We start from the raw sequence: 72,089 nt of genomic DNA on the forward strand, positions 1-72,089 counted from the left end.
TAGCTCCTCTCGCTCACGGACCCAAGCACGCGAACAATCTTCATCTCTCAACTCCTCTACTCCTTGGTTAGGGAGGGTTGAAGGCCAAACCACAACCATAGGTGTAGGTCTCGAATATTCACAGGGCATGCGGTACTCAGAAGCTCTCTTCCTCACCCACGAGGTGTAGGGTTCCAAAGCAATACAATTCTTCGGACCAAGCTCTTTCCTTCCTTTCCTATGAATCTCGTGCCAAACACAGACCATCTTGTCCTTTAAGTTTTAGGGATCTTTACCCTCTCGAAAGAATACACCTTTTAACAGAATGTTATTAGGTTTATCCTTTAAGGGGAACACAAGCTGATGACGTTTCAAAATAGGGTTGTAGTTAATTCCACCACATGTACCAAGAAGAGGCACATTGGAGAATTCACCACAAGAGTCAATAATCTGGACACCATCATATGCACGGTTATACCAAAAGATATCATCATAAGTGAGAGACATAAGTCTCGTAGACCACCGTAGACATCCTTTGTTCTCCTTGAAGGCGAGCGTCAGTGGCAAGTGTGAAATAAACCACTTGTACAACAGAGGCAAACAGCACACAATGGTACCACCACCTTTTGCATTCCTCATATGCAAAGAGAAATACGTGTCACCCAACAGAGTCAGAACGAGATTAAGAGTAGAGAAAATCCTAATGGCGTTCACATCTACAAAGTTATCGATGTTGGGGAATAACACTAGCCCATAGATGAGAAGCACAAATATGGCCTCAAAGGCGTCCTCACTTATGGCCTTCCCAAACAAAGTAGCTTGAGCAATGAGGAAATCAGATGGGAGACCTTGAATTCCACCTTTGGTAGTCATATGAGCACCAATATCAGATACATCTATGTGCAACAGATCAACAATCTCTTGGGAAGAAGGAACTCTCTCCAACCACTGAACGGCAACTGATCCAATATAGGTATACCCACGAGATGGGCATACTCCTCAAGCGTAGGCAAAAGCTGGAAATCCGGAAAAGTGAAGCAACGGTACAAGGGATCATAGAACTGCACCAACACACTCATCAGACCTTCATCCACTTGAGTAGCAAGAATAGACAGAAGCTTCCCATGACGAGTCTTGAACTCTAAGGGATCTAATACATAGGATGTCAAACTCCTTAACTCTTTCAAGTCAGGTTTTCTGAAACTGTACTTCTTCGTATTCCTTCTTTGCTTATCCATGTCTGAAAATTTGCAAATAGACCTCTTAAGTTCCATGAAAATTCTCTCATTGATGATATGGATGCAAATGAATGCATGAATGCATGCACGCAACAATCACACTCAAGGTTCAAGAAAGTCACACCACACAAAGGTCACGGGATGGATCAAGTCATCCTTAATATCAATCATCCATTTTGGTGGATTATGGTTTACACCTTATCAACACCAAAGTTCCATTGATATTAAGGATATACGAGAACGGATCAACCGCGAATCAAGGGTTTGCTGTAAGTCACGAGCATGGAGTCTCGGTTAAGAACCACCCAAGGGAGTGTACTATGGTTAAACCTGACAATCATGTTCTAACAAGGTTCCCATAGTCATCATCTCATCTTTCGGATATTATCGGATAAACGACTACCCGTATTCCAAAAATATTCTCAAGAGAGACTCTTATGAGTGTAGTATCGCGTAACAATCGTATCAAATCTTACACTTGAACGACCTTCGCACTATGTCCTAAAATAGGCCAAGATGGGCTAGGTAATCTTGGTCCTTGGGTTCTAAGGTATATATTGGAAAGAGTAATGCCTAACCACAACGACTCGTGTGACATTATTGATCCCAACATAACCTCCACCAAGTGAATGGGCTTCCAAGTCAGCTTGCTAAAGAATAACTCCACACAAGCCAACAAGACTATGCCACAAGAGACCACCAAGCACACAAGCAAATGATATATCAAGCAATTCATACATTACAAACAATACAATCATCCCAAATTTTCACAAAAATATGTCACAAGTAAATACAAACATACAATGCAACAAAGGCGAAAAGTAGGCTAAACCCACTAGGAAGCAATATTTTCCTCCTCAGCAGAGTCGCCACTTTTCTGTAGCGGGGTATTCGTTACCTTTGGATTTATTGACTAAATCAAAAGTAAATCATACAATTCGAGTCGCCACCGCACTTCTATTTATCCAAAGGAAAGGTTAGAAAGCGAACAAAAACCGAGAAGTTTTATCAAATCAAAAACTAATAAAAATGTCAGAGATCTGGGTAAGGGGGTTGGTTATGCAATGGGAAGGTTTTAAGCACCCAAAACATCCTTAGTACTCTAAGGGAGCCCTTTTTGCCAAGTTGTATGGTAGGTTGGTATTTGTGAAAGTATTTGTGCAAACATGATTGGGGAGATGAGAAAAGAATATACAAATTATTTATAATTTTGTTGTTTGAATGGATAAACCCATTGCCTACGTACCATCACAAAGGTAGGATCAAAACCTCGTAGTTCGGGGTAAAAATCTCAAAATAAGTTGGTGAATTGATTTGACAAAAGCCTTAAGGTATTTTTTTATCAAAGGGAGAAAACTCAACCTAAACCACAATCCACCATGTGAGAAGAGCTTCAACATACTAGTGAGGGATCCACCCTATAATAAGTATGGAAGACTTATAGTCCAATCACTAAGAATAAGTTAAGGTTTACATCAACCACTATGATACCTCAAACCTAATAGCTAATGTTTATGAAAAGCTTTGGCGAAGGTGGCCATTGGAACCACAAAAACAAACTTGAGTGAGTTGGATTTACCAATTAGAAGTATTCACAAAATGAAGTCAAAGTTGACTTAAGATTCAATTCAAAATAAGTATTGATGAAAAGAGTTTGAAAAATTAAAGGCATATGGCCTAGGTTTCTAGTTTTGAAAACAATGTCAATGTTTGCACAAAATGAGTTTGACTTGGGTTAGAGTAGAGAGAAGAAGAGAAGGGCTAGTCGTAAATATGCAAAGATGAGGGAAGAGAAATAAAACCCTTGGAGTTCCTCTCTTGAGATCATAAAGATGATCCAAGTTGCTCTTTTCCTTTGGACTTAGCAAGCAATAAGCAATCAAAACTCAAGCAATCAAGCAAATATTCAATCAAGCTCCTAGGATCTCCATTTGGCTTGTCTCTCTCTTAACTTGGATGCTTATGACAATGGTCCTTCTAATTAGCTCAAGTTTGGAATCCCTATCACAAGAACAAACAATCAAAAAGTTTCACCATGCAATAATAGAAATGGACAAAGAGAGTGTTTAGATTAGGGGTCCTTTCAAGTCATCTTCAAGATTAAGCATTCTAAAAGCATAAGGCCTAGTTGCTCTTCAACATATTTAGCATTCTAAAGGCATGAGGCCTAGTTTATCTTGAAACTCCATTAAGCATAGGTAAGGTCCTAATTCTAAGTCCTTTCTCCTTTTGCATTGGGTTCAAACAAACAAAAACAAAACAAGCACAAGGCAATAGTAAATTTACACAATAATGTGCTCAAGTGAGCAAAAGGCAAATGACATAAACATAAACATGAGCTCAAATGAGCAAAGGGAAAAAGACAATATGAATAAATGAGCAAGAAATTAAATTGCATTAAAGTAAATTGCAAGAATTAAATGCTTGAATTAAAAGTTAGTAATTAGTAGTTAGTGTTAGTGTGCCATAAGGCAATTTAGCGCTATGTTAAGCAATCGTAAGTGGACTAATGTAGTAGTCACACCTATCTGAGGCCGGTCAATAAAACTATAGGAAAATAAACACAAGTTAGAGATCATGACTAGTAAGCCAAGCTCCTACAACTTGCCATGCCAAAAGAAAAGAAGAATGACCTTGTATGGATTTTTAGGGTTTTTGCTTGACCAAGAAGCAACCTATCTTGGACACAAAGCAATTCACTTGATCTTTGATCAAGATGAATTTTATTTGGATCAAAGAAGGTTAAGCCTCTCATATGTCAAGGCTAACCACGAATCATTAACTCATTGGTCAAAAGAAAAGAAGAAGATGAAGATGGAAATGGAATGTACAAAATTGAAATTCAAATGACATAACCAAAACACATTAATCAAACATGAATGGAATCAACATCAATCAATGGTAAAGAGAAGTGAAATGAAGATTAGAAGTCATGAAATGGTCAAACATATTTTTTGGTATTTTTCGGAATTAAAATAATGCATAAAATTAAATGAACAAATAAAGGTCAAACTTCAAATCCAATTCAAATCAACTTGGATAAGTCCAATTGGATAATCATTAGTCTAATATGGTCAAACAAGGTTTGACAAATTTTCTCAACATTTTTTGAAAACAGAAACTATTTTTAAACAATTAAAAATGAAGAAAAATAACATAATTAGACTAAAATCTCAAATAAATCTCAAATCAATTAAGAAATTGATGAGCATATTTTTCATAGATTCATCATCATCCAAAGATGTTAAAAAAATATTTTTGGCATTTTTGAATATCAAAAAGGTATTTTAAATGAATTAAAAACAATCAGAAATGAAATAATTCACAAAAAATATTAAATGGAGTCACACAAATAATTAAAAATCATTTTATGAAACTAGAATTTGAGAGAAAATTTTTGCAATTGATCCCATATTTTTGTGATTCCAAATAAAGAAGTTATGAATTTTTGGAAAAAAATGAATGTAAACAAATTAAAACAGAAAATAAGAAATTAGAAAAAACCACAAGCCTCTGATCAGAGCTCATTAATTGACGTGGCTGATCAGAAGGCTATGAAGCGCGCGCTCATTGTGTTCCTTGGTCAACATCACCACCCATTGAATTAAAAAAGTCAAGTAAAGCAACAACCAAGACTAGATCATAACTCTTGGATTCAATGGCCAAAACGCTTCCACGTAAGGGACGATGGTGGAAACCACCGTCTTCTCCGGCGAGCTCACTAATCCAGCCACCAGTTGCAGGTTTTACAACCTCAACCAAAACTCACGATCCATATACCAAATTAAAGTTGGGGTGATGTACATCACCCCTATGACCTTAGTTTTTGCTCAAGATTCTTATGGAAGAAGAAATTTGAGGTTGAAAAACTAGGTGTTCAATATGAAGTTCAACAATTCACAAAATTAAAGCCACCACTTGCTTGCCTCTCACATGAGGACTTCAGAAATGCAAACCAACACAAGCAATGCACAATGTTCAGTGAGATTCGAAGCAAAACAATTATGGTGAAAACCTTTGAAGTGAAGCTTTTGTGAGCTTGATCCAATCCAATCCTTGATTGCAGCTTGATCTTGAAGTGACAATGAAGCAAGGCTAAGGAATTAGAAGCTAAAGATCAACCAGGGAAGTTGAAATTCAAGCTTGAAAAGAGAAGTGAAATTTCAGAATTCCTTTGGTGAGAGAGTGGGAAATGATTTCTGCAGAGGTTCAGGCGCCTTCAGGTTGAGATTCAAGTGAGGTAATGCATTCTATTTATAGATGGAGCTGATGCAAGGAGGTGGAAAACTCGTGTGTGCATGAAGCTGGGTCCTCCATTCATGGGCCTGTACAGGCACATGTGAGGCCCAAAATCAGTTGGTTTTGCATGCTGAACATAAATGAATCAAGTTTGGACGTGCAGTTGGCAAGGCAATGGATTGTGCGTGAAGATTTAACATGAAATGCATAATTGATCATAATTGTTCTCCTCTTCGAAAATACCATTTGGAAAATCCAAACATAAGCATATGGAACAAAATCCATATTGAACAAAAATTCATTTGGAGTGTGGAAAATATTGTGTTGATTCTAAGTGTTGGCAGCAATTTTGGTAAAACAAAGAGTGTTCACAAGATGTCATGTGTGATGTCTTAACATAAGATATCCTATGTACCTGCTGGAGTTAAAGAACATATGCAAGCAGGATTGCTTCAGAATGCCACATAAAATGACAAGGCTTCTGATATTGGATGTACCTGCTGGAGCTTAGATGAAAGACATGTTCATGCAGGATTGTCTCAGATGACATGCACAATGTCATGACATTTGATATGGCTGTACCTGCTATAAAAGGAAATTGGATTATGCAGGATTTTTTCCAGGATGTCAGACCCGATGCCATAACATCCTGTATACAGAACATTCAGTATGAATGTCTGGTGTTTTGTGATTGCACAATTAATGGCAATCTTTGGATGATTGAAGATATGGCTAGCTGGCGCATTCAATCATGGATTACAACCAGATTTACTTATTTTCCAAGGAGATCTATACAGCTGTTATAAAAAGATTTGATTGGAAAATAGATTTAGGGTTTTCAAGATGTCCAAGCCCAGCTGAATGCTTCTATAAAAAGGGACTTAGAAAACCTGTTTGAATACACAACCAAGACTGAGCGAAATAGAGAGAGAGAGCTAGGGTTTGTGTTTGTTTAGTCGTAAGACTTGTAGGTCATTCAAGTCATCCATTGATGATTGAATTGGACTGATTTGTGGTTGTAATTTGTCACTCTAAAGCTGTTAAGCAAGAGTGTGTGTCCACTTGATCAAAGCTGTGAAGCAAGATCAAGTGTGTGTCTTCTTGATCAAAGATGTGAAGCAAGATCAAGAGTGTGTCTTCTTGATTGAAATTGTGAAGTAAAATCAAGAGTTTGTAATTGAAAAGTATTTTCTTTTCACAAGGGATTGTTGTTTAAGATCACTGGTGTGTGATTGTAAGGGAAGTGAGTGGGTTCTCATATCTAAGAGTGCTTAGGTAGAAGTTGCACGGGTAGAGATTAGGCGAGAAAGACTGTAACTTTTTGAAGTGTACGGATAGTCTTTGAACTAATTCTATTTTAGTGAATTTCCTTCCTGGCTTGGTAGCCCCCAGACGTAGGTGAGTTGCACCGAACTGGGTTAACAATTGCTTGTGTTATTCGCTTTACCATTCTGTTTATTTTATCCATTATGTGTTAGCAGATATCAGTGTAATAACATTACCTTCGACATCTTATATCTGATACCAGAATTTCAATTGGTATCAGAGCAGGCATCCTGCTCTGGTTATGGGTGAGATCTAGGGGCAATACTTTCTGGTACAATGGAGAGAGATGGGGGATCTGTTCATAGGCCACCAATTTTGGATGGTTCTAACTATGACTATTGGAAACCTAGAATGGTAGCGTTTCTGAAATCCCTTGATAACAATGCTTGGAAAGCTGTGCTAACAGGTTGGGTGCATCCTGTCATTACTAAAGAAGGAGAAGCCACCACTGAGAAGAAGCCTGAAGAACAATGGTCCAAGGAGGAGGAGGATCTTGCTCTTGGAAACTCTAAAGCCTTGAATGAAATATTCAATGGGGTAGACAAGAATATTTTCAGGCTGGTAAATAACTGTGAAGTGGCCAGAGATGCTTGGGACATTCTCAAGGTCACTCATGAAGGCACCTCTAGGGTAAAGATGTCTAGACTTCAGCTGCTCACCTCTAAGTTTGAAAACTTAAGGATGAAAGAAGATGAAAACGTTCATGAATTTCACATGAGTATCCTTGAGATTGCTAATGCTTCAGGAGCCCTGGGAGAGAAAATGACAGATGAAAAGTTGGTAAGAAAAATACTCAGGTCACTCCCTAAGAGATTTGCAATGAAGGTGACTGCCATAGAAGAGTCTCAAGACATCTCCAACATGAGGGTAGATGACCTAATTGGCTCCCTTCAAACCTTTGAGATGGGATTGATTGAGGGACCTGAAAAGAAAACCAAGAGAATTGCCTTTGTATCCAACACAGAAGAGGAAAACAGTCAAGATGTGGATAAAGAGTGGGCCAATGAAGTTGCAATGCTGGGGAGACAGTTTAACAGATTGTTAAAGAAAATGGATGTCAGATCCAAGGCAAATGTCAAAAACATCTCATCTGACATCAGCAATGGAAGAAGAGTAAGGTCAGAAGAAAAGCCCAAAGAAGGAAAAGAAGTAAAGTGCTATGAATGTGATGGGTATGGACACATTAGAACAAAATGTTGTACCGACCTCAAGAAGCAGAAGATGAGTCTTGCTGCCACCTGGTCAAATGAGAGTGATACAGAGGAGGCTACAAATCTTGTGACTGCTTTGACAGGAAGATGGGGATCTGATGAAGACTCAAGTGATGGTGAAGTAACCTTTGAGGAATTGGCCTCTACCTACGGAGAGCTGTGTCAGAAAAGTGTAGAGCTAAACAAGCAGTCTTTAAACCAGGAGAAAGACATAACTCAACTTGAGAATGAGAAGGTAGAATACTTGGAAACCATCTCCAAATTGAAAACAGAAGTTGTGGCTCTAAAGGTCAAGCTAGATGAAGATCAACAAGTTGAGAGCCAAAAGATAGTTCAACTGGAGAAAGAAAAAGCAGAACATGTGGAAACCATCTTCAAGCTAAAAACTGAAGTTGTGCTCTTAAACTCAAAACTAGAAGAGACAACCAAGTATGTAAGGATGCTGAACAATGGATCTGACTCCTTAGACAAGATTCTTCAAACTGGACAAATCACAGCAGTCAAATCTGGAATAGGGTACCATAAAACAAAGGATGAAAGTAGTTACACTGGCTGCAAACCTCAAGCTAAACCTAGATGCAATAATAGTAAGAGCAGTTCCAAGATGTCACATCATATGTCACACCATCAGAAGAAAGAACAGCAAAAAGACAAACACCAAAGATGGAGATGTCATTACTGTGGGAAATTTGGACACTCAAGGCCCTTTTGCTATAAGCTGTATGGTTACCCTACCTCCTTTCATCAACATCATCAGAAGAGAAAACAACAGGATGGCAAACACCAAAGATGGAGATGTCAATACTGTGGGAAATCTGGACACTCTAGGTCTTCCTGTTATAAGCTGTATGGTTATCCTAGCCATGTTCATCAACAGACTCACTATCAACCTAGATCCAAACATCACAGACCTATCAACAAGAAGCAATGGGTTCCTAAGACTAATATTACAAGTCTAATGGCTCACAAAGAAGAGTGGTATTTTGATAGTGGATGCTCTAGACACATGACTGGGAACTCAGACTTGATAACTGATCTTCACCCTCACGACTTAAGCTATGTAACCTTTGGTGATGGAGCTAAAGGTGAAATAAAGGGGATAAGCAAGCTTGAGTGTCCTGGAGCTCCTAAACTTGACAATATTCTACTGGTCAAGGGCTTGACTTCAAATCTAATAAGCATCAGTCAGCTAGGGGATCAAGGTCTGAATATCATCTTCACTAAAACTGAATGTCTGATTGTGAACAAAGACAGTGAAGTAATTATGAAAGGAATCAGGACCAACAAAAACTGTTACATGTGGAGCTCTCAAATGGATAACCCCTCTAACATGAGTACAGTTGCAAGAAGAATCATTAAGGGAAAGGAAAAGTGTCAGATAAGGATGCTAAGACCTAACCTCAAGGAAGAAAAGGTCATGATGGCCCAAACACCTGAACATATGACTGGTGGTATGAAGTCTGAAGGTAGTAAGAGCTTTGCTGAGACACAAGGGACTATGAGTGCAAAGGAAATTGAGAAAATATCAGATGAAAGCAACAATGCTCAACCAAGTTGGATGAAACTACTGATAATTATATACAATGTCACACTCGATGTTATGACATTATATTATGACAACCTGGATGGTACACCTTTGTCCAAAGAACATATTCAGCACAGCTGGACCAAGTATATCACTTACTTTCATCACTCATGTAGAAAATATGTTGAAAACAAACTCATAGTTCTACAGCATGAAATGCAACTAACCAACAGGACTGCAAGGGATTGGTATGTTGTTCAACTGAAATATGAAAAGGGAAAATTAGGGGATTGGTTTCTTGAGAAAATATGGCAATTAATGAGAAGTGGAAAAGGTAACAAAAATATTGTCTGCCCAATGAAAAGAAAAAGCCACATTAATAATGAACCATCTCCTAGTATTGGAAATAACATCTATTTCATTTGCACACTCTGCCTGAACACAATTCTTTCCATCTTCATCAAACTTCTCAAAGAACCTCTTCTAGGGCAAAGAAAGTTTTCTCAAAAGTTCAACAACATGTCTCAACATCCGTCAACATCTAGCTCAAAATCCTTTCATACTAGAACTTCCTCAATGGAATTTTTAGATGAAGATTTGATGGACGTGACTCCTCTGCGTATGATACCAGGTAACGTTCCAAGCTCCCCTTCCATGGCTAGAGCTAAGCAAGGTAACACTCCTGAAAAATCGCCTGATAAAGAGGACATGCACTCTACTGATTGCATCATAAGAAACCTAGTTACTAGGATACTGAATGAAGAGCATGGAGTTAAGGACATTTTTACCCCTCTGTCCAGAAGGGACCCCTCACCTGAGGTGGAAACCCAAGCTGAGAAAGATGATGACTCATCTAAAACTGAAAAGGAAGTAGCTGCTGAGGGACTATGTTCTCTTGGAAAAAACTTACCTAGTATGTCCCCTGATACTGCTTAGGACATTGAGGAAGAATGGTCTGAGGAAGAAGATGACATGTTGGTCAATCTTGTGAAAACAAGTGTAGCTAATAGACTAAGAAAAAGGAAGAGTATGGCTGAGATAAGGACAGGTAGGAAGGAGAAAAGGGTTGCTGGTATAGGTCCCTCCAAGACTTGGAGTAAAGTAGAGGTCAGGAAGATGAAGGAAAGTGAGAGTTCTGAATCTGATGAGGATGTCGAATATGATGTCTCAGACATTTCCCCTGTTAAAAGAAAGCCTGTAAAGAAGTCTCCAAACAAAGTGGTTATTGTTCATCTTGACAATATCTCGTTTCACGTGGAAGGTGGTGCTGCCAAATGGAAGTTTGTGACTCAAAGAAGGGTAGCAGTTGAAAGAGAATTGGGAAAATAAGCAAGTGAAGTAAAGGAAGTCATGGAGTTAATTAAGACAGTTGGTCTTATGAAAACTGTGACTGCTCTGCCTCAGTGCTATGAGGGGTTAGTCAAAGAATTCATTGTGAACATCCATGAGGAGATATATGAAAGAAGTAGCAGGGAGGGCTGCAAAGTTTTTGTAAGGGGTAAGTGTGTGAGACTTTCACCTACTATCATCAACAAGTTCCTAGGGAGAGGAACTGATGGAGGAGTAGATCTAGAGACCACAGACAATAAGGTCTATAGAATTATTACAACTGGCCAAGTTAAGGAATGGCCTAGTAGGAAACACCTATCAGCTAGTAAGCTCACTGTGAAATATGCCATTCTGCATAAGATTGGTTCAGCAAATTGGGTACCTACTAATCATGTCTCTACCATCTCCATTGCCCTGGGAAGGATCATTCATGCAATTAGAACCAAGATAAACTATGACTTTGGGAAATTCATATTTGATCAAACCATCAGACATGCTTCTACAAATGCTGTGAAGTTACCTATTGCATTCCCTTCCCTTATGTGTGGCATTATCCTTAGCCAACAACCAGGCATACTCAATACTAATGACATGCCAAGCAGGAGAAAAACCCCTCTATCCATTCATTATAAGCTGTTTGAGGGAAGTCATATAAATGATGTTGTTATGACATCAGTCAGAAGAGAGCCTACATCTCAAGGAAGCCTAATTGATCAATTGAAAGATACCTGCAAGGAATTGGAGAAGGGTATGAAGGTGGCAAAGGCAAGAAAATAAGCTTTGGAAGTTCTTATTTGTAACCTGGAAAAAGAAGAGTTAGAAAAGGACGGTAAGGACTCAGAAGGAAAAGCACAATCCAGTGGCTGCTCTGGAAGCTTTGAGTGTTCAGAAGATGAAGATGAAGGTAAAGGTGATACTTCCTCTTTTTATTAATGGTTCCTGCCTGAATTGAAGACTAGGAGGTGTGGTGGAAGTTGGGCTGCTGTTTGGAAGGTTGTTGTCTTGATTGGTTTTTGTTTTCGTATTTTGTGGCAGTCCTCTTGGTGCTTGTTATGTAATATTTAGGGCTCTTAATGAGTTCCTTGGATTTGTTCATTATTCCAGCTATCACAGCGGTGTTTAATGATGGTGTGTACTTCCTGACTTTTTGTTTTAACATGCTTAATGTTATAACATCTGTTCTAACATTCTCTGCTAGGCTAATAGACATTTATTTTGTCTAATTGGTCACCTTTGGTCAATTTTGACTAAAAAGGGGGAGAAATGCTAATATGGACGTTGTATGTGGCTGGACTGGAAGACAACTATTATTGAAAGAAGTGCACATGTGCTACAACAGTATGTTGTTCTGATGTCAAACAGGATGTCTGATATGGTGCACAGGTGTTGATGTTGAAGCAGATGTCAGGATGACATTCTGGCTGGTACAGGTGCTGGAGTTACAGTAGCTGTTATGTTTGTTGTATGCACAGTTTTAGGGGGAGAAAAAGTACCCTGGTGCATTATGCATTTGTGTGTCTTACTAGTTGCATCCATAACTAGTAATTCTGATTGTTGCACAAATTTAGGGGGAGGAGAAGTACCCTTGTGCAAGTGTGTATTACTAGTAGCCATAGCTAGTAATTGTTTTGCTTCTGCTGCTGATTAAACTACTGTTAAGTTGTTTAAACTGCTGATAGTTTGCCTTGTGAACAAAAAGGGCAGATATATGTTTTAGCCAAAATTTGCCAAAGGGGGAGTTTGTTGATTCTAAGTGTTGGCAGCAATTTTGGTAAAACAAAGAGTGTTCACAAGATGTCATGTGTGATGTCTTAACATAAGATATCCTATGTACCTGCTGGAGTTAAAGAACATATGCAAGCAGGATTGTTTCAGAATGCCACATAAAATGACAAGGCTTCTGATATTGGATGTACCTGCTGGAGCTTAGATGAAAGACATGTTCATGAAGGATTGTTTCAGATGACATGCACAATGTCATGACATCTGATATGGCTGTACCTGCTATAAAAGGAAATTGGATTATGCAGGATTTTTTCCAGGATGTCAGACCCGATGTCATGACATCCTATACACAGAACATTCAGTATGAATGTCTGGTGTTTTGTGATTGCACAATTAATGGCAATCTTTGGATGATTGAAGATATGGCTAGCTGGCGCATTCAATCATGGATTACAACCAGATTTACTTATTTTCCAAGGAGATCTATACAGCTGTTATAAAAGGATTTGATTGGAAAATAGATTTAGGGTTTTCAAGATGTCCAAGCCCAGCTGAATGCTTCTATAAAAAGGGACTTAGAAAACCTGTTTGAATACACAACCAAGACTGAGCGAAATAGAGAGAGAGAGCTAGGGTTTGTGTCTGTTTAGTCGTAAGACTTGTAGGTCATTCAAGTCATCCATTGATGACTGAATTGGACTGATTTGTGGTTGTAATTTGTCACTCTAAAGCTGTTAAGCAAGAGTGTGTGTCCACTTGATCAAAGCTATGAAGCAAGATCAAGTGTGTGTCTTTTTGATCAAAGCTGTGAAGCAAGATCAAGAGTGTGTCTTCTTGATTGAAACTGTGAAGTAAAATCAAGAGTTTGTAATTGAAAAGTATTTTCTTTTCACAAGGGATTGTTGTTTAAGATCACTGGTGTGTGATTGTAAGGGAAGTGAGTGGGTTCTCATATCTAAGAGTGATTAGGTAGAAGTTGCACGGGTAGAGATTAGGTGAGAAAGACTGTAACTTGTTGAAGTGTACGGATAGTCTTTGAACTAATTCTATTTTAGTGAATTTCCTTCCTGGCTTGGTAGCCCCCAAACGTAGGTGAGTTGCACCGAACTGGGTTAACAATTGCTTGTGTTATTCGCTTTACCATTTTGTTTATTTTATCCATTGTGTGTTAGCAGATATCAGTGTCGTAACATTACCTTCGACATCTTATAACTGATACCAGAATTTCATATTGAAAACTAGCCATGAAGTTCAAGGTACAAAACATGCATTTGAAAGATTTGCCAAAATGGACCAACTTCAAGCCCTTTTGTTTCAATGATGCAAGCCTCAAATGGAAAGACCTTCGACATCAAAGTTGTATATAGTTTCAAGACAATAACTTTGGACTTAAGTTTTGCATCATTTGGATTTTTAACGAGAAAGTTATGGGCACTTGAAGTTGGACTTTTTTAAGATTCAATGACTTTGGTCCAAAGTGACCTATAATGTTTTGTATTATCACATGTGTTTCGTTTAGGATTATGAAATTTTGTCCAACATAACATCTGAAGTAGACATCTTAAAATTTCCAGTTAACTTGGTCTCACCTCAAAATCATACAAAATGAAGGAGTTAAGTCCTTAGGAAGTTGACCCAAAATTAGGGTTTCAGTCAAAATGACCTATAATGTTTTGAAATGAATGATGATCTTCCAAGTTTCAAATGGATTTTTGATGAACATGAACGTTGTTTGTATGGTTCTTAAGAATATGTTTTCTCTTGGGGTCATCTTCATTGACAAACACATCAAAAGTTAGGTCTCAGTGGATTTCAAAATAGTCAGATGATTTGACTAGTCAACTTCTCAAGTCCAAACTTCAAATCCTTATGAATGAATGATTGAGGGAACTCGCATAGGCTCATATATGCATAAAATGATGAACGAAAGAACTTCCCTTGATTGAATTTGATCATAGGTTGAGGTTGCTTCATGAGCAAGGCAAAGTCAATGCACAGATGAATTAAGGTTTCCTTGGGAAACAATCCTCAAGCCCTTTGGTTTATCTTGATCAAATTGACAAATTGAGATACTTGGGAGGCATATATGATGATTGAGAGATTTGGGAACCATTGTCATGCTTGCTTTCATCTTCATCTAGCCATTTCTTTGAGTATAGGGGCGTCCTAGGAGCCTTAGATCTCATGATTGCTTAAGTTTCAAAACAAACAAAGTTAGTGACATATTTTTGTGCTTTTGGTTAGTAAACAAAATAAGAAAAGCAATAATATAAAATTCATGCATGCTTGGTGGTCTCAAACCAACTCACACAAGTCCCAACCCTAGGGTTAAGGAGCCAAGATGCTTATGATGCTTGAGGCAAATGCCATGGGCAATGATATGATGCCATGAGGGATCTTAGGGTCAAAATTAGGGTCTTACATCCGGAAAAGGCTCTAACCACCACAAATGGACCTTCATAATTTGGTGTCCATTTCCCCCTAGAGTCCTTGTGAATGGGCAAGATTTTCTTCAACACCAAATCACCCTCTTGAAACACCCTGGGGTGGACTTTCTTGTCAAAGGCCTTCTTAAGACTCCTTTGATAGAGTTGACCGTGAACTAACACTTTCAAGCGTTTCTCCTCAATAAGGTTGAGCTCGTCGAACCTTGATTGAACCCATTCTGCCTCGTCTAACTTAGCCTCTATCAATACTCTCATTGAGGGAATTTCTACTTCTATAGGGAGAACTGCTTCCATGTCGTATACTAAGGAATAAGGGGTTGCCCCTGTTGAAGTTCATACCGATGTACGAGTGTAACGCAAAAGGTAGCATCTCATGCCAATCCTTGTACGTGATAACCATCTTTTGGATTATTTTCTTGATATTTTTGTTCGCAGCTTCAACAACCCCATTCATCTTAGGCCGATATGGTGATGAGTTCTGATGCTCGATCTTGAACGTTGTGTATAACTCTTCCATGGTCTTGTTGTGGAGATTGGACCCGTTAGCAGTGATGATTTTGTTGGGAATCCCATATTGACATATGATATTATTTTTTAAGAAACGGGCAACTACGTGCTTCGTGACACCAAGATAAATCTGTGTCCATTAGATGCTTTGGGTTCTATCATTCTGATCATGTCGATGCCCCACATAGAGAAAGGCTAAGGTGATGTTATAACATTCAGTGGGGTAGGCGGTACATGTATTTTGTCAGCATAGATTTGGCATTTGTAGCATATTCTGGTGTAATGATAACAGTCGGCTTCCATCATTAACCAGTAGTAACCATCCCTTAGGATTTTCTTCGCCATAGCATGCCCATTTGCGTGTGCGCTGAAAGACCCTTCGTGTATGTCCTTCATAAGTTGATTCGCTTCATGTTTGTCCACACACCTCAACAAAACCATGTCATAGTTCTTCTTGTACAATACCTCCCCATTCAAGAGGAACTTCGATGCTAGCCTCCATATGGTCCTTTTGTCAAGGAAGGAAGCCTCTGCCGGGTATTCCCGCTTCTCCAGGTACTGTTTGATATCGAAGAACAAGGGTTTATCCTATGGCTCTTCTGTTGTCGTCAGGCAATGCGCGGGTTCATCAAAACGCCTAATTTCAATGTGAGGCTGATGGTTGGGCCATATTAACTTGTACATGGAAGCCAAGGTTACTAAGGCATCTGCGATCTGATTCTCTTCTCGAGGAATATGAGAGAAAGTGATTTTGTCGAATTTTGGGAGTAACTTTAACACGTAATCCCGGTACGGAATTAGGTTAGCATGTCTTGTTTCCCAATCACCTATGATCTGATGTATCACTAAAGCGGAATCCCCGAATACTTCCAGCACCTTGATCTTCAACTCGATAGCTTCTTCCAACCCTTGTATGCAAGCTTCACACTCGGCCATGTTATTGGTGCAGGTAAAACAGAACTTTGCGGTGAAAGGTAGATGGAAATTTTTGGGAGACATCAGCACTGCCCCAATTCCATGGCCTATTGCATTTGAGGCGCCGTCGAACATGAGAGTCCATCCTGCTTTTGGATCAAGACTCTCCTCTGGTTCGGAGTCTTCAGCATCCTTAACAACCATGATGTCCTCATCTGGGAAGTCAAACTTCAAAGGTTGGTAATCCTCTAGTGGTTGGTGAGCAAGATGGTCTGCTAATACGCTTCCTTTAATTCCCTTTTGCATAACATATTGAATATCGTATTCTGATAACAACATCTTCCATCGAATATGTACTTGATGGGATCCATTTTAGATACCAACCAAGTTGTATGAGTTAGCATGTACTGCCTGAGATGCTTAGCAGCCCATGCGAGTGCACAACAAGTCTTCTCAAGTAGTGAATATCTGGTCTCACAATCATTAAACTTCTTGCTCAGATAATATATGGCATGCTCTTTCCTACCAGTCTCATCTTGTTGTCCTAATATACAACCCATGGACTCGTCGAGCACTGTTAAATACATGATGAGAGGTCTCCCTTCCGCAGGGGGCATCAGAATCGGTGGCTCTTGTAAGTATTCTTCGATTTTATCGAAGGCTGTTTGGTAGTCATCATTCCACTCCATACCTTGATTTTTCCTTAGAAGCTGGAATATTGGTTTACATGTGGCAGTAAGGTAGGAGATAAACCTGGCGATGTAATTCAGTCTTCCCAAGAAACCACGAACTTCCTTATCAGTCCTCGGTGCAGGCAGTATCTAAATGGCTCGAACCTTGTCGGGATATACTTTAATTCCCTTTTGGCTTACAATAAAGCCTAAAAGCTTCCCAGATCGAACCACGAATGTCCATTTGTTAGGATTAAGTCTCAACCTAAACTTCCTTAAACGAGAAAACAGTTTCTCCAGGTTAGTGATGTGCTCATCTTCTGTCTAGGATTTGGCAATCATGTCGTCAACATACACCTCAATCTCTTTATGAATCATTTCATGAAAGAGAGTCATTATAGCATGTTGATATGTTTCCCCAGCGTTCTTTAATCCAAACGACATCACTTTGTAACAAAAGATGCCCCAAGGAGTAATGAACGTGGTCTTCTCCATGTCCTTGGGATCCATTTTAATTTGGTTGTATCCAGAGAAGCCATCCATAAAGGAAAATATAGAGAACTGAGTTGTGTTATCCACCAATACATCAATGTGAGGTAATGGGAAATCATGGGAAATCGTCGTTGGGGCTAGCTCTGTTTATGTCTCGGTAGTCTACGCACATGCGGGCTTTTCCATCTTTCTTCGGTACCGGTACTATATTGGTGACCCATTGTGGGTACTTGGCGACTTCTAGGAAACCGACGTCAAACTGCTTTCTCACCTCTTCTCTGATCTTGAGGGCCATATCCGATCGAGTTCTTCTTAGCTTTTGTTTGACGGCATAGCATTCTTCTTTGATGGGAAGCTTATGGGTCACAATGTTAGTGTCTAATCCAGGCATATCTTGGTATGACCATGCAAACACATCATCATATTCATGGAGGAGCTCTATCAATCTTATCTTTACTGCATCTTGAAGCGCGGCGCCTACCCTTACTTCTCTCTTGTCTTCTTCTGTTCCCAGATTGATAACTTCGACGTCCTCCAAGTGTGGTTGAATGACCTTCTCTTCTTGTCTGAGTAATCTGGCCAACTCTTCAGGGAGTTTGCAATCTTCCCCCACATCGTCTTCAGCTTGGTAGATTGGACAATCAAAATCAGGCCAGACCCTAGCAGTGTTTTATTGTAATAGAAAAAATGAAAGGAACAAAAATTTGAATATAAATCGCCATTTTATTAATTGATGCCATTTTAGGAAGTGAGTGCATAGAAATTGATGCCATTTTATTGTAATAGAAAAAATGAAAGGAAAGGAACAAAAATTTGAATGTAAATCGCCATTTTATTAATGATATAAAAACTTCTTGAAAGATAAAGGAGGCCCAAAAACACGCCATTGTGCCTTGGGCAGAGCACAGGGTTTTGTCTAAAATAATAAAATTACTTTTGAAAAAATTGGGGGACTTCCACAACCTTCCAGTTTATCATTTCTTCATTAGGTGCGGCTTGCCGTATCCAGCCAAACACCCCCTCTTCACGAACTTCATTATTGATCATTGCCACCTGGTTGCCAAAAATATGGCCAGCGCTGGTGAACGTTGCTTCTATAGAAGGAATCTGCTCTTTGTCATGTTTGTTACCGGTTTCATTTGATGACGGGTCATACCCTAAACCAAACTTGTCCCGCTTCTCTCTCACTTCCAGCACTTTGCCCTAGTCTTGAGCATTTTCACTTTCCATAACAACCTTAGCTCTTTGCCACGAGGCCATGGACGGTCCTGATTTCGGGGTCTCCAATGTCTGTTGGATGGCCATCATATTTACCACTTCCAAGGATTGGAATGGTGTATCGATTATCTCGCCATCCACCTCGATATACCGGAAAGATGTTAAGTGGCTAACCAAGATATCCTCCCCCCTCCAATCACAATCATCTTGTCATTTGTAATGAATTTTAGCTTTTGATGTAAAGTGGAAGTGATGGCGCCTGCAGAGTGAATCCATGGTCTCCCAAGTAGGCAACTATAACCGGGATGTATGTCCATAACCTGGAATGTGATATTGAAAATAGTTGGGCCTATTTTGATCGGTAAGTCAACCTCCCCTATCACTGCTCGTCTTGAGCCATCAAATGCCTTTACAATTAAAGTGTTGGGCTTCATATTCATCCCTTCCATTGATAGCTTTATCAACGTGGTCTTCGACATGACGTTCATTGAGGAACCAGTGTCTACTAATACCCTTGATAGTATATTGTCTATGCATTTCAAGGAGATATGTAGGGCTTTGTTATGGTTCTTTCCCTCAACCGGCAGTTCATCGTTCTTAAACCCCAAAAAAAATCCCGTGGTTACACAAGCTATCACATCCTCAAACTGTTTTATCGTTATGTCTTTCGTGATATGTGTTGCGCTTAACACTTTTAACAACGAGTTCCTGTGTGCTTCTGAGCTGAGCAACAAAAATAACATGGAGATTTTTGAAGGTGTTTAATTCATTTGGTCCACCACTTTATAATCACCCTTCTTGATTATCCTCATAAATTTCTCGGCCTCTTCACGAGTTACTGCAGCTTTAGGAGACAGATGCATTCTCTTGCATTTCTTGATTAGGGACGGGGATTTGGACAGCAACTTCCTTCCCCTTAACTTTTGCAGAAGCATCAGCAGTCCTTGCCGCGAACACTCGGCCACTATGCGTCATTCCAGCTGGCCCTACTACCGAGGTGACGTTTGGTTCATTGATCACCAAGAGTTGGTCTTCCTGCCCTTGCTTAAAAGCTCAGGGTTGATATATCCACGGGATCGCCTTCTCATCTTCATATGCGAACGGTGCTGGAAACTCTATCACCCATGTGCTTATAGGGATGTCTACATTAACCTCATCATAAGGGATGTCCACGACTGCTATCTCTTCCTCGCTATTGCTTTTGACACGACGATTAATCTGCAACTCGCCTTGATCCAACATCCGTTGTATAAAATTCCTCAATTTTTTATCGTTTTCTTCATCAACTAGCTCCTCTGGGATAGACCACTCTTTAGCAGATGTGTTCCTATCATGGAGATAGGGTTCTAATTTCTTCAACCTTAAGAATCAATTCACCCTGATCACTCTCCTCAATGGCACTGACGGAAGCATCTCCATGTGTTGGCATGAGATTGGTGTTCACGTTCGGGCTTATCGGAGTGAAGGTGACAGCCTTGCTTCAATCAAGTCTTGTACTCGATTTTGAAATGCAAAACAATTCTCCAAGGTATGGTCGGGCGCTCCCACGTGAAATTCACAATGGGCGTTAGCATCATATCCTGGTGGATATGGAAAAACAGCTGGTTTTAGCTCCCTCAATGTCAAAAGACCCTCCTTTTGCAGGTATGGGAATATTTGGCTATAAGGTACCGGTAGAGGATCAAGTTGCCTTCTTGGAGGCCTTGGCTTGAATTGCCTTGGCGGCACGGTGTTCTGCTGTTGACGATGTTGTTGATGTTGTGGTTGATACATTTGTTGTTGTTGTATGGGTTGTTGATAAGGCATGGGTACCACGGTGGTGACTTGGCCATATGAAGCCTGCTGCTTCCCCTTATAGCCTCTAGATATAGCATTCACATCAACTTCTCTTTTCTTTTGGAAGCCTCCAAAATACTTTTTCGGTGTGCTAGGGGCTGCCACAGCTCTTGGAATCTTTCCATCCCACAACCCTTTTTCTATGCGATCTCCGATTGTGACTAGATGCGCAAAGTCGGACGCTGTACTACTTACCAATCTATCAAAGAATGGGTCCTTCATTGTGTCCACAAATATTCCATTCATTTCTTTTTCAGACAATGGTGGCTCTACCTGAGCAGCCAACTCTCTCCATCGTTGGGCGTATTCTTTAAATGACTCCTTTTCTTTCATGGCCATCCCTTGTAACTGCATTTGGTCGGGCGCCATATCTAAGTTATGTTTGTATTGACGGAGAAATGCGTCAGCCAAATCTTCCCAGTTTTGAATCCGCCCTTGCTCTAAGCTCATGTACCATCTTAGAGACGCTTCACTTAAACTGTCTTGGAAACAATGTATAAGCAGTTTGTCATTTTCAATATGGGCAGCCAATTTCCTGAAGTACATTACCAGGTGACTTCTTCGGCAAGTCTGGCCTTTGTATTTCTCAAAATCATAAGTTTTAAATTTAGCCGGGATGACCAAATTTGATACCAAACGCATATTCATGGAAGCGGCGCCGAAGATATTATTCCCCTCTATAGCTTTGATCTTCTTTTTCAAGGCACGAAGCCTATCCGCAGCAGGATCTAGAAGTATCTTGGGCTTTGGTTGGTCAGGCACATAGAAAGCTCCGTACGGGTCATCTCCCATTTCGGATCCATGATGAGCAGACGCATCAGAAGGCTCTGCGTGATCCCTATCCCCTTTGCTTCCTACCGGTATATGAAGCAGACTCTTCTTGGCGTGGATGCAGCCCTCGTCTTGTTGGACCAATCCTGATGTGCTATCATTCTTCCTTGCCCCAGCTTCTGCATCCACAACCCTCTCTCTCTGGGCGATTGCGAGCATTGTTTATAATAGTTGATCCATTTTCTCTTGGATCGCATTGATGTCTGTCCTCATGGTCACTTGGTTAGCCTCAACTTGCTCTAACATCATCTTGTAGTTGCTTCGCATCTCGTATCGGTGTTGATTAGTCAGCATTGCTGGATAAAGGGTACAAAAGGTTGGGTAAGTTTTTGAGTTTTTATGAAGTGTGATGCATAATGAGGATGTGAATGTTATTCATATTTTATTTTCAGGGAATCGTTTGAGTTTCATTAGTTGTTAGTAATTCGGAGAAACAAGAAATACTTAGAATAACAATAATGGAGTAATTTTAAACATCATTCATTCAAGTACATAACGTAGGGGTCCAAAGGTCCCTAGTTCAAAATACATTGTCAAAGGAACAAAATATAAGACATAGGAAAATTAAACTACAGGCTTTCTGGCTTGGAGTTCTTCTAGTTCTTCCTTGAATCTCTTCAGCAACCCTCTACAGAGTAAAATGAAACTGATTATGGCTGGAGGAGTGTTATCTTCCTTCAACTCTTTAACTGCGTCTCTTAACTTCCATGGTAATTCTTTATTCGCCCAATTACAGAACCCCACCAGCCCATCGAGCTTTGCACGGAACTTATCCCTATCTCCTTGCAAGAAGTCTATGGTCTTCTTAAAGGATTCATCGTCTTCAATCACATACTCTCGTTCCTTCAACCATATGGAGTTGTCTTGGTGTAATGACTCTAGTTGGATCTTCCAATAGTTGGCAGACTCTTTTGCATCTCTCACTTCTCGACACTTCTCCTCCCATATCATGGGTGAAACCCTAGAGGCTTCGGTGGCTATATTCTTGAGTCGGCGTTCTTGATCCTCTTTAGCCTTTGCATGACGAACAAAAATGGTGAGTTCTTTTAGCTGAGCCCCAAGTGTATCTCTTATCGTCTTGTTTTCCTTTGTGGCCAAATGCCACCAATGCTCATTGTCCTAACATTCGTTATGGGCTTGTTATAATTAACTCTTAAGAGTATCTAGACAAAGGTCAGCTTGTTCTAGTCCCACCTTGATCTTTTTCCTCTTATGCTCCTTTTAGTTGAACTTTTCCACATGTGGTTAAAGTTGTACATCCTTTCTCTCAAGCTCCCACTTCATGGTGTTTTTCTCATTGATGACTTGTTGGAGTCTTAACTTCAACTCTTCATTCTCTCTTTCTAATTTTTCCATGGTGGTCTTGAGTTCATCCACTTCTTCGATAGGGATATGGGTGAGCTTAGGTTCAGGAAGAGGTACAGGTGTCCGAGTGACGAATGGCATTTTGATCATCTCCACCTTTTCCTTTACCCAATGAAAATATGGTTCTTTTGTAATCCCATTAGCTCTCTCTAAATCAGCTCTCCCTTTTCGATTGACATTATTCCAAGACTCTCTTATTCGTTGGAACAAGCTAGGATTCTCAACCCCAAAGCCAAGCAACAAGAAAGCTTCCAAAGACCTTGCCTCTTGAGGGCCTTCCATCGGGTAGCCAAGTTGTCTTAGTGATAGAACCGGGTTAGAATTCACACATCCTTGAGTTTCAATAAGTGCTAGATTAGGGAAATCTCCACGGCTGAATATGATGTCCATGTTGATGTATTCTTTGGATTACCAAGAAAGAACTTTGGATCGGAGCGACCCCAATCTTTGAGGCCAACTAGTATCTGTTTGTTCTACCCAAACACCTGTCTTCGGAAGAGGCTCAAGAAACCACTAATATAGTAAAGGAGCACAACAAGCTATAATTCCTTTCTTCTTGGTGTACCTATGGCTCATGTAATAGTAAACATCAGCTAACAAGGTGGGTACTGGGTTTTCGGTGAGGAAGACACAAATAGCAGCCATGTCTATGAAACCATCCATACTTGGGAACAGGATGATGCCATAGATAGCCAACGCAATAGCAGAGTAACAAGCATCCCAACTTTCTGCTTTTAGTAGGGTATGAGCTCTTTCCAAGAGAAAGCTTAGCGAAAATCCTTTCGTATTCCCTTTGGTCTCTAGGTTAGCCTCTACTTCCCTTTTGTCCATGTGAAGCGTGCTAGCAATAATCTCAATGGGAAAAGATTCATCTATTCCTTCAAACAGTGGCTTGTTCTTCATAGGAATCCTAACAAGACACTCGAATTCTTCCAACGTTGGTGCTAGCTGGAAATCTTGGAATGTGAAGCATCTTAAAGGTAGGTCATAGAATTAGGCCAGAGTGACTAAAGTTGTATGGTCCACTCGTTGGTTGAGGATGCTGAGCAGATTGCCTTAATTCTTCCCAAAGTTGATTCTGTATACCGGGTGCATTTGGGAGACCAGGTCACGCAGGCTTCTTAGATCGAGATCTTTAAACTTGAAAGCGTAAATGTTTCTCATGCTTGATTCCATGCTTCTTGAATTCCTGCAACTTATGATACTCAGATTCCTTGGAAATAAAATAATATGAATGTCATGTTATGAATAATGTTATGCATGCGACAGGTAGGTCAACATACAGACCGTAAGAGTGGGTATCCTCGTTTACTAAAGAAAACCCTTTTGGGAGGATTCTAAAGTTAGGGGGTTCCCAAAGTCATCAATCACATTTTAGGAAGGTTATTGTCATGACGAAATATCATCCGCCAATAACGTCCCTGCAAAGAGTCTCGTCTGAGTGAGGCCTTCGTATGGTCCCAAAGAGGAAGACTCCTAGTGGGTCCATACTACACAACTCTCGAGTCTAAGGTTCTTATAAGGTTCTTAGAGTCAAAGATCGAGGTTGGGAATACTACTATAAGGTAGTAATACGCCCAAGGGATCTCATCTGATTGGGGCTTTCGTATTAACCCAATAAGTCTGAGACTTTTCAGGTAAATACTACATAACCGCCGGATGTAACGGGTTAAAAGGTCCCTAGAGTCATTGATCCACCTTGAGAATACTATCGTCGTGACAAAAACTCATCGGGAAACAATATCTCAAGAGAATCTCCTCTAGGCGGGGTCTTCGTAGCTTCCCAACAAGGAAGACTCCTTCTGGGCATCCACTAAGCAACCACCAACTTAATGTTATGGTTTTTCTCAGACTCGGGGGAGAGCCTATCTCACAAAGTACCAACAATCAGAAAACCCCAATAATACATAGCCAATAAATCACCAAACAATAATTATGACAGAATAACAATAACAGAATAAAAATATAAAACAAACAAACAAGATTAACACACAATACAAAAACTGAACTAAATTAGGCTTCACTCTCTTTTGCTTGGAGCAAGTCCCCAGCAGAGTCTCCATCTGTCGCATCTCGAAAAATACGATTCCTCGCGATGGTCGCGGAAAAATTTATGTTCGAACAGAGTCGCCACCAACTTTATTTATCCCAATGAAGGAATAGGAAAATATCGATAAAACCTTTAAAAACATAGAATAGTGGTCATCGCAACCATATTCGGGTTCGAGAGTCGATTACGCAAGAGGAAGGTATTAGCACCCCTCACGTCCGTTGTACTCAACGGGAACCTTTTAGTCTAATTTGCAATTTGAATGTTAGTTAATGTTGTTTGTTTTCTTAGACTGAATTAAGGATAAATAGAGATGGATGGTAACCTGAGAGGGGGAAAGGGAAGTTTTTTATTAGTGTGCTCGCCAAGATATCGCAATCTCGTGCCTACGTATCCTTATTGTGCAATAAGGAAATCAGAGCATTCGTAGTTCGGGGACTACGATTAATTGGTGTGTTTTGTTTTATGAACGACTGTGTAGGTCGGCGTTCTAACGGCTAAACGTTGGCTTGTCTACTCTCGGTGGAGGCTTAAGCATTGGTTTGTTGTGCGCATTAGAAAGGATTAACAGTGTTCTTTTCGAAAAGAGTTTTGGTCACACGAGGGTGACAAGTTGAGTTAATATGTTTGATGTTTTGTTTGATTGGTTTTGATCGCACGGGGCGAGAAAAGATAAATTTAATGTGTTAAGATATTTCTGGTCGGATGACGATTACTCGGATAGTCGAGTAAGATAACTCGTATCCTAATAGTCGGGAAAGGGAATAGAAGACTCTAGACCACTTTCTTTTCATCCTTAATTATAAAAGGATTTAATAATAGTTAAGGTGTTTTGAATTGAAGACGAATACTCGGATAGTCGAGTAAGACAACTCGTATCCTAATAATCGGAAAAGGGAATAGAAGACTCTAGACCACTTTCTGTTTCATCTGAGTGATTATGAAAATAAGTTTGCGTATGGTTGATGTGGTTTAGATAAACAACAAGTACTTGAATGACTGAGTAAGACAACTCATATCCAAGCATTTGAGGAGGGGAATTGAAGGCTCAAGACCATCTCCTTTCTCGTATAGTTTATTGTGAAAACGGTTTGATTAATTTATTAATTTACGGAAGAATGACAATTGTTTGACTAACCGAGTAAGAGAACTCGTATTCAAACAATTGAGGAGAGGAGTTGAAAGCTCAAAACCATCTCCCTTTTCATTAGGTTCATTATAAGAATACTTTGATTTAATTATGATTCAGTGGATAGAAATGACAATTATTTGAATAACCGAGTAAGAGAACTCGTATTCAAATAATCGAGGAGAGGAGTTGAAGGATCAAAACCATCCCCTTTTTCATTGCATTATTATGAAGATTATTTGATTAGGTTAAGTTTGGGAGAGTTAGAAATGACGATTATTTGACTAACCGAGTAAGAGAACTCGTATTCAAACAATTAAGGAGAAGAGTTGAAAACTCAAAACCATCCCCCTTTTCATTTCCAAATGAAATGGTATTTGATTATGATTAGGTCTTTTAATTTAATTTGAATTGAAATACTCGATGTTGGATCAAGGTTTTAAATTTGTGTTTTTTGTGAATAAATTGGATTTCATTTAGTGAATCAATCATCTACTCGATTAATTAAAATCGAATAGGTCTCATTGTAAGAAATCCCAAGAGTAAGCTATGTGAGGTTGATGGCGATGCTAAGAGCGATCGACTTACAAGGGTGTTTGAAAACGGACTCGACTTTGAATCGAGAAATATGAAATTTTTAATATTTCAATATAATGATTAGATTAAATAAAAGATGACAGTTATTATGAAAATACAACTTAAATTATGGTTCAAATGACCTTAGGGATTGCAAAAGTGAGTTTAATTAAACACATTCAAGATGGTGTCTAAAACAAGTCCTACAAATTGAGAGGATGATTAATTTTTATTAACAAGTAAGGTATTAAAATAACAGTTGAGAAAATAAAAAATGTTATTATTTTCTTTTAGCAATAATACCTTACCATATGTTTTACATGTACTTATATGTATATAAAAAAATTGAAATAAATAAATGAAGTAATAAACCAAAAAAATAATAATAATAAAAGAAATGGGCTGAGTGAGGTAGGCCCAAAGCTGGGCGCATTGCATAACATCAAAGGGGGGTGCAATCAGCCTAAACAAGTCTTTGGGCCTAGTTCGGAGGCCCAAACTTACAAGGGGGAAAGGACTGAGTCCGGTCAACTCTGTTGACCCCCAATGATTGATGCTGACCGTCAGATCCATAAGTCCAAATTGGTCATTAAAATGGGCAGACTTGATGGCAGTGCACGATAAGGAATTGTGGGGGAGTCTACGCAAGATAGTCTGGTTGACCAATAGTCAAACCCATACGTGGCCCACCATGAGGAAGCCACATGGCGCGCATGCGCCCAACCAAAACTGGGTACTTAAGCCCAACTTCAGAGAAAGTGAGTTCATTTGGCGAACTCCTTTCTCTCTCTTCACTTCAGAGCTCTAACGCTTTGCAAGTGAACAAACCTATCGTCGACTGATGCATGCTTTTCGCAAGTATACGAACGTGTCAGAGTAATATAAACGATTGTCGAATCCACAGAGACCAAGTGTCAATCTATCGTTATCTATTGTTACGGTGTTTATCTAAGGTAATCGAAATAGGGATTTTTAGAGTGTACAATGAAGAGTAGAGTATTAAATAAAATTCAATTAATAAAGACACGCTCGAATGTAATTCACATAATCAATTAATAATCTAAGTACTTGCTAATAGAACTACTTATGGGCAGTGTTTCCTACTTTGAAAAGAACCAATTTAACAAGAACTGTCGCTTTCGCATATTCAGAACCGAGTTGTACTCCCTAATCAAACCCTCTTATTGTCACTTACAAAAAGGCGCGCATTGCGTTAGAGTAGTAAACCTATTTTTAAGAAATATAGTATCTTGACTAAGTTGAAAAGTAATTTGACCTGGATTTCTAAACCAAAAGAGGTTCTTACGAACCAGACTCTAAACTTATAAACGCGTCCGAAAATAGTTTTAAAATCACTTTTCTTCTTAAGTTAAAAACTCCTAATGAACTAAACAAAGCGCTTTCGCTATATTTAAAATAGTTAAAAACAACTAAGTTTAAAAAGACGTTGGACGGCTTTTGGTGCATGTGCTTTTGCAAGTATACGAACGCGTCAGAGTAATATAAAAGATTGTCGAATCCACAGAGACCAAGTGTCAATCTATCGTTATCTATCGTTATGGTTTTCATCAAAGGCAATAAAAATAGGTGTTTATAGAGTGTGCAATGGAAAGTAAAGTTTTGAATAAAGTTTAATTAATAAAGACAGGGTCGAATGTAATTCATGTAATCAATTAATAATCCAAGTACTTGCTAATAGAACTACTTATGGGCAATGTTTTCTACTTTGAAAAGAACTAATTTAACAGGAACTGTCGCTATAACGTATTCAGAACCGAGTTGTACTCCCTAATAAAACCCTCTTATTGTCACTTATAAAAAGGCGCGCATTGCGTTAGAGTAGTAAACTTATTTTTAAGAAATATAGTATCTTGACTAAGTTGAAAAGTATTATAACCTGGATTTCTTAACCAAAAGAGGTTCTTACGAACCAGACTCTAAACTTATAAACGCGTCCGAAAATAGTTTTAAAATCACTTTTCTTCTTAAGTTAAAAACTCCTAATGAACTAAACAAAGCGCTTTCGCTGTATTTGAAATAGTTAAAAACAATTAAGTTTAGATAGACGTTGGACGGCTTTCGATCTTACCCAACGGAATTGAAGTGCGGGAAAAGTTAAGTTGAAACTTAAAATAGCCCATAAGTGCTTCTACGAACAATTGTACGGATTATCGGTTCGATTACGATCCTTACATTCTAACCTTATAAATTTAGTTAGACATGGTAAAGTAAAAGTGCATTAATTTAAATAAAAGTAGTGCGAGTGCGGAAAGTAAATAAAAGTAGTGCGAGTGCGGAAAGTAAATAAAAGTAAAGCGAGTGCGAGGAAATAAATAATTTAAAACGAGTGCGAGAAATAAATAAAAGTAAAGTGAGTGCGAGGAAATAAATAATTTAAATCGAGTGCGAGAAATAAATAAAAGTAAAGCGAGTGCGAGGAAATAAATAAAAGTAAAGCGAGTGCGAGGAACTAAATAAGATAAAGACAAGTAATAAAAACCTTCTCCAATCGGAGGGTTGAGTAAATTGCAAAGTGGAAATGAAAATGGCGGCAGGATTAACTTCCTTCCAAAGTGCTCCAAACTCGATTACAGACTCTATCACATACTCGATTACACAATTGTGATAACACTCCAATGCGAAGCGATTACCACTTTATAATACTGAATATATGCCTAAGTGAAACAAAGTTGCTCTAAGTTTGCCTCTGTTCTAAGTTTGGATGATTGTAAAAGTGATTTCGAGTTTCTATTTATAAGCAAGTAAAAAGATGGAAATGACAAGGATGCCCTTCAACTTGAAAATGGGAGGGAAAACTTTTCCTCTTGTGGCGCCCGCCACAAGGCCATGGCACCCGCCACAAGACCATTCTAAGGCGCCTTAGTGGAAGTAGTGGGGAACGTGGCAGTTGAGGGAGGTTGAGCTTGGACACGTCATGGCAGGGTCTATGGCGCCAGCCATGGGGTAGGCCACAAGTACAAAATGCTGAATTTTAGGGTTTTTAGCTCTTTTTCACTCCTTTTCTCGATCGGGGCTCCGATTAAAGTAAAAACCTAAAAACAAAGGAAAACATAGCAATAACACAACAAAATAACAATAAAACAACTAGAATGCATGTGAAATCAGAGTCGAAAATACGGTAAATTTCAGTGTTATCAAACTCTCCCACACTTAAACCTTTGCTTGTCCTCAAGCAAAATATTAAAAAGCTCATAAAAGAAAAACTGGTGCAAACGAGTGCTTCAGGTAAAAATTCTAAGTTCAAGTCGGGATGCAGTGATAGGTACTAACTGAGTGAACTAAGGGTATCATGATGACACTAATCCGCAAATACAGACATAGACTTCATTCCTATATTAACCAACCCATATTGTCCCACAATACCTAGGCCTGCCTCTTCATCTCATTTTGTGTCCTTTTCATTTAGGCGCAATCACATTAAGCCCTGTATCCGTACATGCTTCGTAGTAGAGTGGCCTGTTAGTGATTATGATCTGAGCATGGGGTTTCTGGCACATAAATATGTGTGAACCCTTTTATTGGACTCAACTGTAGTTGTGGGGGATCGGATCGTAATCCGCCCTACCGAGTTCAGTGCCAGATACCTCTGAACCAACTAACAGTGGGTAAGTTTTTCTTTTTCTTTTCCTTTTTCTTTTTTTCTTTTTGTAGAAATTTTTTACAATTCTTTGGTTTAAATGACTTTGTGAGGGTCACCTATACCGGAGTTGCCTTTTTGCTTTCTTTTGTTTTTTTTTTGTTTTGCTGGATAATTCACTTATTTGCATCGGTCCCCTACGTAGAGGATGCGTAGGCCGGAGCTGACTGCTGAGATAAACTACTGAGGACTTATACGGAAATGATGATTAAGGCCATGGTATATGGGGTTTCGGGAGTGGTTCCTATGTTTACGAAGTCTATGGTGCTAAAATAATACTAATGTTTCGCAAAGTTCTCCCAAGTCACCGCATCCTTTCTCAAAACATGTCTTTAAAACCTGAAAACATTCGGAATAACACTATTTTCTTTTGCAAAAAAAAATTCGGTGGGGCTAAAGGTATGGGGAGGTAGGATTGTACTAAACATCTACTATATTTGGTGACTCGTCAGACTCATGCATTATACTAAAAGGAAAAATAAATAACTAAAATGAAATAAAAATAAATAAATTATCTAAAAACAACAAAGAAAAAGCGATAAAGGAAAAAACGAGAAAGGTAATAAAGAAAAGACGATAGAATCTCCTCCCACACTTAAATCGAACATTGTCCCCAATGTTTCGAAATAAGATAAAGGAAGAGTTACCTGACAACCTATTGCTGACCACTGGTGCCCTCGCCATCCTGAAGTGGACGACGAGATCGGGTACGACGACGGTCTCTCTGATCCATCCTCGCCTGTAGGGCATCCTGAGCGATCCTCACCTCTCGAAGGTTACCCATAGTGGAGCCTTGAGTGGCTTCAATGAGTGCCATGTGTCTCTGGTGGTAGTGTTACTGACGGGCTTGTGTATTTGTGATCGTTTGCAAGGACTGTAGAACAGTGTCATAGGACCTGTCTGTCCTCCGCTATGACTCTTGCATGAAGCTCATGTTTTTCGCCAGCTGTTGTTGGATGGTAGAGAGTAGGTCGTCACGCCTCTGCTCTCTAGACATGTGGTCACACCACATCTCCTCCATAATATAAAAGCCAGGAGTGGTACCTACAGAAGAAGAAGATGGTGCGGTGTGTGGTGGTGAAGGATGATGGGGGGACACATGGGGTACGAGAGATCTCTCTCTCCGATAATGTTCATCATCAGTGTCATGTCCCGCCTCATCAGGAATGTTAGGAGGAAGAGGACCTAAAACAGGTGGAGCATCTAAAGCGTAGGTCTAATTCCTTTCATCTCATACACTAGTATGTCTAGTGCACGGTAAAACAACAGATGGGATGGATACACCATGAACCATAAGCATATAGCCTCCTTCTCTCCTCAAACGGCACAATTTCATGTCTCTCAGAAATTTTAGGTTAATTGTGCGAGGAGGTAAGGGGTCTAGGGTAGCCATCTCATTGTTCAGGTTAAGTGCCCGAGCAATAGACGTAATCAATCCACCAAAAGAAATCGGTCCCGCTTTATTCAAAGTTAAAGTCATATGGGCAAGCATGAACGGGACCGAATTAATTCGTCTATTTGTGAGGCTTCCTTGCAAAAATAGAAGCTCTCTAGCATTAACCTTATTTGGATTCTCCCGGCCAAAAATAGTACATGCCAACAGATATCTAAAAACTCTGATGGTCGGGTTGTGGATGGTTGAGGCAAGAACTCCTTCAAAAGAGTTTATGGAAGTGTTTGATAATCGATCCCAGAAGGAAAATACCTCAACTGACCACTCTGAATCCAAAGGGAACTCACAAATAGCACCTTCCCCATGAGGGATTCCTAACAAGCTGGCTAGTTCGTCGGTACTGAATTCATATTCAACAGCAAACATTCTAAATCTGACAGTACCAACTGTGCTAGCAGTGTTAGGGTTGACAATGTAAATTAAGGAACTCAAGAATTCAATTTTCAATCGCTCATAGGTGGGTTCTTTGTTGGAAAATAAATTATGCAATCCTAAGTTATCTAATAAATGAAATATGCTATGATAGATACCTAAAGTGTAGAGACAGTTTTCGTCAACATACCTTGTCGGGAGGATCTCTCGATTTTGCAACCGTTCGATGATTTTTCTTTGTCTATCCCCCAGTTTCCCTCCTCGAAGAATGAATCCAATAAACTCCATTTGGAAACTCTTGAAAAGTGACGAAGAAGATGAAGTGGAATGAAAAAAAGGTTGGATTTTTACGAAATCCGACGGATGAAAAAGAAAATGGAAATTGGAAAAATGATTTGTACGGTGTGGTGAGTAGAAAGGTATGAGCTTTTTATGGGTTCAAGGATGTTTTTCCAAGGTGAAAAAATGGGTTTGGAAGGTTGTAAGGTGTGAAAATGGTGAAGGAAAGGGTTCTGCCCCGACCTTTTATAGACACTGTGGCGGGCGCCACAGGGTCTATGGCGGGCGCCACAAGGCAAAATCTGGTCGGGCCAGATTTTGGTCCTTTGGCTTGGGCTTCTCTTGTCTTTTGACTTTGAGGGGTCCGGATAGCATTTGTCTTGTGATTTCCTAGTATCATTGGCTTGCATAATTTTTATAGAAGTAAAATAAAAATAAAAATGAAACAAAAATTAATTATTAGACTAATAAATAAATAAATAACTAAAATAAAATAAATAAAAAATAAAAAATGCAAATAAAACAAACATAAGACATATATAGATAAAAGTAGAAATATCAATGTATAGACATAGTTTATATAATACTCCAAATGCGATAATATAAAATGAGTTATGTAAATACGAGAAATATATAAATAAAAAAGATAAAATAAGATGAAATGGTAAGATCATATAGTAGGGATGTTATCTTCCTGAGGGGATCCACGGAGCATGGCTACCTCCTGCCTGAGCTCTGCGATCTCCTGATATAAACAGTCGGCTTCGGTAGCATGGGGGAGATCAGACACTCCCATCTGTAAAGTGAGGTCAGCCACCTCCTGTCTAAGCTCTGCGATCTCTCTACGATACTCAGCAATCTGGGTGCGGATGTCGGGGGTCTACAATGAAAGATTATTAGAGAAAATAGTGATCTTGGGAGATGGTGGTGCAGGCGTGTATTCAGCAATGGGTGGTGATCTCGGCTCCTCGAAGGTCTCTCCCTGGCCCTCTAGAGCATAACTCCAATTCGCTGGATCATGCACACTAGTCATCATAGGATCTGGCAGTGTGAAATAATGGATAGCTACGCAGTCGACCAGCAATCGGAACTGACATGGGTGGAAAGAGGCTCTCCTCATCAACCCTCTGGTCAAATAGAAGTCAATGTCCATGGTAGTGTACCCACAGTAGATCCGGAGATGTGACAGCTTGCAAGACAGACCTAAAGCGACAACAATCTGCGTGATGATTTCGCCCACATGGATAACTCCTTCGGTAGATCTGGAGACACCGTTGAGACTGTATAACAAAAAGTTCCCACATGCTACTCGGCGAGACTGGGATGCACAAAATAATAGGAAGATCTCCTCTTCACTCAGTAGTGTCTCTGCATCCGGTCTTCCCGAGAAGGAATGTGCTAATATCATCTGAAAGTATCTAAAGGTGGGGTTATGTATAACATGAGATAGCTGCGTAGATGGATCTTGGCTTCCGCTACCTGATATATCACTCCAAAACTTCTCCACCTCCTTACCCAGAAAATATCCCATAGGTGTCTCCGGGATAGCATCAGGAGTGGTCTGGAAACCCAATAGGTCGCCGAACTCTTTCTGGCTGAAAGAGTACTCAACTCCAAAGAGCCTGAAAGCAGCATACCCATCTGGTCCAGAGTATGGGTCATAGTCAAATGAACTCAGGAACTCCAATGTCAGGTTCTTGTAGGTGTTACTCAAGTCATCAGCAAACTCGTCCCAGTGAAGCTGGTGGCTAGGGAATCGGATACTCGGCTCGATACCCAGTGCCTCCATAGAGTGCTGATCAGGATAGCGTGTGGGTGCCATAGGGCGCTGATACAGAGCGATGTAGCGCTCTCTCTGAGCATTATCTCTATAGGCCACGTGCATATCATCGAAATCTTGCATCCTGTAAAAGTTAAGAAAGTGATCCTGAAAATGCAAACCATTCAAATTTTTAGTCTCGATGCAAAATACAATAAAATAAAATAAAAATAAAAATAAATAAATGTGAAAAAGTAAAATGAAAGAAAAACCATGGGTTGCCTCCTACGCAGCGCTTGTTTAACGTCATTAGCTTGACGATTAGAATTTATACACTTGTAGTAGTAGGAATCGGTGGATCAATCAGAGTGTGGCTTAAGTAGTATGCTGGAATGTCTTCTCCTTCGTAGAGCTTCAGTCTTTGTCCATTTACAATGAATGGGCTACATGTTTTGTTCTTGATTTCCACGGCTCCGGATCTCAGAATCTTGGATACTTCGAATGGGCCAGTCCATCTTGAGCATAGCTTTCCAGGGAAGAGTCGTAACCTAGAGTTGAAAAGGAGAACAGGATCGCCTATATTGAAGTTTTTCTTTACTATTCTTTTGTCGTGATAGGCTTTTATTCTTTCTTTGTATATTTTTGCATTCTCGTAGGCAGATTGCCTAAGTTCTTCTAGTTTATGAATGTCTAGGGTACGCTTTTCTCCAGCGGCTAGGTAGTCTAAATTCAAAGTTTTAATGGCCCAATAGGCCTTATGCTCTAATTCGAACGGTAAGTGACAGGATTTTCCATAAACTAGTTGGTAAGGATTAGTTCCTATAGGGGTTTTAAAAGCGGTTCGATAGGCCCATAATGCTTCTTGAAGCTTTTGAGACCAATCTCTCCTAGAAATAGAAACAGTTTTCTCTAGGATTTGTTTTATCTCCCTATTAGATACTTCTACTTGGCCACTAGTCTGTAGATGGTATGGTGTTGCTACTCTATGCCTAACTCCATATTTTCTTAAAAGTTTGTCAAATATTCTCGATATAAAGTGTGATCCTCCATCGCTTATGACTAAATGTGGTGTTCCAAATCTAGGGAATATATAGTTTTTAAATAGTTTGATTACTACCCTAGTGTCGTTTGCGGGCGCAGCTATAGCTTCAATCCACTTAGACACATAGTCTACAGCTACTAAGATATACCTGTTTCCTAAGGATGGTGGGAAAGGTCCCATGAAATCTATACCCCATACGTCAAAGAGTTCTAATTCCTGAATGTTTCTTAGAGGCATTTCATCACGCCTTGAAATGTTTCCAGTGCGTTGGCATCTATCACATTTGACAATGCAAGCATAGACATCTCGCCACATGGTAGGCCAGAATAGGCCAGCTTGAAGAATCTTGGCGTATGTCTTAGAGGTGCTCGCATGTCCACCATATGGTGCAGAATGACAATGCTCGATAATACTATTTACCTCTTCTTCTGGAACGCAACGGCGAAAAATGCCATCTTTACCCCTTTTGAAAAGGAGCGGTTCGTCCCAATAGAAGTTTCTCACATCGTGGAAGAATTTCTTCTTGCGGTGGTAGTCAAGATCAGGGGGTACTATATCAGCAGCTAGGTAATTAACGAAGTCTGCATACCAGGGTACGTTACTTATTGCTAAGGAATTTTGGGAGTGCTCATAAGGATCTAGGTTATTATCTTCAATGGTTTCGACTCTAGCTATCAGTCTATCATAGGCGAAATCGTCATTTATGGGTACTAGTTCAGGTTTTAGATGATCTAGCCTAGAAAGGTGATCGGCTACTACGTTTTCAGTACCTTTTTTATCTCTTATGTCTAAATTAAACTCTTGTAGTAATAAAATCCATCGGAGTAACTTGGGCTTGTCATCTTTTTTACTTAATAGGTAACGAATGGCAGCATGATCGGTGTAAACTATAATTTTTGCTCCTACTAGATAAGATCTAAAATTGTCTATAGCGAAAACTACACCGAGTAATTCTTTTTCAGTTGTTTCATAGTTAAGTTGGGCAGCATCTAGTGTTCTACTGGTATAATAAATGGCATGTAATTTTTTATCTTTCCTTTGTCCTAGAACGGCTTCAACTGCATAATCACTAGCATCGCACATTATCTCAAAAGGTTCCGACCAATCGGGCGGTTTCATAATAGGTGCTGAGATTAATGCTTTCTTTAAAAGATTAAATGCGTCATTACATTTTTCATCGAAAATGAATTCAGCATCTTTCATTAAAAGTCCAGTTAAAGGTTTAGTTATTTTGGAGAAGTCCTTGATAAAACACCGATAGAATCCAGCGTGTCCAAGAAAGCTTCGGACTTCTCTGATGGTTTTTGGTGGTTTTAGGTTTTCTATAACTTCTATTTTAGCTTTATCTACCTCTATACCTTTTTCGGAAACTATATGTCCTAAAACTATTCCTTCGGTTACCATGAAATGACATTTTTCCCAGTTTAGCACGAGGTTCACATCCACGCATCTCTCCAGGATTTTCTTAAGGTTAGCAAGACAATTGTGGAAATCAAATCCGCAAACCGAGAAATTATCCATAAACACTTCTATGATACCATCAAGGTAATCTGCAAAGATTGACATCATGCAGCGTTGGAAAGTAGTTGGGGCATTACAGAGGCCGAATGGCATTCGTCTATAGGCAAACGTTCCATAAGGGCATGTAAAGGTAGTTTTTTCTTGATCTTCGGGGTGGATAGGTATTTGGAAGAATCCATAGTATCCATCTAGATAACAGAAGTAAGAGTGTCTGGCTAGACGCTCTAACATCTGGTCTATAAATGGTAAAGGGAAATGATCCTTCCTAGTTGCTTTATTTAATTTTCTATAATCTATACACATCCGTCATCCTCTTTCTAATCGTTTTGCTACATGTTCGCCTTTATCGTTTTGCACGACTGTGATGCCTCCCTTTTTAGGTACTACATGCACAGGGCTCACCCACTTACTAGCCGAGATCTGATAGATTATACCTGCCTCAAGTAACTTAAGAACTTCATTTTTAACAACATCACTCATTATAGGGTTTATTCTTCTCTGATGTTCCCTGGAGGGTTTTGAATCTTCTTCGAGCGAAATCCGATGCATGCATACGAATGGGTTTATACCTTTCAGGTCAAAGATATTATATCCTAAGGCTAAGGGATATCTTCGTAAAACATCTAAAAGTTGGTTCGTTTCCTCTTGGCTTAAGGTAGCACTAACTATAACTGGACGATTCATCTTTTCATCGAGGAAGTCATATCTCAGGTTCTTAGGCAGTTCCTTAAGTTCTAAGGTTAGTTTCTTAGGGCATGGCATATGATCTGGGGTAAGGGATAAACATTCGTAAAGGTTATCATCGATGTAGGGTTTCTTAAAGTCATCATCTTCCCTTATGAGAGTTGATGGTAACTTAATTGTTTTTATAATTTCTTTTTGTTCTAATTCTCTAACACATTCATCAATGATATCTAAGGCATAACACGAGTCTCCCATCACAGGTGCCATAAGAAATTTCGAAAGTATAAATTCTATTTTCTCGTCACCGACCTCAAATGTCAACTTTCCTTTCTTGACATCTATTATGGCTCCTGCGGTCGATAAGAATGGTCTACCTAGAAGGATTGGTATATCATTGTCCTCTTTGATGTCCATGACAACAAAATCAGTAAGGATAAATAACTGACTTATCCTAACAGGGACATCTTCTAAAACGCCTATCGGATATTTAACAGATTTATCGGCTAACTGAAGTGACATCTTAGTGGGTTGTAATTCTCCTAAGTTCAACCTCTCACAATCTGCTAAAGGCATTAGGCTCACCCTAGCTCATAAGTCTAGAAAAGCTTTTTCGATGACATGATTACCCAAAAGGCAAGGAATGAAGAAATTTCCAGGATCTTTATCTTTCTTTGCTAATTTGTCCTCGGAAATAGTATTACATTCCAAAGGCTTCGGATCGTCAAGTCTACGTTTGTTGGTAAGGATGTCTTTGAGAAACTTTGCATAAGAGGGTATTTGGGTGATGGCTTCTATGAAAGGGATTTCTACATGAAGTTTTTCTATAACTTTAATAAATTTTTGATACTGTTTATTGATCTGGGTTTGTTTGAGTCTTTGCGGATATGGTATAGGTGGTTTATATGGCGGGGGTGGTACGTAAGTTTTGTCTTTAGGTTCTTCTCCTTTTTCTCGACCTCCCTGGTTTTCAGGTTCCTCTGGTTCCTTTACTTCGTCTGTGGGTTTGGTACATTCCTTAGAAGTTTTGGGTTCACTTAATCTAGGGTTTGGTGGCTCATCATAAGCGTTCCCACTTCGTAGGGTAATGGCAATGGCTTGTCCTCTCGGATTTTGTTGAGGTTGTCCAGGGAATTGTCCTCCAGGTGTAGTCTGAGGGGCTTGGTTTAAAGCTACCTGAGAGATCTGGGTTTCAAGCATCTTGGTATGCATAACTATTTGGTCAACCTTGGTTCCTAACTGAGTAATCAATTCGTTAACATGAATGTTTTGGTTCATGAACTCCTTGTTTTGTTGGGTTTGAGCGGTGATAAAATTTTCCATAATTTTCTCAAGGCTCGCCTTTGGTGGCACAGGTTGCATAGGTTGATTTGATCTTGGGGCCTGATAACTAGGTCTCGGAGGTGCATTATTTTGGATAGGGTTATTGTTTTTATAGGAGAAGTTCGGGTGATTCCTCCATCCAGGGTTATAGGTATTCGAGTATGGGTTCCCTTGGGTGTAGTTCACTTGCTCAGAGTGGATTTCATTTAATAGACTGCATTTTGCAGATTGGTGTCCTTTGGTTCCACATATCTCTCAATCCGACGAAACTGCGGCTACAGTATTCGGGTTTATGCACATATGCTCGACCTTAAGGGCTAATGCGTCCATTTTAGCTTGCATCATGTCTATAGAGCTCAGTTCATGCACTCCTCGTTGGGCTTCCTTCTTCTCAACTGTCGCTCGTTCGACTCCCCATGATTGGTGGTTTTGAGCCATATCTTCGATGAGGGCACTAGCTTCAGGATAAGGTTTGTTCATCAGAGCACCGCCTGCGGCAGCGTCGATGATCATCTGTGTGTTGTAATGAAGTCCATTAAAGAAGGTTTGAATGATTAACCAATTTTCTAAGCCATGATGTGGGCATGCTCGTAACAACTCTTTATATCTCTCCCAAGCTTCGAACAACGATTCTCCTTGGTTTTGGGTAAATCTAGTTATATGGTTTCGAAGAACGGCGGTCTTACTCGGGGGAAAATATCTAGCAAGAAATACTCTTCTAAGGTTATCCCAAGTCGTAATGGAATTGGGTGGAAGGGAATCTAACCATGATAGGCCTTTATCTCTGAGGGAAAAAGGGAATAATCTTAAACGTATTGCCTCAGGAGAAGCTCCATTGGTTTTAAAAGTGTCTGCTAATTGAAGAAATATTTTTAAATGTTGGTTTGGGTTCTCAGTGGCGAGACATGCGAATTGTCTCTGTTGCACTAGTTGCAACAGGGATGGTTTAAGTTCAAAATTATTAGCTGGGATGGTTTGGTTTACTATACTAGAACTAGGTTCTTCATTGGATGGTTGAGCAAAATCTTTAAGAGGTCTTTGGTTTTGATCTTCGGCCATAGCTCTCTTAATTCTATGAAAGAATAAACGTGCGCGAGCGTAACGTTCAGGTTCTGCCAGAGGGTATACTAAGCTTAAACTTCCGGTGCTGCGAGTTCTTCGCATTGTCCAGCGGGAAATAGCCTAAGTCTAAACGATATAACAATAGGTAAATGAAATTTGACAAAATTGGTCCCCGGAAACGGCGCCGAAGACTTGATGCGTGTGCTTTCGCAAGTATACGGACGTGTCAGAGTAATATAAAAGATTGTCGAATCCACAGAGACCAAGTGTCAATCTATCGTTATCTGTCGTTATGGTGTTTATCAAAGGCAATCAAAATAGGTGTTTATAGAGTGTGCAATGGAAAGTAGAGTGTTGAATAAAGTTTAATTAATAAAGACAGGGTCGAATGTAATTCATGTAATCAATTAATAATCCAAGTACTTGCTAATAGAACTACTTATGGGCAATGTTTTCTACTTTGAAAAGAACTAATTTAACAGGAACTGTCGCTTTCGCGTATTCAGAACCGAGTTGTACTCCCTAATCAAACCCTCTTATTGTAACTTATAAAAAGGAGCGCATTGCGTTAGAGTTGTAAACCTATTTTTAAGAAATATAGTATCTTGACTAAGTTGAAAAGTATTATAACCTAGATTTCTTAACCAAAAGAGGTTCTTACGAACCAGACTCTAAACTTATAAACGCGTCCGAAAATAGTTTTAAAATCTCTTTTATTCTTAAGTTAAAATCTCCTAATGAACTAAACAAAGCGCTTTCGCTGTTTTTGAAATAGTTAAAAACAATTAAGTTTAGATAGACGTTGGACGAAATTCGATCTTACCCAACGGAATTGAAGTGCGGGAAAAGTTAAGTTGAAAGTCAAAATAGCCCTTATGTGCTTCTACGAACAATTGTACGGATTATCGGTTCGATTACGATCCTTACATTCTAACCTTATAAATTTAGTTAGACATGGTAAAGTAAAAGTGCATTAATTTAAATAAAAGTATTGCGAGTGCGGAAAGTAAATAAAAGTAGTGCGAGTGCGGAAAGTAAATAAAAGTAAAGCGAGTGCGAGGAAATAAATAATTTAAAGCGAGTGCGAGAAATAAATAAAAGTAAAGCGAGTGCGAGGAAATAAATAATTTAAATCGAGTGCGAGAAATAAATAAAAGTAAACCGAGTGCGAGGAAATAAATAAAAGTAAAGCGAGTGCGAGGAAATAAATAAGATAAAGACAAGTAATAAAAACCTGCTCCAATCGGAGGGTTGAGTAAATTGCAAAGCGGAAATGAAAATGGCGGCAGGATTAACTTCCTTCCAAAGTGCTCCAAACTCGATTACAGACTTTATCACAGACTCGATTACACAATTGTGATAACACTCCAATGCGAAGCGATTACCACTTTATAATACTGAATATATGCCTAAGTGAAACAAAGTTGCTCTGAGTTTTCCTCTGTTCTAAGTTTGGATGATTGTAAAAGTGATTTCGAGTTTCTATTTATAAGCAAGTAAAAAGATGGAAATGACAAGGATGCCCTTCAACTTGAAAATGGGAGGGAAAACTTTTCCTCTTGTGGCGCCCGCCACAAGGCCATGGTGCCCGCCACAAGACCATTCTGAGGCGCCTTAGTGGAAGTAGTGGGGAACATGGCAGTTGAGGGAGGTTGAGCTTGGACACATCATGGCAGGGTTTATGGCGCCAACCATGGGGTAGGCCACAAGTACAAAATGCTAAATTTTAGGGTTTTTAGCTCTTTTTCACTCCTTTTCTCGATCGGGGCTCCGATTAAAGTAAAAACCTGAAAACAAAGGAAAACATAGCAATAACACCACAAAATAACAATAAAACAACTAGAATGCATGTGAAATCGGAGTTTAAAATACGGTAAATTTCAGTGTTATCAGCTTTCGATCTTACCCAATGGAAGTTAAGTGCGGGAAAACTTAAGTTGAAAGTCAAAATAGCCTTAAGTGTTTGTACGAACAATTGTACGGATTATCGATTCAATTACGATCCTTACATTCTAACCTTTATAGGTTTAGCTAGACCTGGTAAAGTAAAGGTGCATTTTAATTTAAATAAAAGTAGTGCGAGTGCGGAAAGTAAACAAAAGTAGTGCGAGTGTGGAAAATAAATAAAAGTAGTACGAGTGCGAGAAATAAATAAAAGTAGTGCGAGTGCGGAAAATAAATGAAAGTAAAGACAGTGCGGGTAATAAATAAAAGTAGTGCGAGTGCGGGAAATAAATGAAAGTAAAGACAGTGCGGGAAATAAATAAAAGTAGTGCGAGTGCGGGAAATAAATAAAAGTAATGCGAGTGCGGGAAATAAATGAAAGTAAAGACAGTGCGGGAAATAAATAAAAGTAGATAAAGGCAAAGTAATAAAAACCTGCTCCAATCAGAGGGTTGAATAAAATGCAAAACGGAAATGAAAATGGCGGCAGGATTAACTTCCTTTCAAAGTGCTCCAAACTCGATTACAGACTTGATTACACAATTGTGGCAACACCCCAATGTGAAGCGATTACCACTTTAAAATACTGAATATATGCCTAATTGAAACTAAGTTTGCTCTAAGTTTGGATGATGAAACAAATGAAAACGAGTATCTATTTATAGGCAACGAAAATAATGGAAATGACAAGGATGCCCTTCAGTTTGAAATTGGGAGGGAAAAGTTTTCTTCTCGTGCCGCCCAAGTGGAGATAGTGGGAGACGTGGCAGTTGAAGGAAGTTGAGCTATGACACGTCATGGTTGGACCCATGGCGCCAGCCACAATGAGAGCCATAAGTGCAAAATGCTGATTTTTAGGGTTTTTTAGCTCGTTTTTACTCCTTTTCTCGATCGGGGCTCCGATTAGACTAAAAACCTGAAAACAAAGAAAACGATAGTAATAACATAACAAAATAATAATAAAACAACTAAAATGCATGCGAAATTGGAGTCGAAAATACGGTGAATTTCAGTGTCATCAAATTCTCCCACACTTAAAGTCTTGCTTGTCCTCAAGCAAAACACTAAAAAACTCATAGAAGAAAAACTGGTGTCAACGAGTGATTCGGGCTAGAAAGGCTTCTAAGTTCAAGTCGGGATGTAGTGATAGGTACTAACTGAGTGAACTAAGGGTATCATGATGACACTTATCCGCAAACACGGAAATATACTCCATTCCTATATTAACCAACTCATATTATCCCACAATACCTAGGCCTGCCTCTTCATCTCTTTTTGTGTCCTTTTCATTCAGGCACAATCACATTAAGCCCGTTATCCGTACATGCTTCATAGCAGAGTGACCTGTTAGTGATTATGATCCAAACATGGGGTCCCTAGCACATAAATTTGTGTAAACCCTTTTATTTGACCCAACTGCAGTTATGGGGGATCGGATCGTAATTCGCCCTGCCGAGTTCAGTGCCAGATACCTCTGAACCAACTAACAGCGGGTGAGTTTTTCTTTTTCTTTTCCTTTTGTAGCAAACTTTTACAACCTTTTTGGTTTAAATGACTTTGAGAGGGTCACCTATACCGGAGTTTCCTTTTTGCTTTCTTTTTATTTATTTCACTAGATCATTCACTTATGTTCATTGGTCCCCTACGTAGAGGATGCGTAGGTCGGAGCTGACTGCTGGAATAAACTACTAAGGACTTACACTGAAATGATGATTAAGGCCATGGTATATGGGGTTTCAGGGATGATTCCTATATTCATGAAGTCTATGGTGCTAAAACAATACTGATGTTTCAAAAAATTCTCCCAAGTCACCACATCCTTACTCAAACCCGTCTTTAAAACCCAAAAACTTTCAAAATAATATTGTTTTCTTTTGCAAAACATTTTGGTAGGGCTAAAGGAAATGGGGAGATTAGACTGTACTAAAGATACACTATACTGGTGACTCGTCAGACTCATGCATAATCTAAAACACTCAAACTAAAAGCTAAATGAAATAAAGTAAACAACTAAAAAGCCATAAAAATAAACAATCTAACTAAAAACAGTAAAGAAAATAGAAAACGATAAAATCTCCTCCCACACTTAAATTGAACATTGTCCCCAATGTTTCGAAATAAGATAAGGAGAGAGAGTAATCTGACATCCTACTGCTGACCATTGGTACCTTCGCCATCCTGAGGTGGACGACGGGTTCGGCTGCAACGACGGTCTCTCTGATCCATCCTGGCCTGTAAGGCATCCTGAGCAATCCTCACCTCTCGAAGGTTGCTCAAAATGGAACCCTGAGTGGCCTCTATCAGTGCAGACTGTTGACGGTGGTAGTGTTGCTGATGGGATTGCTCATTTGTGATCGCAAGCAAGGACTATACAACAGTTTCATAGGATCTATCTGTCCTCCGCTGCGATTCTTGCATGAAGCTCATGTTATCATCCAGTTGTTGCTGAATGGTAGAGAGTAGGTCGTCACGCCTCTGCTCTCTAGCCATGTGGTCGCGCCACATCTCCTCTGTAATATAGAATCCAGGAGCAGAACCTGCAAAAGAAGAAGATGGTGCGTTATATGGTGGTGAAGGGTGATGGGGGGACACATGAGGTACGGGAGATTGCTCTCTCCGATCATATTCTTCATCAGTGTCGTGTCCCTCCTCATCAGGAACATTACGAGGAAGTGGACCCAAAACAGGTGGAGCATCTAAAACATAGGTCCAATTCCTTTCATTACGTACATCAGTACGTCTAGTGCACGGTAAGACAACATATGGGATAGGTACACCATGAATCATAAGCACATAACCTCCTTCTCTCCTTAATCGGCACAATTTCATATCTCTCAGAAATTTTAGGTTGATTGTGTTAGGAGCTAAGGAATCTAAAGTACCTATCTCATTGTTCATGTTAAGAGCCCGAGCAATAGACGTAATGAGTCCTCCGAAAACAATAGGTCCCACTTTATTAAGAGTTAAAGCCATATGAGCGATCATTAACGGGACCGAATTAATTCTTCTATTTGTGAGGCTTCCTTGCAAAAATAGAAGTTCTCGAGCATTGACCTTGTTTGGATTCTCCCGACCAAAAATAGTACATGCCAACAGATATCTAAAAACTCTGATGGTCGTGTTATGGATGGTCGAGGCAAGAATTCCTTCAAAAGAATTTATTGAAGTGTTAGACAATCTCTGCCAGAAGGAAAACACCTCGACCGACCAATCTGAATCCAAAGGGGCCTCACAAATAGCATCTTCCCCATGAGGAATTCCTAACATGCCTACTAGTTCGTCGGTACTGAATTCATACACAACAGCAAACATTCTAAATCGGACAGTACCAACTGTGCTAGCGGTGTTAGGATTGACAATATAGATTAAAGAACTTAAAAATTCGATTTTCAATCGCTCAAAGGTAGGTTCTTTGTTTGAAAAGAAAGTGTGTAAGCCTAAATTATCTAATAAATAAAAAATGCTATGGTAGATACCCAAAGTGTAAAGACAATTTTCATCTACATACCTTGTCAGGAGAATTTCCCGATTTTGCAACCTTTCGATAATCTTCCTCTGCATATCTCCCGGTTTCCCTTCACGAAGGATGAATCCGTTGAACTCCATATTTTATCTCTTGGAACATGATGAAGAAGATGAAGATGGGTTTGTATAAAGGTGGGATTTTTATGAGGTTTGACGGATGAAAATGAAAATGGAAGTTGGGAAAATGACTTGTATGGTGTGAAGATGAGAAATGTGGGAGCTTTTGTGGGGTTCAAGGGCGTTTTTGCAAGGTGAAAAAATAGGTTTTGGAGGTTTGAAAGTATGAAAATGGTGAAAAATGTGAGTCTGCCCCGAGCTTATACAGACGTTGTGGCGGGCACCACAACATCTATGGCGGGCGCCACAAGGCTAAATTTGGCTGGGCCGGATTCTGGTCATTTGGCATGGGCTTCTCATTCTCTTTTCGGTTGGGGGGTCCAGATAGCATTTGCATTGTATTTTCCTAGTGATATAAGGCTTGCACAATTTTGTAAAAATAAAATTAAAACATTAGACTAATACATAAATAAACAATTAATATAATTAGACTATAATAAAAATATAAATATAATAAACACATATAAAATATAGATATATAGATGTGGAAATATTATTGTGCTAACATAGTTAATAAAATATCCCAAATGCAATGATATAAAATAAGTTAGGTAAATGCGAAAAATATAACCATAAATGAGACAAAATAAAACGAGATGGTAGAATCAAATAGTAGGGGACTCGTCTGCCTGACTAGATCCCCGAAGCATGGTTATCTCCTGGCGGAGCTCTGCGATCTCCTGGTATAAACATTCAGCCTCGGTAGCATGTGTAAGGTCGGATACTCCCATCTGTAAGGTAAGGTCAGCCACCTCCTGTCTAAGCCCGGCAATCTCTCTATGACACTCTGCAATTTGGGTGCGGATGTTTGGGGTTTGCAAAGATAAATTGTTAGAGAATACAGTGATCCTGGGTGAAGGCGGTGTAGGGGTATACTCAGCAACAGGTGGAGATCTAGGCTCCTCGATAGTCTCTCTCTAACCCTCCAAAGCATAACTCCAGTTAGCTGGGTCATGAACACTAGTCATCATCGGATCAGGCAGTGTAAAATAATGTATCGCCTCGCTATCGACCAACAATCTGAATTGACTTGGATTGGACGAGGATCTCCTCATCAACCCTCTAGTCAAGTAAAAATCGATATCCATAGTAGTGTACCCACAGTAGGTCCTGAGATGTAGCAGCTTGCGGGATAGACCTAAGGCGATGGAAATCTGTGTGATGATCCCTCCTACATGAATGACTCCTTCGAACGATCTGGCAACACTGCTGAGGCCACACAACAGGAAGTTCCCACATGCCACTGGGCGAGACTGGGATGCACAGAACAATAAGAATATCTCCTCCTCACTCAGCAACGTCTCAGCATCTGGTCTTCCAAGGAAGGAGTGTGCCAGTATCATCTGGAAGTACCTAAAAGCAGGGTTGTGTATAGCCTGGGACAACTGAGTAGAAGGATCCTGACTCCCTCCACCTGAGATATCACTCCAGGACTTTTCCACTTCCTTACCCAGAAAGTATCCCATCGGTGTCTCAGGGATAGCGTCGGGGGTGGTATGGAAGCCTAATAGGTCACCGAACTCCTTCTGGCTGAAAGAGTACTCAATCCCAAATAGTCAGAAAGCAGCATACCCATCTGGTCCAGAGTAAGGATCATAATCAAATGAACTGAGGAACTCCAATGTCAAGTTCCTGTAGGTGTTGCTCAGGTCGTCAACGAACTCGTCCCAATGGAGTTGGTGGCTCAGAAATTGGATGCTTGGCTCAATGCCCAGGGCTTCCATGCAGTGCTGGTCTGGGTAGCGTGTAGGGCCCATAGGGCGCTGGTGGAGAGATATGTACCGCTCTCTCTGGGCATCATCCCTGAAAGCTACGTGTATATCGTCGAAGTCCTGCATCATGTAAAAGTTAGGAAAAAGGGTCATGAAAACACAAACATTGCAAACATTTAGTCCTGGTGAAAAATATGATAAAAAATAAAATAAATAAAGTAAATAAATGCAAAAGAAAAGTAAAACAAGGTAAGAAAACCGTGGGTTGCCTCCCAAGCAGCGCTTGTTTAACGTCATTAGCTTGACGATCGGAATTTATACACCTGTAGTAAGAATTGGTGGATCTATCAGAGTGTGGCTTGAGTAGTCTGTTGGAATGTTTCCTCCTTCGAAGAGCTTCAGTCTTTGTCCATTTACAATGAATGGGCTACAGGTTTCTCTCTTGATTTCTACAACTCTGGATCTCAGAATCTTAGATACTTTGAAAGGGCCAGTCTATCTTGAGCGTAGCTTCCCAGGGAAAAGTCGTAACCTAGAGTTGAACAGGAGAACAAGGTCGCCTATATTGAAATCTTTCTTCACTATTCTTTTGTCGTGCCAAGCTTTTGTTCTCTCTTTGTATATTTTGGCATTCTCGTAGGCAGATTACCTAAGTTCTTCTAGTTTGTGAATGTCAAGGATACGCTTTTCACCAGCGGTCAGGTAATCTAAATTCAAAGTTTTAAATGCCCAATAGGCCTTATGCTCTAGTTCAAAAGGTAAATGACAGGATTTTCCATAGACTAATTGGTAGGGAGTAGTTCCTATAGGGGTTTTGAAAGCGGTTCTATAGGCCCATAATGCTTCTTGAAGCTTCTGAGACCAGACTCTTCTAGATATTGAAACAGATTTTTCTAGAATTTGTTTTATCTCCCTATTGGATACTTCTACTTGGCCACTAGTCTGTGGGTGGTATGGTGTTGCTACTTTGTGCCTAACTCCATATTTTCTTAAAATTTTATCAAATATTCTCGATATGAAGTGCGATCCTCCGTCGCTTATGACTAAACAGGATGTTCCAAATCTAGGGAATATATAGTTTTTAAATAACTTGATTACCACCCTAGTATCGTTTGTGGGTGCAACTATAACTTTAATCCACTTAGACACGTAGTCCACAGCTACTAAGATATACTTGTTTCCTAAGGATGGTGGGAAAGGTCTCATGAAATTTATACCTCAAACGTCGAAGAGTTCTACTTCCTGAATGTTTCTTAGAGGCATTTCGTCACACCTTGAAATATTTCCCGTGCGTTGGCATCTATCACATTTGACGATGTAAGCATGGCCATCACGCCACATGGTAGGCCAGAATAGGCCAGCTTGAAGAATCTTGGCGTATGTCTTAGAGGTGCTCGCATGTCCACCATAGGGTGTAGAGTGACAATGCTCAATTATACTTTTTATCTCCTCTTCTGGATGCAACGGCAAAAAATGCCATCTTTACCCCTTTTGAAAAGGAGCGGTTCGTCCCAATAAAAGTTTCTTACATCGTTGAAGAACTTCTTCTTGCGGTGGTAGTCAAGATCAGGGGGTACGATATCAGCAGCTAGGTAATTAACAAAGTCTGTATACCGTGGTACATTACTTACTGCTAAGGATTTTTGGAAGTGCTCATGAGGGCTTAGGTTGTCATCTTCAATGGTTTCTAGACTAGCTATCAGTCTATCATAGGCGAAATCGTCATTTATGGGTACTAAGTCTGGTTTCAGATGTTCTAGCCTAGAGAGGTGATCAGCTACTACATTTTTAGTGCCTTTTTTATCTCTTATATCTAAATCAAACTCTTGTAGTAATAGAATCCATCGGAGTAACCTGGGCTTGTCATCTTTTTTACTTAATAGGTAACGAATGGCAGCATGATCGGTGTAAACTATAATTTTGGCTCCTACTAGATAAAATCTAAATTTGTCTATAGCGAAAACTACAACGAGTAATTCCTTTTCAGTTGTTGCGTAGTTGAGTTGGGCAGCGTCTAGGATTCTACTGGCATAATAAATCACATATATTTTTTTACCTTTCCTTTGTCCTAGAACGGCTCCAACGGCATAATCACTAGCGTCGCACATTATCTCAAAAGGTTCTGACCAATCAGGGGATCGCATAATAGGTGCTGAATTTAACGCTTGTTTTAAAAGATTAAATGCTTCATTACATTTTCCGTCGAAAATGAATTCAACATCTTTCATTAAAAGTCCAGTTAAAGGTTTAGTTATTTTGGAGAAGTCCTTGATAAAACGCCGGTAGAATCCAGCATGTCCAAGAAAACTTTGGACTTCTCTGATAGTTTTGGGTAGTTTTAGGTTCTCTATACTTTCTATCTTAGCTTTTTCTACCTCTATACCTTTTTCGGAACTATATGTCCTAAAACAATCCCTTCAATCACCATGAAATGACACTTTTCCCAATTTAGTACAAGGTTCACCTCCACGCATCACTCCAGGATTTTCTCAAGGTTAGCAAGACAATTTTGGAAATCAAATCCGCAAACCGAGAAATCATCCATAAATACTTCCATGATACCATCTAGGTAATCTGCAAAGATTGACATCATGCAGCGTTGGAAAGTAGTTGGGGCATTACAGAGGCCGAATGGCATTCGTCTATAGGCAAAAGTTCCATAAGGGCATGTAAAGGTAGTTTTTTCTTGATCTTCGGGGTGGATAGGTATTTGGAAGAATCCAGAGTATCCATCTAGATAACAGAAGTAAGAGTGTCTGGCTAGACGCTCCAACATCTGGTCTATAAATGGTAAAGGGAAATGATCCTTCCTAGTTGCTTTATTTAATTTTCTATAATCTATACACATCCGTCATCCTCCTTCTAATCGTTTTGCTACATGTTCGCCTTTATCGTTTTACACGACTGTGATGCCTCCCTTTTTAGGTACTACATGCACAGGGCTCACCCACTTACTATCCGAGATCTGATAGATTATACCTGCCTCAAGTAACTTAAGAACTTCCTTTTTAACAACATCACTCATTATAGGGTTTACTCTTTTCTGATGTTCCCTGGAGGGTTTTGAATCTTCTTCGAGCGAAATCCGATGCATGCATACGAATGGGTTTATACCTTTCAGGTCAAAGATATTATATCCTAAGACTGAGGGATATCTTCGTAAAATATCTAAAAGTTGGTTCGTTTCCTCTTGGCTTAAGGTAGCACTAACTATAACTGGACGGTTCATCTCTTCGTCGAGGAACTTATATCTCAGGTTCTTAGGCAGTTCCTTAAGTTCTAAGGTTGGTTTCTTAGGGCATGGAATAGGATCTGGGGTAAGGGATAAACATTCGTAAAGGTTATCATCGATGTAGGGTTTCCTAAAGTCATCATCTTCCAATATGAGAGTTGATGGCAACTTAATTTTTTTTATGATTTCTTCTTGTTCTAATTCCCTAACGCATTCATCAATGATATCTAAGGCATAACATGCGTCTCCCATCACATGTGCCATAAGAAATTTTGAAAGTATAAATTCTATTTTCTCGTCACCTACTTCAAAGGTCAACTTTCCTCTCTTGACATCTATTATGGCTCCTGCAGTTGATAAGAATGGTCTACCTAGAAGGATTGGTATATCATTGTCCTCTTTAATGTCCATGACAACAAAATCAGTAAGGATAAATAACTGACCTATCCTGATAGGGACATCTTCTAAAATGCCTATCGGATGCTTAACAGATCTATCAGATAACTGAAGTGACATCTTAGTAGGTTGTAATTCTCCTAAGTTTAACCTCTCACAAACTGCTAAAGACATTAAGCTTACACTAGCTCCTAAGTCTAAAAAAGCTTTTTCGATGACATGACTTCCTAAAAGACAAGGAATGGAGAAATTTCCAGAATCTTTATCCTTTTTGGCTAACTTATTCTCGGAAATAGAAATGCATTCCAAGGGCTTCGAATTGTCTAGTCTACGTTTGTTGGTAAGGATGTCTTTGAGAAACTTTGCATAAGAAGGTATTTGGGTGATGGCTTCTGTGAAAGGGATTTCTACGTGAAGTTTTTCTATAACCTAAATAAGTTTCTGATATTGGCTATTAATCTGGGTTTGTTTGAGTCTTTGCGGATATGGTATAGGTGGTTTATATGGCGGGGGTGGTATATAGGTTTTATCTTTAAGTTCTTCTCCTTTTTCTTAACTTTCCTGGCTTTCAGATTCCACTGGTTCCTTTACTTCGTCCGTGGGTTCGGTATATTCCTTAGATGTGTTGGGTTCACTCAATCTTGGGTTTGGTGGCTCATCATAAGCGTTCCCACTTTGTAGGGTAATGGCATTGGCTTGCCCTCTCGGATTCTGTTGAGGTTGTCCAGGGAACTGTCCTCCAGGTGTGGTCTAGGGGGCTTGGTTTAAAGCTACCTGAGAGATCTGGGTTTCAAGCATCATGGTATGAGTAATTATTTGGTCAACCTTGGTTCCTAACTGGGTAAACAGTTCATTGACGTGAATGTTCTAGTTCATGAACTCTTTGTTTTGTTGGGTTTGAGCAGCGATAGAATTTTCCATAATTTTCTCAAGGCTCGGCTTTGGTGGCACAGGTTGCATAGGTTGATTTGGTCTCGGGGCTTGGTAACCTGGTTGTTCCGGAGGTGCATTATTTTGGATTGGGTTATTGTTCTTATAGGAGAAGTTCGGGTGATTCCTCCATCCAGGGTTATAGGTGTTTGAATATGGGTTCCCTTGGGTGTAGTTCACTTGCTCAGAGTGGGTTTCGTTCAATAGACTGCATTCTGCAGATTGGTGTCCTTTGGCTCCACATATCTCACAATCCGACGAAACTGCAGCTGCAGTATTCGGGTTTATGCACATATGCTCGACCTTGAGGGCTAATGCGTCCATTTTAGCTTGCATCATGTCTATAGAGCTTAATTCATGTACTCCTCCCTTGACTTCCTTCTTCTCAACTATCGCTCGTTCGACTCCCCATGATTGATGGTTTTGAGCCATATCTTCGATGAGGGCACTAGCTTCAGGGTAAGGTTTGTTCATCAGCGCACCACCTACGGAAGTGTCGATGGTCATCTTAGTGTTATAGTGAAGTCCATTATAGAAGGTCTGAATGATTAACCAATTTTCTAAGCCATGACGTGGGCATGCTCTTAATAGCTCTTTATATCTCTCCCAAGCTTCGAACAACAATTCTCCTTTGTTCTGGGTAAATCTGGTTATATGGTTTCAAAAAATGGCGGTCTTACTTGGGGGAAAGTATCTAGCAAGGAATACCCTTCTAAGGTTATCCCAAGTTATAATGGAATTGAGTGGAAGGGAATCTAACCACGATATGGCTTTATCTCTGAGGGAAAAAAGGAATAATCTTAAACGGATTGCCTCAGGAGAAGCTCCGTTGGTTTTAAAAGTGTCTGCTAATTGGAGAAAGATTTTTAAATGTTGGTTTGGGTTTTCAGTAGCGAGATCTGCGAATTGCCTCTGTGGCACTAGTTGCAACAGGGAGGGTTTAAGTTCGATATTATTAGCTGGGATGGTTGGGTTTACTATACTGGTACTAGGTTCTTCGTTGGATGGTTGGGTGAAATCCTTAAGAGGTCTTTGGTTTTGATCTTAGGCCATAGCTCTCCTAATTCTATGGAAAAATAAACGTGCGCGAGCGTAACGTTCAGGTTCCGCCAGAGGGTATACTAAACTTCCGGTGCTGAGAGTTCTTCGCATTGACCGGCGGGTAATAACCCAAGTCTAAACGATATAACAACAAGGTACGAAATTTGACGAAATTGGTCCCCGGCAACGGCGCCAGAAACTTAATGCGTGCTTTTCGCAAGTATACGAACGCGTCAGAGTAATATAAAAGATTGTCGAATCAACAGAGACCAAGTGTCAATCTATCGTTATCTATTGTTACGGTGTTTATCTGAGGTAATCGAAATAGGGGTTTTTAGAGTGTACAATGAATAGTAGAGTATTAAATAAAATTCAATTAATAAAGACAAGCTCGAATGTAATTCACATAATCAATTAATAATCCAAGTACTTGCTAATAGAACTACTTATGGGCAGTGTTTCCTACTTTGAAAAGAACCAATTTAACAAGAACTGTCGTTTTCGCGTATTCAGAACCGAGTTGTACTCCCTAATCAAACCCTCTTATTATCACTTATAAAAAGGCGCGCATTACGTTAGAGTAGTAAACCTTTTTTTAAGAAATATAGTATCTTGACTAAGTTGAAAAGTATTTTGACCTGGATTTCTTAACAAAAAGAGGTTCTTACGAACCAGACTCTAAACTTATAAATGCGTCCGAAAATAGTTTTAGAATCACTTTTCTTCTTAAGTTAAAAACTCCTAATGAACTAAACAAAGCGCTTTCGTTGTATTTGAAATAGTTAAAAATAACTAAGTTTAAAAAGACGTTGAACGACTTTCGATCTTACCCAACGGAAGTTAAGTGCGGGAAAACTTAACTTGTACGGATTATCGGTTCAATTACGATCCTTACATTCTCACCTTTATAGGTTTATCTAGACATGGTAAAGTAAAGGTGCATTTTAATTTAAGTAAAAGTAGTGCGAGTGCGGAAAGTAAACAAAAGTAGTGCGAGTGCGGAAAATAAATAAAAGTAGTGCGAGAAATAAATAAAAGTAGTGCGAGTGCAGGAAATAAATGAAAGTAAAGACAGTGCGGGTAATAAATAAAAGTAGTGCGAGTGCGGGAAATAAATGAAAGTAAAGACAGTGCGTAAAATAACTAAAAGTAGTGCGAGTGCGGGAAATAAATGAAAGTAAAGACAGTGCGGGAAATCAATAAAAGTAGTGCGAGTGCGGGAAATAAATGAATGTAAAGACAGTGCGGGAAATAAATAAAAGTAGTTAAGGCAAAGTAATAAAAACCTGCTCCAATTGGAGGGTTGAATAAAATGCGAAACGAAAATGAAAATGGCGGCATGATTAACTTCCTTCCAAAGTGCTCCAAACTCGATTACAAACTCGATTAAAGACTTGATTACACAATTGTGGCAACACCCCAATGTGAAGAGATTACCACTTTAAAATACTGAATATATGCCTAATTGAAACTAAGTTTGCTCTAAGTTTGGATGATGAAACAAATGAAAACAAGTCTCTATTTATAGGCAAGGAAAATAATGGAAATGACAAGGATGCCCTTCAGTTTGAAATTGGGAGGGAAAAGCTTTCTTCTTGTGGCGCCCAAGTGGAGATAGTGAGAGACGTGGCAGTTAAGGGAAGTTGAGCTATGACACATCATGGCTGGACCCATGGCGCCAGCCACAGTGGGAGCCATAAGTGCAAAATGCTGATTTTTAGGGTTTTTTAGCTCGTTTTCACTCCTTTTCTCGATCGGGGCTCCGATTAGACTGAAAACCTGAAAACAAAGAAAAACATAGTAATAACATAACAAAATAATAATAAAACAACTAAAATGCATGCGAAATCGGAGTCGAAAATACGGTGAATTTCAGTGTCATCACCGACCAAGTTTCATCGGAGAAGACGATGGTTGTCGGCCACCAGCGACGGCGCCACCTTCTTCTCTGGCCAACCTCTGTCAAAAATCAAAAACACAAACACCAACCCCCTCTCTTTTTGGCCGGAGAATCCAAATCCGACCTCATCTTTCCCTAAATCGCTCTCAATCAACCGGATCGAAACTCAATGAGACGAACAAGTTCAAACTTCATCCAAACAAATACTTAACACAACCAAACAAACCCTATATTTCTTTTAACCAACCAAATGAAACAAGACAATCAGCAAAAAAATAGTTCAAACATAAACCCTAATTCTGAAATCAAATCCTCAATAGTTGCGATTCGATGAAATTAACAAAGGGTTTCTACTTTGTTCAAAAAAGCGAATGAAATGGTATGAAAACTTTAGGCAACGAAGGGAAAAGAGGACTACTTGATCAGAGCAGTTCGACGACAAGATCTCCTCCGGCGAGATTCAGATAAGTCTCCTTCTTCTCTTTAAATACTCTCTTTCTTTCTCTCTCTTGCTTAATCGTTGTATTGTTAGTGGTCAGAGCTCTTAGGTCTGAGTTTCAGTGTGAAACTCTCACTTAAGTCTTAGGAATTATTGAGCTTTAGGTAATGGTCTTTGGTCAGTTTTTGGCAGAGTAACAGTGTGTATCGCCCTTTTCAAATCAAAATCAACGTTTTATTTATAGGGCAAGAGTTACTGATAGGTGTGTAAATTTATCCTCAATGATGAGCTGGTGATTTGGTTAGACTAAATCCGTTGGAATTATCTTTGCACATCCCAGATTTCGTGGGATCCAAATGTGAGTGGGAAGTGACAAATTCTTTTTCTTTGTAATTTCTTCTTTTGGTCCCCCAGTCCGTAATACTCATGATAATAATATTATGAAATACTTATTTAATGACTGTTTTCTGTTTCTTTACCTCTTTGTGTGATTCAATCACTTTTATGATTCTAATTTATGTTTATTTTTCTATGAAGAATTATGAAACAAGGTGTAATTGATTTTGATTAGTCTTGTGATGCCATTGATTTGCTTCTTTACAGGTCATGTACAAGCAGATTTAAGAAGTGGTTTGTGCATAACAACAAGTTAAGGTCCCATGGTCCATTCCTATCGAAGAACCTTTTCAACTGGATGGATTTGCGGCACATTGCTTTGGTCGCGACTTGTTTTTTTTCATTTAGGACTTAGTATTGTACAGTATTATTCTTGGTGTAAGCCCTAGAGGCCAATACTTTTGGTACTTGTATTGAATTATTTATTAATAATAAAAGGCTTATTCTTTATTATGTTTGTTTAATAAAGTCCCTAGAATAGCTAGTCCGTTTAATGTATCAAGTATGACTTAATCATGAGATCACGTTAAACATAAGGACATTATTCTTAAAGTATCCGTAGTCAAGCTTTATTGTGAAGTGGGATAACATTAAAGCATAAAGACTATTATGTTTATAGACTGATGATCACATCTCACGGATCATGGATAAAGAGTTATCAAGTCTTAAACATAGGTATGAATATTAAGAGTAATATTTATACTGGATTGACCCGCTATGGGAATACTATATAGAATGTTATGCAAAGTGTCATAAGTTATTCTCATGGTGATAATGGTGTATACCACCCTTCGACCTGAAACCACTATGGACCCAAGATGTAGAGTCGAGTGCCTTATTGGTGATCAAACGTTGTCCGTAATTGGATGACCATAAAGACAGTTGATGGGTACTCCACGAAGCATGCTAAGGGACATGAGTGACCTAGATGGAATTTTCCCATCCTGCGTAACAGGATAAATGTCTATGGGCCCAATATTGAACTGGACAAGGATGACACAGTCTATGCCTTGTGTTCAATATAGACATAAGGGCAAAAGGGTAATTATACACATAATTATTATCACAAAAGGATTTGTCAGATCACATGACATTTTCGTGTCTTGGGTAGCAGTGATGTGTTGCTAGATACCGCTCACTGTTTATTATGTTAAATATGTGATTTAATTTAATTGCCAATGCCGCGAAAACCTATAGGGTTACACACAAAGAACAGATTGATGAGAGATAGAGTAATTAAGGAATACCGTAATGTAGGGTGCCCTTAAGTGAATTATAGAACATCGTAAGGTACGGTGTACTTAAGTAGAATTCGAAATATGGTAAGGTACCACGCGCTTAAGTGATTTTGGCATATTATAAGATATGGGCCATATACACTTGAGTGGGATTTTTAGCTTGCAGCCCACACAAGTGGTTCTATAAATAGAACCCTTGTGTAGAAGCATTGCCACACTTGAAATTTCGTTTCTCTCTCTCTCTCTCTCACTCAAAGTCTTCATTCGTAGCAGCTAGCACTGAGATTGAAGGAATCCGTTCGTGTGGACTAAGTAGAGGCGTTGTCATCGTTCAAGTTCGTGATCGCCACAAGAGGTAACGATTCTATCACTGATCATGCCCATTCGTAAGGATCATTAAAGGAGAAATTTTAAATTCCGCTGCGTTTTGGATCGCCCTTCTCCTTCAGTGGTATCAGAGCCACTTACGAAACCATGCATCTGATAGCTGTTTATTTTCTGTATTAATACGATTAAAAGATAGAATGAATCAAAGAATAAACGAGTAATTAAATTGAGATTGATCAAGTTATATATATGATATAAGTAATCCTGATGCAAAATACGGTATATATGATATACTGTTTCTGTTTCATTCATTCAAACACTTAATGGTTATTTTCCTTTGAGCGATCAATGGTCGTTTGCTTCTTGATCCGACATTAGTATGGTGAAGCAATGACGTGTTGATCAATCATACTAAATCAACAATCGAGATGTGTTTGACGGTCTGAAATTGGTGCATTAGGGTTAATGACGGCACAAGGGTTGTGTTGTCAAAGAGTTATGCATTAGGGTTAATGTCGGCACAAGGGTTGTGTTATGCATTAGGGTTAATGACAGCACAAGGGTTGTGTTGTCAAAAAGCTATGCGATTAGGGTTAATGACGGCACAAGAGTTGTGCTTTAAAGTATCAAGTGTTAATGCAAAAAACGACGTCGATTTTAAATGAATTGTTCATTAAAATTTTCGGCCAGGGGCACTGCCCCTTCAACCCCGGCAGAGGACCCCCGGCTAACTCTGCGTAGTGTGATCGGTCGCCGAAATTTAATTTGGTTTTAATTAATTAAAAGAATTAAAATTAATAATAATAATGTTTTTGTTATTATTGTCTTGTGGTGATCGGTTATGGCCTTATTTTTCCTTTATTTTGTTTTGGGTTTTTAAAATACGACCTGCGTGTCGTGCCTCTCTTATAATCTCATAATGTAACTTCTTTTCTCATCTCACTCCCTCGTATGTAAAACGAGTTTCTTTTATGTAATGTAATGTTATAAAGAAAGAGAAGAAGTCAATATCAAAGGAGGACAACCTTGAAGATCTTGCTTGGAGAAGCTTAGATCGTTATTAGGTTAGCTTAGGTTCTCTCATTGGCTTGGGAGAACAATTGCGCTAGGGGCCATAACTGTTTCATTATGTATGTATGTTGATGCATGTGAATGTATGTTGATGCATGTGAGAGAAGATTTATATGATAAATAAGCCGGTGAGATCAGAATAATTGCAAATTCCCTCAAATTAAATATTAAGTTTATGCTTTCCAAGTTTTAGCACTCATCAAGACTAGTATCGGATAATGTAGGTTTCGCCTACGCGAGGTGCATCTTCTATATTAGTAAGGTGCGATGGGATAATTATAATATCCAATTGTTAAAACAATGGGTCAAACTTATATAAACAAATTATAATAAGATTATATATGTTTAGAAGCAAGAGTTGGAAATGATCCATGTGATGGATTGGAATAAGGAGTTATTCACCCAATTAAAATATTCGAGAGTTGTACTAGATACAATTGGAAGGAGTTCCTACCTAAATAACCTAGTTTTGTGTTATCCGCCTACGCGGAGCTAAAACAAAGTGAAATATGGATCTCGACCCACTAGAAAATCTTCCAACGGGATTTTCCGAATCAAATGGTGAGGGTCATTTGTTTTGAGTAAAATAGTGGGAGCATATTTAATTAAAGGCCTAATTAAATATGTTATTGATACTTATATTTTCATTATTTTCATGTAGATTACCATGACAACAAACACCTCTAACAACATTTTGCGATCAATCCTTGACAAGGAAAAATTGTCTGGGACAAATTTTCTAGATTGGCACCGAAATCTGAGGATTGTCCTCAAACATGATAAAAAGCTGTATGTCTTGGAGAAACCTGTTCCTGAAGAGGAACCTCCTAGTTCTGCATCTAAGGCAGAAAGAGATACTTATAAGAAGCATGTCGATGATGCCAATGAAACTGCTTGTCTCATGCTAGCTACCATGAACTCAGAGTTGCGAAAGCAACATGAGAACATGGCAACGTTCGATATGATCGAACACCTAAAGATGCTCTATCAAGAGCAAGCAAGGCATGAAAGGTTTGAAGTTTCAAAAGCCCTTTTTCAAGGCAAGTTAGCTGAGGGAGCCCCTATAGGTCCCCATGTGCTCAAGATGATTGGGTATGTGGAAAACCTTGAGAGGTTGGGTTTTCCCCTCGGAAAGGAACTTGCGACTGATTTGATCTTGCAATCGTTGCCAGATAGATTCAGTCAATTTGTCCTAAATTTCAATATGAATGATATGGACAAATCTCTTCCTGAACTGCTAGCCATGTTAAGAACTGATGAGCAGAATCTGAAGTCAAAAGGGAAGTCCATTCTGATGATCGGAAATGGAAAGAGATAGAATAAAAGGCCCACCAAGCAGGGTGATAAAGGGAAAGGCAAGGAAGTTGCCAAACCCAAACCCACTGTTGCTGCTTTGAAGCCTAGTGGAGGCATAGCAAAAGAAGGCATCTGCTTCCATTGCGGTAAGACCGGACACTGGAAGAGAAACTGCCCAAAGTACCTGGAAGATAAGTAGAATGGAGTAGAGACTTCAACTTCAGGTATGTTTGTTATTGAAATTAATTTATCTACTTCTGCATCATGGGTATTAGATACTGGATGCGGTTCTCACATTTATACCAATGTGCAGGGACTAAAAAGGAGTAGAGATTTGGCAAAAGGTGAAGTCGACCTACGAGTTGGCAACGGAGCAAAGGTTGCTGCTTTAGCCGTAGGAACTTATGTATTGACTTTACCTAGTGGTTTAATAATTCAGTTAGAGAATTGTTATTATGTACTTGCAATTAGCGGGAATATTATTTCTGTTTCTTGTTTGGACAAGTTTCGTTTTTCATTTATAATAAAGAACAATTGTTGCTCAATTTATTTGAATGATATATTCTATGCTACTGCACAAATGAACAATGGACTATATGTCCTTGATCTTGAAATGCCTATTTATAACATTAATACTAAAAGGATGAAACCTAATGAGTTAAATCCAACTTACCTTTGGCATTGTCGATTAGGCCACATAAATGAGAAACGCATTTCCAAACTCCATAAAGATGGACTATTGGACTCTTTTGATTATGAATCATATGAGACATGCAGATCTTGTTTAATTGGAAAGATGACAAAGTCTCCATTCACAGGAAAAGGTGAAAGAGCTAATGATCTTTTGGCCCTCATACATACTGATGTATGTGGACCACTGAACATACCAGCCAGAGGAGGTTTTCAGTACTTCATCACATTTACTGATGATTTCAGTAGATATGGTTATGTGTATTTAATGAAACACAAATCAGAGTCCTTTGAAAAGTTCAAGGAATTCAAAGATGAAGTACAAAACCAATTAGGTAAGAATATTAAAACTCTTCGATCAGATCGAGGTGACGAGTATTTAAGCCTAGAGTTTGATGACCATCTGAATGAGTGTGGGATCCTATCCCAACTTACTCCTCCTGGAACACCCCAATGGAATGGTGTATCTGAGAGAAGAAATCGAACCCTGTTAGACATGGTCCGATCCATGATGAGTCACACCGATCTTCCAAACACCTTTTGGGGACATGCACTATTGACAGCAGCTTACACACTTAACCGTGTTCCATCCAAAAAGGTTGAGAAGACACCATATGAGATATGGAATGGTAAGAAACCACATATGTCTTACATGAAGATTTGGGGTTGCGAAGTTTATGTGAAACGAAAAATTTCAACTAAGCTTGAGCCGAAATCTGACAAATGCTTATTTGTGGGGTGTCCTAAAGAAACAAGAGGGTATTACTTCTACAATCCTTCTGAGGGCAAAGTGTTTGTCGCTCGAACTGGAGTTTTCCTAGAAAAGGATTTTATTTCCAAAGGAATCAGTGGGAGGAAAGTAGAGCTTGAAGAAATTCAAGAATCACAAAGCATCGATACACCTATGGAGGAATTAGAGCAGGAAACACAAGTAGTTGTGGAAGAGCAACCTGCTCAAGTAGAAGAAGACCAGCGTAGGTCAAGCAGGATATGTCACATACCTGAGAGTTATGGATATCTCATAACTAATCAAGGTGATATATTACTCATGGATCAAGATGAGCATGTGACCTACCAAGAGGCCATAACTGGTCCCGAGTCTGAGAAGTGGCTAGAAGCCATGAAATCTGAAATGGATTCCATGTACATAAACCAAGTTTGGACCTTGGTAGAGCCTCCTTTAGGAGTTAACCCTATAGGATGCAAGTGGGTCTTCAAAAAGAAGACTGACATGGATGGTAAGGTACATACCTATAAGGCAAGACTGGTTGCAAAAGGATATAAACAAATTCATGGGGTTGACTATGATGAAACCTTTTCACCAGTTGCAATGCTTAAATCTGTTCGGATTTTACTTGCTATCGATGCATATCATGATTATGAAATATGGCAGATGGATGTCAAAACTGCTCCTTAATGGGAATCTTCTTGAGGATGTGTACATGACACAGCCTGAAGGATTTAACATACCAGAAGAAGCCCAAAAGATATGTAAGTTACAAAGATCAATCTATGGATTGAAGCAAGCTTCCAGAAGCTAGAATCTTCATTTTGATGAAATGGTAACACAATATGGATTCATCAAGAATGAAGATGAGCCTTGTGTCTACAAGAAGGTTAGTGGGAGCATGATCGTTTTCCTGGTATTATATGTAGATGACATATTACTCATTCGAAACGATGTCCCTACCCTGCAACAAGTAAAGTCTTGGTTGGGGAAATGTTTTTCTATGAAGGACTTAGGTGAAGCAACCTATATATTAGGAATCAGAATCTAAAGAGATAGATCACAAAAATTGCTTGGCCTAAGTCAGAGTACGTACATAGACAAAGTGCTGAGACACTTTAATATGCATGATTCCAAGAAAGGAAGAAAGGGATCGCATGAATAAGATTCCATATGCATCTGCAATAGGATCTATCATGTATGCCATGTTATGTACTCGACCAGATGTCTCGTATGCTTTAAGTGCAACGAGTAGGTACCAATCTGATCTTGGCGATGCCCATTGGGTAGATGTCAAGAATATCCTTAAGTATTTGAGAAGGACTAAGGACTCATTCTTGATATATGGAGGTCAGGAAGAGTTGGGTATAATTGGATACACCGATGCTAGCTTCCAGACAGATAAGGATGACTTTAGATCACAATCTGGTTATGCGTTTTGCTTAAACGGTGGCGCTGTGAGCTGGAAAAGTTCAAAGCAAGATACAGTTGTTGATTCTACAACCGAGGTCGAGTATATTGCTGCCTCAAGTGCAGTAAAGGAAGTTGTTTTGATCAAAAAGTTTATTAGTGAACTTGACATAGTTCCTAGCATTGTGGATCCCATTGGTCTCTATTGTGATAACAATGGTGCTGTCGCACAAGCTAAGGAGCCTAGATCTCACCAACGATCCAAACACATACTTAGGCGTTATCACCGCATTCGAGAGATAATAGATAGAGGAGATGTGAGAATATGCAGAGTACCTATACTTGACAATATTGCTGACCCACTGACAAAGCCTCTTGCGCAGCAGAAGCATGATGGCCATACTAGATCTATGGGCATTAGGGGTATGCCTGATTGGCTCTAGTGCTAGTGGGAGATTGTTGGTGTAAGCCCTAGAGGCCAATACTTTTGGTACTTGTATCGAATTATTTATTAATAATAAAAGGCTTATTCTTTATTATGTTTGTTTAATAAAGTCCCTAGAATAGCTAGTCCGTTTAATGTATCAAGTATGACTTAATCATGAGATCACGTTAAACATAAGGACACTATTCTTAAAGTATCCATAGTCAAGCTTTTTTGTGAAGTGGGATAACATTAAAGCATGAAGACTATTATGTTTATAGACTGATGATCACATCTCATGGATCATGGATAAAGAGTTATCAAGTCTTAAACATAGGTATGAATATTAAGAGTAATATTTATACTGGATTGACCCGCTATGAGAATATTATATAGAATGTTATGCAAAGTGTCATAAGTTATTCTCATGGTGATAATGGTGTATACCACCCTTCGACCTGAAACCACTATGGACCCTAGATGTAGAGTCGAGTGCCTTATTGTTGATCAAACGTTGTCCGTAATTGGATGACCATAAAGACAATTGATGGGTACTCCATGAAGCATGCTAAGGGACATGAGTGACCTAGATGGAATTTGCCCATCCTGCGTAACAGGATAAATGTCTATGGGACCAATATTAAACTGGACAAGGATGACACAGTCTATGCCTTGTGTTCAATATAGACATAAGGGCAAAAGGGTAATTATACACATAATTATTATCACAGAAGGATTTGTCAGATCACATGACATTTTCGTGTCTTGGGTAGCAGTGATGTGTTGCTAGATACCGCTCACTGTTTATTATGTTAAATATGTGATTTAATATAATTTCCAATGCCGCGAAAACCTATAGGGTCACACACAAAGAACGAATTGATGAGAGATAGAGTAATTAAGGAATACCATAATGTACGGTGCCCTTAAGTGAATTATAGAACATCGTAAGGTACAGTGTACTTAAGTAGAATACGAAATATGGTAAGGTACCACGCGCTTAAGTGATTTTGGCATATTATAAGATATGGGCCATATACACTTGAGTGGGCTTTTTAGCTTGCAGCCCACACAAGTGGTTCTATAAATAGAACCCTTGTGTAGAAGCATTGCCACACTTGAAATTTTGTTTTTCTCTCTCTCTCTCACTCAAAGCCTTCATTCGTAGCAGCTAGCACTGAGATTGAAGGAATCCGTTCGTGTGGACTAAGTAGAGGCGTTGTCATCGTTCAACGTTCGTGATCGCCACAAGAGGTAACGATTCTATCACTGATCATGCCCATTCGTAAGGATCATTAAAGGAGAAATTTTAAATTCCGCTGCGTTTTGGATCGCCCTTCTCCTTCAATTATAACGATCGTTTATGAATTGGCTATGTACAATCTTTTAAATTTATTCCACGTTTATGTAAAAAGAAAAGAAACTAGGTACATGTGGTACACATTAACACCTTTTGGATTATCTTAAACAATTCGTATACTTATTTTAATTGCAATTTAATTTTAGAATAACCCAACTAAGCAATGCCTTAGGTAATTGTTAAGAGACAAAATGGTCCATGAATTTTGCAAACTCGGGCTAATCAAGCGATCATCACAAGTAAAATGGCTTTTAATACTTGCTAACAAGAAAGTGGACTTGGAATAGGTCGTATGAAAATGGCTTGCACCACACCTTAAACTTGCAATATTGATGATGGACATGTTGATAGGAATGAGCTTTTAGACTAAAAGATCTTATGGATAACCGAAATGGGCCTCGTATAACCAACAAGTCCCAAAATGCGCATACAACCCCATGCCTTAATAATATCTATAAGAGATAAACGCAACAGATTTTTGGGTCACGAACAAGGAACTTAAAAGATGAAACGCCACTGAATGAATTGTTGAAAGTTTGATGACACTGAGAGTTTTTTTTAATGAACATGTGAGCATTGAATGGGCCATTAGGAATGATGGGGAGTTTGGAGTAGCTTAGGGCTGAGAAACCCTATGATAGAGTTTATGCCTTATAACTTCTGGTTGTGAATACTAGTGAGAGATTTTTTTTTACCCGGAAAAAATTGGGGTATGACACTTGGTAGGATCAACTTCAATACCTTCTTACTTACAATAAAGCCCAACAACTTACCAGAACGAACACCAAAAGTACACTTATTGGGATTCAATTGGAGTTTATACTTCCTCAAACGCTGGAATAGCTTCAACAAATGCTCAACATGCTCTTCTTCATCACTAGATTTAGCAATCATATCATCAACATAGACTTCGGTCTCTTTATGCATCATATCATGAAAAAGAGTGATCATTGCTCTCTGGTATGTTGCACCAGCATTCTATAAACCGAAAGGCATCACTCTATAACAGAATGTTCCCAGGGTGTAATGAATGTGGTCTTCTCCATATCCTCGGGTGCCTTTTTAATTTGATTATAATCGGAAAATCCATCCATAAATTTAAAGACTTTGAATTTGGCTGTATTATCTACCAACATATCAATGCATGGTAGAGGGCAATCATCTTTTGGACTAGCTTTGTTCAAATCTCTATAGTCGACGCACATACGGACTTTTCCATCCTTCTTCGGAACAGGCACAATGTTGGCCACCCACTGCGGATACTCAATAGTAACAAGGAAACCAGCATCAATCTACTTTTGCACTTCTTCTTTGATCTTTACTGCCATATCAGGATGAGTTCTCCTCAATTTCTACTTGACTAGAGGGCATTCTAGCTTCAACGACAATCTATGCTCCACAATCTCAGAATCTAAATCGGGCATGTCTTGATAGGACCAAGAAAACACATCTGAATACTGTCGAAGAAGATCAATCAACCCCTTCTTAACCTCTGGACACAGTCGAGATCCAATCTTGACTTCCTTCACCTCTTCTTCGGAACCCAAGTTGACTAACCCAATCTGTTCTTTGAATGGCTGAACGGATTTTTCCTCGTGCTTAAGTAGACGAGACAATTCATCAGACATTTCTTCATCACTTTCTTCCTCGGCCTCGAACACCGGGAATTAAAAGTTTGGAGAAGGAGTAGGATCATTGTATTCAATGGGTTTAGAAACCAACCTGCATAATGATTTGATATTTTGATTTTACAGAAGTGAATTGTGACCAAATATTATGCAGATGGACAATTATTATTTATTTATTTATGTTTTTTTGTGATTACCATTTTCAGAAAAGCCAAAATTAAAAATAAAAATACCATAGATGTGGATGAATAGAATTGCATTTTATTAATGATCAAATTGAAAGATGCCTGACAATGTTCACTTCTCCCTTAGGCATAGGAGAAGGATTTTCAAAAATAATAAAACAATTACTTAGAGCGATGCACAATAATAGGAACATCGATAGCGATCTAATTGTTGCAAGCTTTTCCACGCGTCACAAAATTGGTGCAGTATTCATCTTCATCATCCTCGATCACTGCAGCTAAGTGTTGTTCATTACTATGGATGAGCCCTCCGCTACGAAAACTAGGTTGCACACCTTCAACTTTGACAAAAGACGACCCTCGCTGAAATCCCAACCTGACTCAGTTTTTGTTCTCGGCGACCTCTACCATACGGCCCCACTGATCAGAACTACCATCTTCAACAATCTTCTGAGCATCTTTAAAAGAGGACATAGGTGCCCCCGACTCTCTTTTCTTCAATAATAGATAGAGCTTGGAACGGAGTTCCAATCTCATCCTCAGCTTCAACATATGAGAAAGACAACAGGTGACTTACCAATAGTGCTTTCTCTCCTCCCATGATGACGAGCTTACCATTCTTCATGAACTTCAACTTCTGATGCAGAGTGGACGTCACAGCTCTTGCCTCATGTATCCATGGCCTTCCTAAGAAGCAGCTATAGGCCGGGTTGATATCCATTACTTGGAAAGTAATTTGGAAATCACTCGGACCTATCTTCACTAGAAGGTCCACTTCACCAATAACCGTCTTGCGAGAACCATCAAAAGCTTTGTCGATCATGCCATTGTATCTCATCGGAGCTCCTTGGTAGGATAATCTTGACAGAGTTGACTTGGGGAGTACATTCAAAGAAGAGCCGGTATCAACCAACACATTTGACAGTGCATCCTCCTTATAATTCATTGATATATGTAGTGCTAGGTTGTGATTCCTACCCTCCTCGGGGAGTTATTCATCACAGAAGCTCAGATTATTGAAGGAAGTGATGTTAGCCACAATGTGGTCAAATTGATCTACTCTCACATCATGTTCCACGTAAGCTTGCTCCAATACTTTTTGCAATGCTTCTCTGTGCGCTTCAGAATTCATGAGCAGAGACAACACTGAAATCTTGGAAGGAGTCTGGAGCAGCTGCTCCACCACATTGAATTCACTCTTCTTAATCAAATGAAGCACCTCATCATCATTATTAGGCTTTAAATTGCTAGATTCACCAGACTAACACTTTGGAGCACTAATTGGATTTGCTACAGGTACCTCAACCTTCTTACCAACATCATCTACATCCTTCGAGAAAACAGGACCAAACACACGACCGCTATGGGTCACCTTCGCTATACCGGTTATATTCACAACAAAGTTAGTCGTAGAAAATAGGACCTCTTAACCATTCTCCACCATTGTTACATTATACCGATTGGGAACAACTCTATTGGATGCATATGGAACTGGACCCGCTAACCGTATCACTAATGGTGATACCGATCTGTTGACGTTGTTACTACTGCTGCTATCAAACTAAATTACCACCCACTCAGGGGTCTTAAAACTATAACGTTGACATCATCTATATCCCTTGACCGTTGAATCTGGATTACATTATCATCCATCAACTTCTAGATATCTCTCTTGACAACCGAACACCCACGGGGGTTCACACTGCAGATTGTACATTTGTCGTGATCATGTTCACAATCACTAATTGTACACAGGGTCTTATGCATTTCTACCAAAGATCGACGAATACGTCGCACATCAAACCCTCAGAAACTTTCTGGATAACCATCTAGCATATTAACAGAGGGATTACCATGAGCATGCAATGGGTTAGCTTTCACATTTCGCGCACGGTCTTCAAAGGACACCATCCCACTCTTCACTAGCTTCTGGACCTCGTATTTCAACAGGTAGCAGTTCTCGATGTCATGACCAGGAGCCCCTTGATGAAAGGCACAGCGGAGTTCTGGCTTGTACCACCATGGAAGTGGTTCTGGAATTTGTGGAGGATTTCTTGGTTGGAGTAGGTTCTTGAGAACCAAAGACGGATATAATTCAGCATAGGTCATAGGAATAGGGTCAAAAGAGACCTTCTTCCTCTCAAAGTGTTGTTGTTGTTGTTGATTATTGTTGGTGTTGTTGTAGTTGTTTGTTCTTTGTTGTGGTTGTTGTTGACGTTGTTGGACTGGTACTGATTGATTATTAGAAAATACTAGAATAACTGATGAAACCTGATGATGATACTGATGTGGTTACAAACTTCTTCTGACATGAGGCCTCCTCTGCCTGCCTGTTAACACTGCATTGGTTTCACCTACCTTCTTCCTGGCGAAACTGTTACCATACTTCTTGCTCGAAGATACCTCTTCCTTAGACAAACATCCCTCACGGACACCTTCTTCTAACCTCATCCCCATTTTTACCATTTCGGTAAAGTCACTAGGGGCACTAGCAATCATTCATTCATAATAAAACAAACTTAGGGTCTTAAGGAAGATCTTGGTCATCTCTTTTTCTTCCAACGGAGGGTTGATCTGAGCAACAAGCTATCTCCACGTCTAGGCATACTCTTTATACATCTCTTTGTCCTTCGGAGACATCGACCTCAGCTGGTCCCTATCTGGCGCCATATCAACATTATACTTGTACTGTTTCACAAAAGCTTCACCCAAATCATTGAACGTGCAAACACTTGCACTATCCAATCCCATGTACCACCTTAGAACGGCACCAGTCAGACTGTCCTAAAAGTAGTGAATCAATATCTGATTATTATCAGTTTGCATTAATATTTTCCTGGCATACATGACGAGATGGCTAAGAGGGCAAGTATTTTCCTTATACTTTTCAAAGTCAGGGACTTTGAACTTCATCGAGATCTTGACATTTGGCACTAGGAAGAGCTCAGCAGCACTCTTACCAAAGAAATCCTTTCCCCTCAAGGTCTTCAACTCCTTTCGCACCCTCATACGGCTCGGAATGGTAGATGGTGTCCTGAACACGAGGCAGAGTGTGAACAACTAGAGGCGGCACAGACATGACCGGGCTAGATGCCGACATGGAATCAAAGGTAGGCGTAAAACCTTCGAGCACAAAGTTCGGCGACATTCCCCATAGGAATCCGGCAGGCATAGAAGGCACAAGCTGAGTGGCAGGCACGGTTGAAGTAACAACCTCTAAAATGACAGTCCTCTAAGGAGGAGGAGTTGCAGGCATTGGAGAAGATTTACTTTGAGCAGCTAGAACAGACTCCATCATGGCAGTCAAGCGGGCAATCTCGTCCTTCAAATCTCGGTTCTCTTGTTCCAAGTGTTCCATGATTCTCAGATGATTGAAACGAGTATTGTATTGATGAGTCAACTTGGCTGAAGCATAGAAGAATAACCAATAAGACATCTGGTGGAAGAAAAACCTGTTATGCGAATGATGCATGGAAGCAATGCTTTGATTGTTTTTATTTTCAAGGAACATACTATTTTATTTGCAAATATATAATAATAACAATTGTAATAATTTGATTGACCATAAAAATTTCTTTTATTCATATAATTTGGAAGGATTACACTGAATACAATTTCAGAAACCAAAAATACAAATACAAGAGAAAAGGAAACTAATCATCCTAAGGATCCCCTAACAACGGTGTCAGATGATCTGGTTGCAGGCGCGTACTTCCTTTGGATGCGTCGGATCTCAGACTCAAAAGAAGTCTTCATCTGAGCCTTCTCGAGGAAAAGCTGATCAATAATCTTCTTCCAAGCACCGGAAGGCTGAGGAATACTAGAGGAAGATGGACCCACTGATTCTCTCTGTCTCTTCACTGCTCGATCTTCAAAAAGTTCAATAAACGCATCTGTATCCTTAGACTCAAGCTGTAAATCCTCATGCTTTCAGCTCAAAGCATGGAACCGCTCTTCCCACATATCCTTCTCTTGGTTAGGGAGAGTTGATGGCTCAACCACAACCATACACATAGGTCTCTTACAATCATAAGGCATCTTCAATTCCAAAGCTCTCTTCTTCACCCAAAGAGTGTAAGCTTCCAAAGCTACACAGTTGCGTGGACCAAGCCCGGATCTTCCTTTCTTATGCCCATTATGCCAAGCGTGAACTATCTTCTGCTTCAAAATTTTGGAATCTTTACCCTCTTGATAGAAAAGACCCTTTAACTGAGTGTTATTAGGTTTGTCTCTCAAGGGGAACCCAAGTTGACGATGAGTCAAAGCAGGGTTGTAGTTAATTCCTCCTTGTGTACCAATGAGAGGCATATTAGAGAATTCACCACAACTCCAAGCTACCCAATGAAGAATCATACCAAACTATATCTTTATTAGTGAGAGACATAAGTCTCAGAGACCACCGTAGACAATGTTTGTTCTCTATGAAAGCATGCGTCTGAGGCAAGTGCAAAATAAACCACTTGTACAGAAGAAGAACACGGCACACAATAGTTCCACCACCTTTAGAATTTCTTAAATGCAAAGAGAAGTACATATCACCCAACAAAGTAGGCACAGGATTCCCAATCAAGAAGATTCTAATGGCGTTAACATCAACAAAACCGTCAATGTTAGGGAACAAAGCTAAACCATAAATGAGAAACACAAAGATGGCTTCGAAAGCATCCACACTACCGGCTTGAGCGAAGGCAATAGCTTTCCCTATAAGGAACTCAGAAGTCAACCAAAAGATTCCTCCTTTCTTCACCCAATGAGCCTCAATCTCAGACTTCTTCAAGTGAAGAGCTTCAGCTATAATATGAGATCTAGGAATCTCTTCCAATCCATTAATAGGCACCTTATCAAAAACAGGTATCCCCAAGAGATGGGCATACTCCTCCAACATAGGAACGGGCTGATAATCGGGAAAAGTGAAGCAACGATAGAGAGGATCATAAAACTGAACCAACACACTCAAGAGTCCTTCGACCACATCAGCAGATAACACAGATAGAAGCTTCCCATGGAGTTGCTTAAAGTCCAAGGGATCTAATACAAAAGATGACAACTTCCTTAACTCTTTCAAATCTGGACATCTGAAAATGTACTTCTTAGTGTTCCTTCGTCCACGATCCATGGTCTGAAAATATTTGCAAATAAAACCTTAGTTCCTTGAAGCTATTTTTTGTGTGATGAATGTTATGATGCGCATGAATACATGAATGCAACAATCACAAGTAAGGGATCACACACAAGGCAAACAAAGGTCAAGGGAAGAATCCAGTCATTGTCAAGATCAATCATCCATTTTGGTGGATTATGGTTTTCACCTTATCAACACCCAAGTTCCATTGATATTGAAAAGACTTGATTGGATCAACCAAGAATCAAGGGTTTCTTGTGAGTCACGAGCATGGAGTCAGGTTAAGAACCATCCCAAAGGAGTGTGTTGAGGATAAAACTTGTAGATCATGTTCTAAAAAGTTCCTAGAGTCTTAATTCCATCTATCAGATATTACAGGTTAGGATGACTGACTCATCAACCCATAATATTCTCAAGAGAAACTCGTCTGAGTGTAGTATCGCGTAACAACTGTTATCAAGTCTACACCTGAACAGTCTCCGCACTACTTCTTAAATAGGCCAAGGTGGGTTAAATGTTCTACGGTTCTCAGCTTCTCGGACCCCAAATCAGAGAAAGTAATGCCTAACCACAAATAACTTGTGTGACATTAATAACTCCAAAAGGGTCTTGACTTAGTAGATGGGTCTCAAGCCAACTTGTTAAGGACTACTCCACACAAGTCGAACATGACTATACCATCCTCCTATCTTAATTTCACTCAAGTTCGGGTTAGAACTTATCTCACCACTCAGATATCACCAAGCACAACAGACAGATTATATCACACAAATAAATATACAAACATCAACTACACAATATATACACATAAAAAATTAGGCTAAACCCACTGAGGACTACTTCCCAGCAGAGTCGTCACTTAATTTCTGTAGCGGTAAATTTATGATCATTAAGCTATGGATAAACTTAATGTCAATAAAACTAGAGTCGTCACCGCGCTTTTATTATTTCCCAAGGGAAAGGGAAAAGTACGAAGAAAACCCAAAGATAATAAGTTTTCAAATCAAAACTAATTAAAAGTTAGAGATTACAGGTAAGGGGGTTGGTAACACAGAGGGAAGGTTTTAGCACCCAAAGTGTCCTAGGTACTCCTAGGGAGCCCTTTTTTATATGTGTATGTGTTTTTGGTATAAAATGATGTTTGCAATAAATGGAATGCGGGGATGAGAAAATAATTCATTAATTATATTTTAGTGTTTGACAAGACCTTCGGACTTGTG

General features: G+C 39.4%; 1 protein-coding gene and 1 non-coding gene across 2 annotated transcripts; one reads left to right on the forward strand and one right to left on the reverse strand.

Annotated features, from left to right (window-relative positions):
- Positions 1-16,114: 16,114 nt before the first annotated feature.
- Positions 16,115-16,645, reverse strand: LOC127103256 (uncharacterized). The gene has a single exon (XM_051040519.1). It carries the CDS (start codon positions 16,643-16,645, stop codon positions 16,115-16,117), a length of 531 nt encoding a protein of 176 aa, XP_050896476.1.
- A 22,620-nt stretch (positions 16,646-39,265) lies between these two features.
- On the forward strand, positions 39,266-39,372 carry LOC127108525 (small nucleolar RNA R71). Its single transcript, XR_007796057.1, has one exon. It is a non-coding gene; the product is annotated as a small nucleolar RNA R71 (small nucleolar RNA).
- The last annotated feature ends 32,717 nt before the right edge of the window (positions 39,373-72,089 follow it).

The sequence above is a fragment of the Lathyrus oleraceus genome, chromosome 7 (genome assembly GCF_024323335.1).
Source record: "Lathyrus oleraceus cultivar Zhongwan6 chromosome 7, CAAS_Psat_ZW6_1.0, whole genome shotgun sequence".
Lineage (NCBI taxonomy): Eukaryota > Viridiplantae > Streptophyta > Magnoliopsida > Fabales > Fabaceae > Lathyrus > Lathyrus oleraceus.

Excerpts from the sequence above, each read along its gene's own strand:
- LOC127103256 (XM_051040519.1), bottom strand. The coding sequence starts at position 16,645 with ATGGTTGTTAAGGATGCTGAAGACTCCGAACCAGAGGAGAGTCTTGAT.